This window comes from Jaculus jaculus, chromosome 1 (genome assembly GCF_020740685.1).
Source record: "Jaculus jaculus isolate mJacJac1 chromosome 1, mJacJac1.mat.Y.cur, whole genome shotgun sequence".
Lineage (NCBI taxonomy): Eukaryota > Metazoa > Chordata > Mammalia > Rodentia > Dipodidae > Jaculus > Jaculus jaculus.
In genome coordinates, this window is record NC_059102.1 from 263,476,737 (window position 1) to 263,528,057 (window position 51,321).

Below are 51,321 nucleotides of genomic sequence, written 5' to 3' on the forward strand. Positions count from 1 at the left end.
CACTGACACTAATGATGTAGTTACCATCCAAAGATTATAATTCTAACTCAAACCCAGTACCCAAGCTCATCCATGTTCTAGTTCAGATGGTAGGAAGCAAAGATGCCTGTTTGTATGTAACCTAAAGCAATGTACATAAGAAACCTACTCCCCCCCCCACCCAGGTACGGTCTCACTCTAGCCCAGGCTGACCTGGAATTTACTGTGTGGTCTCAGGGTAGCCTTGAACTCCTGACAGCCCTACCTCTGCCTCTTGAGTGCTAGGATTAAACGCATGCACCACTATGCCTGGCTTTATTTCTTTTTTTAAAATATTAATTTTATTGACAACTTCCATAATTATAAATATCCCATGGTAACTCCTTCCCTCCCCTCATTTTTCCCTTTGATACTCCACTCTCCATCATATCCCCTCCCCCTCTCAGTCTGTCTTTTATTTTGATGTTATCTTTTCCTCCAATTTGATGGTCTTGTGTAGGTAGTGTCAGGCATTGTGTAAGAGCAAGTTGTAAGGGGTCTCCTACCCTTCCTTTGGCTCTTACATTCTTTCTGCCACCTCTTCCGCAATGGGCCCTGAGCCATGGAAGGTGTGATTGAGATATTTCCGTGCTGAGCACTCTTCTGTCACTTTTTCTCAGCACCATGGTGCCTCCTGAGTCATCCCAAGGTCATTGCCATCTGAAAGGTTCTCTACCAAAAGTGAGAGTAGCATTAATATATGGGCATGAACAGTCAGAGAAGTGCTTACTGGGCAGGTTTGGTGATCATAGTATATGCTTTTAGCCAGATAGCAGCAGACATTACACCCTTAGGGCTCATGATTATCCCTGTTGTAGGTTTTCAGTATCAGGGATATATTCCCTCCCATGGAGTGGGCCTCCATTCAAATTAGAGGGCAGTTGGTTTCCCCTGTACTTTCTTATTTCATCTAAAAAAGTTATCAGGATCTGGTAAAAGTTGTCTGGAACAATAATAGCTCTGATTTGGACATGGGAAACTCTCCAGTTTATTTCACTTGCTTTCTGTAGATTTCCCACCCTGGAATCTATCTGGGTTTGTGACTCTGTATGGTTCCTCTGAAGTATAACAAACAATATTAACCCATGTTGGATTTTATCTTAAACTTGCTATAATAAAATATGCATTGGGTAACTTCTAAGAAACTTTAATTTTTTCCTAGTTCTAGAGGCTGGGAAGTCCCAGATTATTGGGTGGGTAGATTTGTTCAAGCTGAAGCTTGATTTTAAACCCTGATTCTACTGCTTCCATCTGCAACTTCTGTCCAGCTTGTAGGGTCTCTGAAAAGTGCACGAATCCATTTCATGAAGGCTTTGCTCTCAAGAGCTGACTAGCTTCCAAAGCCTCCACCACCTAATGCCATTACACTGGGAGTAAAGATTTCAATGATTAAAATCGGGAGGATACTAACACAGCAATAGCTGAGCTTCATGAATAAGGCAGAGCTGGCTGCGCCATCTGCTGCTTGTAGCACCAGTGAGCTAGCTGGTTTAGTCTGCTGTGCCATTTCCTTACCCAATTCCTGCATTTCTCTGCAAACTGGTTTCTCAGCCCAGCAGTTACTGATACCTATGGTCAAAAGGACAGTCATGGAACTGGGTAAGTTGAGCAGCAGTAATACAGCATGAAAATACCATCTGAAAGGTCATCCACTGGTCAAAATACAAGTGGTAAAAAAATTTATTTTTTATTAGAGAGAGAGAATTGGGTACACCAGGGCCTCCAGCTACTGCAAATGAACTCAGATACATGTGTCCCTGTGTGCATCTGGCAAACGTGGGTCCTGGAGAGTCAAACTGGGATTCTTTGGCTTTGCAGGCAAACGCCTTAACTACTAAGCCATCAGCCCTTCAAGCGGTAAAATTTAAAAAGGGAAGTTGTTGAAACCTTGCATAGGAGGAATATGATACATATATATTTGGAAGAACCAGGGTTCTAAAAACAGATCAAGAACACTATGTTTCAACCAAATCTTATTCAAAGAAGATGGGCAAACTAGATGGAATGCACTTCTGTTGTTGGGTAAAGTTTGGGTTGCCCATGGGATCATTTCCCAGGATTTCTTGAGCCATGATACATAAAGGTCTGTTGTTGAACTGAAGACAGATGCTGGGAATGGGCTCTGATCCTGTTCCCTTGGCAGGCTGGTCTCACCACCAAGGGCTCTACCACTCCTTTCCTGTGGGGATGCTGCTGGGTTTCAATGTGCTTTTTATTCTCCTGGCTGCACAAGCAAATAGCCATCACTGTTTCCATTGTGAGCTCTTCCCTGTCAGGAACCAAGCCCAATTTCAGGGCTCATGTGCTTAAGACCAACATTTGGCAGCCTGCATTCCCTCTTGTAGTGACTTTCTGCCTCTGCCTTTTCTCCTACAGAGATGCTTTGCAGCTTTTGGGCATTGAAAAGCAGCGGCTTAGCACTAAATGCTGATTCCTAACCTTGTTGGCTTGTCTGGACATCCAAATTCAGAACCCTACATTAGTAGACTAGATTAAGACTTTTTTTCCCCAAACTTCCTCATAACCAATATGACTGAGGACGTATGTACAATCACAGTATCAACAGACAGTTTCTTGGGGAACATTTTTCTTTATCCTATATATTCCAATGAGGAAATGTATGGGGTTGGAGGAACAAGCTCATGGGTAGAGTGTTAGCCTCACATGGGCAAGGTGCTGGGTTTGATTCTTAGCTCCCTACTCCAACTTTAAAAAAAAATACTTGAGAGAAAGGCAGAGAATGAGATTGGCAGGCTGGAGAAATGGCCTAGCAGTTAAGGCTTTTGCCTGCAAAGCCTAAGGACCCAGGTTTGATTACCCAGTACCCACATAGGCCAAATGCACAAGGTGGCATATGAGTCTGAAGTTCATTTGCAGTGGGCTACAGGTCCTGGTGTGCTTAGTCTCTCTGTCCACCTCTGTCTCTCTTTCAAATAAATAAAATAAAATTAGAAAATGAGGGTTGGTGAGCTGGTTTAGCTGTTAAGCTGCTTGTTTGTGGAGCCTAAGGATCTATGTTTGACTGTCCAGATTCCACATAAGCCCGACTCATGAAGTGACACAAGCACCTAAGGTCACACATGAGCACAAGGTGGTGCATGCATCTGGAGTTTGAAATCAGTGGCTGGAGACCCTGGTGTGCCTATTCTCTCATAAAAGAGAGAATGAGAATGGGCATGTCAGGGCCTCTAGCCACTGCAAATGAACTCTAGATGCATGTGCCACCTTGTACATCTTACGTGGGTACTGGGGTATTGGACCCGGGTCCTTAGGCTTCATAGACAAGTGCCTTAACTGCTAAGCCATCTCTCTAGCCCTAATAAAACTTTGAGAGTAGAGAAACAGGGAGGTGGAATGGAGAGAGGCAAAGAGAGGATGGGCCTGCCAGGGCATCTTGCCACTGCAAATGAATCCCAGATGCATGGGCCACTTTGTGCATCTGGCTTTATGTGGGTGCTGGATAATCAAACCCAGGTTGTCTGGCTTTTTTTTTTTTTTTTTTTTTTTTTTTTTTTTGTGGTTGTTGGTTTTGAGATAAGGTCTCACTCTCGCTCAGGCTGACCTGGAATTCACTATGTAGTCTCAGGGTGGTCTTGGACTCCCAGCGATCCTCCTACCTGTGCCTCCAGGGTGCTGGGATTACAGGCGTGCGCTACCATGCCAGGCTTCCCACAATTATCTTAAATGAGAAGTCCTATTTTATAGTTGAAAAACCCAAGCATGCTAAGTTTTAGGACTTCACTTTGTGGAACAAGGAGAGGTCAGAAGTTAGAGATTAAGTACCTTTGCCACATCCCTTCAGGAAGTGGGTGGCAGAATAGGTACTAAAATTTATTTCAATAGCCAGACCTTATCCTGCTGTATGGAATAATAAGGCCTTTCTTTTTACATTCTAAACAAATATTATTTCATACAAAAAACTGCACAGAAGCTGGGTGTGGTGGTGCATGACTTTAATCCCATAATTTGGGAGGCAGAGGTAGGATTGCCATGAGTTCAAGGTCACCCTGAGACTACATAGTGAATTCCAGGTCAGCCTGGGCTAAAGTGAGACCCTACCTCATAAAACAAAACAAAGAAACAAGAAGACAAAACTAAAAAGCTACCAACCAAATAAACCAAGGCAGGATATTTCCGCCCTCTTGAGAGTTCTGTTGGCTTCTTTCCACTCAGCCCTTGCTCCTCCCTCCACCACAGTGGGCAACAACTGCTGCTGTGATTTATGTCACCTTCCACTTCTTTTGAGGCTCTCATTTTTTCCGATGGAATTAAACCCGAGACTCTCATAAACTCAGCAAGCACTTTACCTGTGAACTACATTTTTACCCTTTGGGGCCCCTGTTTTAAGCAATATGTATTCAACTTAAATGTTTGCCTGCAACCCTGAAGAATTTTTCTCTCATTTGGACCATTGTACTTAAATTTGCTAAGACCCATATAGACAGCATTTTAGCACAGGACTGGCACATTTAAGCTTAGAGAGACTCAGATATACAGGATGTGAAGGCAGCTGATCCCTCAAAATGAGGTATAAAAAGAACTCCTGTTTGGAAAATAAATAAATAATAAATACTGTTCCCAGTTACCAGTTAAGGTGCTTGCTTGCAAAGCCTAACAACCTATGTTTATTTCCCCAGTACCCACATAAAGCCAGATGTGCAAGGTGGTACATGTATCTGGAGTTTGTTTGCAGTGGCTGGAGGCCCTGGTGTGCCCATTTTCTCTGCTTGCAAATAAATAAAATTTAATTCAAAATATATTGCTCCTAAATTATCTGCCACTGCAGCTTTGTGTATTCAGACATTACCTCAGGTGCGCTGCCTTGATTTTTATGGAAAGAGTGCTTGAGTCCTTTTGAGAGGGAAGCTGCTTCCTCGTTTTCATGACCATCTTACCCCAGTAGGACTCATTCCAACAGCTCTTTCTCACTTGCTTCCATAGCAAGCAGATGTACTTGAAAGGTTAGTAACACGGTCCTAAGACACTTAGTTCAGGATGGAAACTAGAAAACTGGCTTTCAAACATTGTCTTAAAGCCAAAAATGTTGTCAAGGTCCAGATGGGGGCAGCTTTCCCACAGCCACAGACACAACCAAATCAGACAGGGCCTGCATTTCTCTAACAAGGGGCTGGCGGCCAGGGCAGGCTGCTTTCTCCACTGCAGCCTCCTTCTCCAGACAGTGAGCTCATGCTTGGCACTGGTGGGTTCCATAAAGCAAGGTATTTAACTCCATGCTTTGAGGCAGAAATGACTGCATGAACTTAAACACACACATTTAAATCCAGCTGAGTTCTAAAAATTCTGAGGAAAAGAAAAATTATCCAACTTATAACATTAGAACCTATTTAGGAATTCAAAACATTCAAGATGCACAGTAGTGGAGCTGGGCATGGTGGCACATGCCTTTAATCCCAGCACTTGGGAGATAGAGGTAGAAGGATCACTATGAGTTCAAGGCCACCCTGAGACGACTGAGTGAATTCTAGGTCAACCTGGGCTGCAGTAAGATCCTACCTCAAAAAAACCAAAGGCCTTTTGGAGCGCCCACATTTGCATATGACACACATACACACGTCCAAATATCAGGTGTCCGTTTCAATGTTCTTATGTGAGCTTGCATCTCCCACTGTTTTTTTGTTTTGTTTTGTTTTGTTTTTTTGTTTTTGTTTTTTCAAGGTAGGGCCGGTCACACTCTAGCCCAGGCTGACCTGAAATTCACTTTGTAATCTCAGGGTGGCCTTGAACTCACAGTGATCCTTCTACCTCTGCCTCCCGAGTGTTGGGATTAAAGGGGTGCGCCACCACGCCTAGCTGCATCTTCCACTTTTTATGTAGTCTGAGACTGGCCTTGAACTCACAGTAATCCTCCCACCTTTGCCTCCCAAGTGCTGGGATTAAAGGTGCTACCATGCCCAGCCCACTTTTTAATTAATTAATTTTCTAGTTCAGGCTGACTTAGAACTTACTTTGTAGCTCCAGACTGGCCTTGAATTCAAGGCGACCCGCCTTCCTCTGCCGCCTGAGTGCTTTGTAAGCAGAGACAGAGAGAGGGAGAGAATGAGAATGAAAGAATATGAGTACACTAGGGCTTCTTAACCTCTACAGACTAACTCCGGACACATGTGCCAGACCTCGATACCAAAAGAACTAGAAAAGATAGAGGAACTCAATTCTGAGAGGATGCCATTCCGTGGGGAGGCCTCCCATTCCCTTTCAGCAGTCCTTGAGGCCAAACAACCCTTGAAAGCAAGCTTCCATTTCTGCATCTGGTGAATCCCTAAATCTTCCCTACCTTTACCCTAGAAATGGCATCATTTTTATATTTAAGCCAATCATGTGAGTGGTGTCCAGGACCCTCCTATGTCAGGGAATATGACAATGGCAGGAGGCTGACAGTGAGTGTGCTCGCTTGCCTGAACACCCTTCTGCAGAAGCAAACACCGCCTTGCCAATATTAAAACAAAAAGGCGGGAGTGACTGAGAAAGATACCAATGTTGACCTCTGGCCTTCACATGCATGCACACACATGCACATATATACCAGCGTATGTGTGCCTGTACACACACAAGAGAGTTTGAGGCTAGCCTGGTCTACACAGTGAGAGTCTGCCTGAAAGGGGGAAAAAAACTAAAAAAAACTGTGTATCATGGGGCTCAGGAGATGGCTAAGCAGGTAAAGGTACTGGCTGGCAAAGCCTGCCAGCTTGGGTTCAACTCACCAGTAATCACGTAAAGCCAGATGCACAAAGTGGCACAAGTGTCTGGAGTTGTTTTGTAGTGGCAAGAGACCCTAGTGTGCCCTCTGCTTAAAATAAATATTTTCAAGATGTGTATCTTAGTACTACAGGTCCCACATAAGACACATGAGTCTGGAGTTTGTTTGCAGGGCTTAGAGGCCCTGGCATGTCCGTTTTATCTCTGTCTCTCTGTCTCTAATAAATAAATAAAGATAAAAACTTAAAAAAAAAAGATGTGTATCTTAGGTCACAAATTTACTCTCTAGGAATTGGCTTATGGCCCTGGGAGGGACAGTCCCTCCAGAGGTAGTAAGCCATGTCTTGCTTCCCACTGCTGCAAAACATCAGAAACCCATGCTTAGGATCGGGTGGGACAAAGACATCACCTGTGTCTTCTGATTTTGCTATACTGTGTATCATTTCTCTGAAGAAACAGGAATCTTACTGTAACAGCTTTTCTGAGTTGTGGACATCCATGAGAGGTTCACAGAAACTGAGGGGTCTTGGAGATCCCTGTCACAACGAATGGGGAAAAGGTTGGTGGATAGATCAGGCTGCCACCACTGCCCGCATTGCTTAGTCACTGGAGAGTGGGCCCACTGCTACCAAACTGCTCTTCATGAGATGCATGAAACTGTGCAAAAGCACCCGAGACGAGCTCATGCCAAGCCAAGAAAGCCTGCATCTGACTGAGCTTCCACCGGGAACTGGGGTGTAGAAAGAATATCGGTGTCAGCAGGACATAGGAAAACAGCACTAGAGGAAGAAATAACCAAATCCAGAACGAGGTAGTTGAACAGGACAAACAACTCATTTTTCACACTTGTAAAGGAGAATGAACTGTTAGAGATTTAGAGAGAGAAAAGGCATTTCTCAGTACACTGTGTGCTCTTGTTCAGATCCCCATTTGAAGAAATCACTAGTCACGGCATCAAGGTGTAAATATATGTAGTCCTCTGGGCTTTTTCTCATGTACACATTCTGCCTGCCCTCGCTGAACACCCTCGCTGGGCCCCAGAGTCCTGTGGCTAGTCCAGCCCACCATCACCATAAAGCTGAATGTTTGTTAGGTATGAGTGAGGGAGGCATGGGGATGTGCTATTCTATACTGTGCCTATTAAAAAATTTCTGTATTGCTGAAGACTCCACATACTTGCTGCAAGGCCACTCAGAAATCCTGCTGGAACTGAGCTGATAATCTCCTCCATGTAGACCAGCTGACAGAAAGCTGGAAGAAGCCACTCTACATGTAGTTCAATGGGAGGAAGACATACCACCAGTGAAGATACTCAACAGTGGACATTGCAAGCCTTATAATTGGCCAGCCAGGCCAAATGAGCCAAAGGGTGCAATAGTGGCATGTCTGTCATGGTGGAAACCAACTGCCCTCCAATTGGACTGGAGGCCTGCTCCATGGGGGGAAACACATCCCTGATACTGAAAGCTTAAAACAGGGGTAGTCATGAGCCCAAGGGGTGTAACATCTGCTGATGTCTGGAAAAATGCATATACTATGCTTATCAAACTGCCCAGTAAGCACTTCTCTTAATATTTATACCCTTATATTAATGCTACTTTCACTTTGGGTAGAGAATCTTCTCTTTTCAGATGGCAGTGACTTTGGGATGACTCAGAAGGTATCATAGAGCAGGAAAGAAGTGACTGGAGTACTGAGTAACATCTCAATCACACCTTCCAAGGCTCAGGGTCTAATGCAGAAGAGTTGGTGGTAAGAATGTAAAAGCCAAAGGAAGGGTAGGACTCCTTACAACGTGCTCCCTCCAGACATAAAATGGCCTGGATATCTATGACCTCATAGTGCCTGATACTACCTACACAAGACCATCATAAGAGGAGGAAAAGACCATGACATCAAAATAAAAGAGAGACTGATTGAGATGTGGAGGGGATATGATGGAGAATGGAATTTCAAAGGGGAAAGTGGGGAGGGGGAGGGAGGGTATTACCATGGGATACTTTTTATAATCATGGAAAATGCTAATAAAAATTGAGAAAAAATAAAAGGAAAAAAAATAAAAAAATAGAAAAAAAATTTCTGAAAAGGAAATATATTTTAAAATTACAAGCATTATGGTAGAGCATGCCTATGATCCCAGCACCATAGAGGTTAAGGGAAGATGAACAGAAAATCAAAGTCAGCCTTGGATACACAGCAAGTTCGAGGCTAGCCTGAACTACATGAGACCCTATCTCAAGAGACAATTCCCCTCCCCAAATTAGAAGCAGTTATCAGATCAAATATGGGTTAAGAAACATTAGCAAGGGCTGGCTTATAAATTGACACTTGCCTGCAAAGCTTAAGGACCCATGTTCATGGAAGCCAGATGCATAAAGGTGATGCAAGTGCAAGGTTGCACATGTGCATTAGGTGGCGCAAGTGTCTGGCATTAGATTGCAGTGGGTGAGGTCCTGGCATACCAATTCCCCTCCACCACCCATCATCACCCCCCCCCTTTTTTTTCTAGAGACAGTGAGAGAAGGAAAAATTAGCACAAGCATGTGATAATTAAATGTATTAAATCTGAAAGTCTCAGCCTGACATGGTAACACCTGTAATAGAGGTTGGGTGGGGGCCGCCTCTGCTACACAAGTTCAAAGCCAGTTTAGGTTACATGAGACCCTATCTAAACATTGCAGAGATGTGATTTTATTTTCTTGAAGAGCATGCGTGGTCAAGCATAGGCATTTCAGAGCTTCCAGCCCCTGCAAACAAACCCTAAACGCATATGCCACTTTGTGCATCTAGCTTTATGTGGATAGAGTGCTGTGGTTTGATTTAGGTGTCCCCCATAAACTTAGGTATTCTGAATGCTACTCTCTCCTGGAGATGGTATGTTGTAGGGGGCAGGCTTATGGGTGTTATAGCCAGTTTTCCCATGCCAGTGTTCAGCATACTCCTGTTGCTATTGTCCACTTTATGTTGGCCAGGGGGTGATGTCCACCCTCTGCTCATGCTATCATTTTCCCTGCCATCATGGAACTTCCCCTCAAGTCTGTAAGGCAAAATAAACCTTCTTTACCCAAAACCTGCTCTTGGTCTGGTGATTTCTGCCAGCAATGCGAACCTGACTGCAACACCGGGGATTAAACCCAGGCCGTTAGGCTTTGTAAACAAATGTCTTTAACTGCTGAGCCATCTCTCCAGGGCCAGACATGTGATTTAATTTAATTTGGTTGGTTGAGTTAGGGTCTCACTCTGGCCCAGGCTGATCTGGAATTCACTATGTAGTTTCAGGGTGGCCTCAAATTTATGGCGGTCTTCCTCCTACTGCCTCTCAGACTGCTGGGATTAAAGGCATGCACCACTATGCACAGTTCAAGGTTGGATTAAAAAATTTTGATTTAATATAAATTAAAATACATCTTAAGGGCTGGAGAGATGGCTTAGCAGTTAAGGTGCTTGCCTACAAAGCCAAATCCCCCAGGTACCATGTAAGCCAGATGCACAAGATGGTGCATGCGTCTGGAGTTCATTTGCAGTGGTAGGAGGCCCTAGTGCACCCATTCTCCCTCTGTGTCTATCAAATAAATAAATAAATAAATAAATAAATAAATAAAATATATCTTAAGTATTTATTTGAGAGAGAAAGAGACACACAACAAGAAAATCGGTGTGCCAGGGCCTCTAGCTACTACAAGCAAGCTCTAGGCACATGCAGAAAAATAAGAATCTTGGAAGCCAGAAGTGGCTGTAATAGCTGTAATCCAATCATTGAGGACACAAAGACAGGAAGATGAGGCATTTAAGGCCATCTTCAGCTGTAAAGTAGGTTCAAGACCAGTCGTTATACAGAGGGATCCTGTCTTCCCCTCCCCTCACCCCCGAGGTCGGGTCTCACTCTAGCCCAGGTTGAGCTGGAATAATTTACTATGTACTCTCAGGGTGGCCTAGAACTCACAGGGATCATGATCCTTCTACCTCTGGAATTAAAGGCATGCACCACCATGCTCGGCTGAATCCTGTTTTAATAATAAAGCTAAAGGGCTGGAGAGATGGCTTAGAAGTTAAGACATTTGCCTGTGAAGCCAAAGGACCCAGGTTTGATTCCCCAGGACCCATGTAAGCCAGATGCACAAGGGGCACATGCATCTGGAGTTCGTTTGCAGTGGCTAGAGGCCCTGGCCCTGGCATACCCACTATCTGTGTCTCTTCTCTCTTCTTGCAAATAAATATATAACATTAAAAAAAAAAAAACTTAAAATAAAAGAAGCTAGAGGCACTGGCTTATAAAGCCTACCAGCATGAGTTCCATTCTCCAGCACCCATGTAAAGCTGGATACAATCCAAAAGCTGTAGTTGCAGTGACAAGAGACCTTGTCTCAGTAGGTGGGAAAGAACAGATAGTTTGAGGCTGTCTTCTCACCTCTATATGCATGCTATTGAGCACCCCATATATGCAAAATAAAATAAAATAAAATCTTAAACAAAAAACCCGAAAAGGATAAAAAGAACTTTGGGCTGACCATGATAGTGGTGCATGTCTGTAATCCCAGTACTTGGGAGACTGAGATAGGATTGTGAGTGCAAAGACATCCTGGCCTATGTAGTAAGACACTGTCTCAAAAAAAAGAAAAAAGAAAAAAAAGAAGAAAATATAGCCAAGCATGGTGGCACACACCTTTAATCCCAGCACTTGGGAGGCAGAGGTAGGAGGATTGCTGTGAGTTTGGGGCCACCTTGAGACTATAGAGTGAATTCCAGGTCAGCCTGGGCTAGAGTGAGGCCCCACCTAAAAAAAAAAAAAAAAAAGAAAAACAAAAAAAAAAAAAAACAAAGCAAAGCACAACAACAACATAACATTTTCTTTCTTTCTTAATTTTTATTATTTTTTGTTTTTCGAGGTATGGTCTCACTCTGGTCCAGGCTGACCTGGAATTCACTGTGTAGTATCAGGGTGCCCCGAACTCACGGCAATCCTCCTTTTTCTGTCTCCCAAGTGCTGGGATTAAAGGCGTGCACCACCATGCCCGGCTAACAACACTTTCTTGACAAAAAACAGAGCAGTCCAAGGCTGGCTGACAGGCTCATTCTTGAGTTGGGGAATAAAGTTAACTTCAACCAAGTCTGATTGCTAAATACTGGGAAGTGGATAGTTCCCCAAAGAAAGAAAGGCTGGGAATATAAAATATATTTTCACAATGCCAGGTGAAATTGTAAAATTTGCAGACATTCCGAAATCTTTTCAGCCCATTAAACATTTGTTGTTCCAATGTAAGAACACATAAATCAGTGCCTCTGCAGATTACTTTAAAAGCATCGTGTCCCAAACTAATTTTGTGTTTCACACAACCAATAAAACACAGAAGGCAGATACCATAGTCATTAGTGAGATGCCATTTCAGCAGAGTATTGATTGCTCTGGGTTCCGGATTCCATCTATAATACATAGAACAGATACAGTTGTGTGGGGCAAGGCTTTTCGCTTTCCTTTTCCTCAATTTAGCCACCAGAAAAGCTCAGGCTTGCTCATGAAGGAAGCAGTTCACTGTGAAGGTCCTGCTATATGTCAGTGTTCTGAAGACTTTCTCGTCAACTAAACTGTTGGTAGTCTGGTGAGTTTCTGATCCAGCATGCAAACGGTTGCTTCCGGAGTGCACTCCAGGCTTCCTGGTAGGCCGACGCAGCCTCCTTGTACTCCTGATAGGTGACCAGCTTGCGTACCCTAATGCACACACCACCAAACACAGGCTCTCACGGATTGCTCACTCTGGCGCTCCAAAACCTGAGCAAGTAAGCAATTGGATAGATTCTCATGGGGGAGATAGAGCAGGAGGATTTCTCTGTGCTTTCCTAGAACATCTGTTTCCTCTGTAGGGAATTCAGGTTAAAACAGGTATGAATTGGGGGGGGGGGTGCTGAAGAAATAGCAGTTAAGGTGCTTGCCAATGACTCCTAAAAACCCAGGTTCAATTCCCCAGTATCCTTGTAAGCCAGCTGCACAAGGTGATGCATGTGTCTGGAGTTCATTTGCAGTGGCTAAAAGCCCTAGCATGCCCATATTCTCTATTTTCCTCTTTCTCAAATAAAATAAAATATTTTATAAAAACAGGTAAGAATGAACAGAATTTTAGTTTTGAATGATCCTTTTTTTTTTGAAGTTTTCCCAGGTAGGGTTTCACTCTGGTCCAGGTTGACCTGGAATTGATTATGTAGTCTCAGGGTGGCCTCAAACTCATGGTGATCCTCCTACCCCTGCCTCCCGAGTGCAGGGATTAAAGGCGTACAGCACCACGCCTGGCTTGATACTTGCATTTTTTTTTGGAATTTTAAAAAAACGTACTTGCAAGCAGAGAGAGAATAGAGAGAAACAGAAAATGGCACTCCAGGACCTCTAGCCACTGCAAAGGAACTCCAGATGCATGTGCCACTGTATGCATCTAACTTTATGTGGGCACTAGACAATCAAACCCTGGACATTAGACTTCGCAGGCAAGTGCCTTAACTGCTGAGCCATCTCTCCAGCCTGTATGATCCTTGTAGAATTAGAAAAACACAAAATTATCTTTTAGATCTGGGAAATTTGCCCAGTGGTTAAAGACACTTGCTTGCAAAGCCTGGTGGCCTGGGTTTGATTCCCTAGTGCTCACATGAAGCCAGATACAGAGTGGCACATGCATCTAGAGTTTGTTTGCAGAGGCTGGAGGCCCTGGTGTGCCCATTCTTTTCCTCCTTCTCCTTCTTTGTCTCTCCAATAAATAAAAATATTTAATTTTTTTTTATTAACAACTTCCATGATTATAAAAAATACCCCATGGTGATACCCTCCCTCCCCCCACTTACCCCTTTGGAACTCCACTCTCCATCATACCCCCCCCCCACCATCTCAATCAGTCTCTCTTTTACTTTTGATGTCATGATCTTTTCCTCCTCTTATGATGGTCTTGTGTAGGTAGTGTCAGGCACTATGAGGTCATGGATATCCAGGCCACTTTTATGTCTGGAGGGAGCATATTGTAAGGAGTCCTACCCTTCCTTTGGCTCTTACATTCTTTCTGCCACCTCTTCCGCATTAGACCCTGAGCCTTGGAAGGTGTGAATAAAAATATTAAATATAGATATATATATATCTTGCCAGGCATGGTGGTGCATGCCTTTAATCCAGCCACTGGGAGGCAGAGGTAGGAGGATCACTGTGAATTTGAGGCTACCCTGAGATGGCACAGTGAATTCCAGGTCAGCCAGAGTGAGACCCTACCTAGAAAAACAAAAACAAACAAACAAACAAAAAAACCAAAAAACAACTCTTTTTAATTTTTATCTGTTTTGGTGTATATATGTGTGTGTATCATGCATGCATGTTTACATATGTTTGCTGATGCATGTGCATGACTGCTCTCCTTCTTATGTTTTAAAAAATATTTTTGGCTGGGCATGATGGCATACACCTTTAATTCCAGCTCTGGAGAGGCATAGGTAGGAGGACTGCTGTGAGTTCAAGGCCACCCTGACACTACGTAGTAAATAGCAGGTCAGCCTGGGCTAGAGTGAGATTTTACCTCAAAAACAAATTTATTATTATTATTTATTTGAAAACAGAAAGAAGGAGTAAGAGTAAGAGAATGGGTATATAATCCAGGGCCACTTGCCATTGCAAAGAACTCCAGATATATATTCCACTATATACATCTGGCTTTACATGGGTATTGGGGAATTGAACTCAGGCTGTCAGGTTTTGCAAGCAAGTGCCTTTAACTATTGAGTCATCTCTGTAGCCTTCCACATTATTTTTTAAGAAACTATCTCACTGAACCCATCACTCACTGATTCCATTAGACTAGGCAGCTAGCAAGCCCCAAGGGACTACAGGCATGCACAGCTATACTTGGGTTTTATGTCAGTGATAGGGATCTGAACTCGGGCCCTCATGCTTGCATGGCAACCACTTTCCTGATTTAGCCATCCCCCTAGCCAAGACTCATGTATAGACTGACTTAAAGTTTTCTTTGTTGTTCTAAGGATTGTTGATCCCAGGGCCTCATACATGGTAAAAAAAAAAAAACAAAAAAACAAAAAAAACAAAAAACAACAGTCTACCACTGCTACTATGGAGCTGTATAGCCTCAGCCAGATTTAAGGTTTTTCAAGAGTTGGGCATAGTGGCACATGCCTTTAATCCCAGTATTTGGGGATGTGGGGTGGGAGGATCACTGGAGTTCAAGGCCAGCCTGAGACTACATAGTGAATTCCAGGTCAGTCTGGGCCAGAGTGAGACCCTACCTTGAAAAACAAAAATAAAAAATAATAGAAATCACTCTCTAGCCCATTTGCATTCACTACAAGGAATAGCTGTGGGGACAGAAGAGCAAGTGGACAATATTATGTACCTACTGGCTTGCTGAGCCACCAGTCCTGCCAAAGTGTTTCGAATTTATAATACAAAACAAAAACAGAAGTCTTCATAAATAATAAAAAAAACATGGGTCAATAGTATCACCTGAGGGAATCTGGCCACTTGTCTTCTGCAATGCTGCTTAGCAGCTTCTGGAATGATCTGAAGAGTTCCACTTTGCTGATTCGAGACCTGTTGAGTAAAAGAAGGTAAAAATGACTGCTTACAGTGTAACAGGTCAGGTTTGCAATGGTGGCAGGAAACACCCGGCCAAGAGCAGCTTGTGGGGAAGAAAGGTTTATTTTGGCTTACAGACTTGAAAAGAAGCTCCATGAGAGGAAAATGATGGCATGAACAGAGGGTGGACATCACGCCCTGGCCAACAAAAGGTGGACCATAGCAACAGGAGAGTGTGCCAAATACTGGCATGGGAAAACTGGCTATAATACCTATAAGCCCACCCCCAACAATACACTGCCTCCTGGAGGCATTAATTCCCAAATCTCCATCAGCTGGGAACCTAGCATTTAGAACACTTAAGTTTATGGGGGACCCTAAAGGGAACTAAAGAGTTAATAACTATCCCTAAAGCTTGCAGGCAATAAAGAAGTTTGGCACCTTCCCTGACTGATGGACTACCCTTAGCCTAGATGGCCTTGAAGGACCAGAGACCATCTGAGCATTCTCCCTTAGATATTCCTGCTGAAGAAGCCTATTCTGAACAAGGACACAAACAACTACAATTTTCTTATCAACTGCACTTGATACAGTCTGTTTTGCTTAGGATTTTCCTTATAAACTTACACCCTAGCCTGGCTCAGTGCTTCAGCCTTCACCCCACAGGAAAGCTGAGGCCCCTTGCTGTTTTCTCTAAATAAAACAGTCTTGTCTGTACAGATCAAATCCGGTGTTCTCTTTTGCTTTTCTCTTACACTTTCCTTACAATATACATGACTCCTAAAATGCACCTAGAAATGAGTTGATTCCCTGTGTAGTAATAAGGCCTAGCCCCAGTTATACGATAGGCTGTACATCACCCTAGCAGAGCCCCTGCTTGGACACAGTGGTCATAAGTGGTGTACATGAAACAGGAACTCTACAGTCTGCCAACAAGCCCCCATCCCTGGCTGGATGCACACGATGACAGGAATCGCTGCTGACTGGGAACCGTGAGCCCTCCCCTGCTGCTCTGCCTCCAACTTCACTGTGCTTGAGTAGGAATACAAAGCTGCTTTAAATGAAAACAAAAGTAAATAAAGGAAGTCCACTTAACAGATGAACAGAGAAAATTAATAACATGAGGAATGTGTAATCAGAAAAGCATTTCATAGAGTTCAATATCTATGCAGGGCTTTTAGTTAACATTATATAGAAAAAAAAAATTACATAGAAAGTTCTGGAGCCAGACGTGGTGGTGCACATCTTTAATCCCAGCACTTGGGAGGCAGAGGTCGAAGCCACCCTGAGACTTCATAGTGAATTCTAGGTCAGCCTGAGCTATAGTGAGACCCTACCTTGAAAAATTAAAAAAAGCCTCTTAGCTGGGCGTGGTGGTGCCTGCCTTTAATTCCAACACTTGGGAAGCAGTGTTAGGAGGACCACCATGAGTTTGAGGCTACCCTGAAAATACATAGTGGATTCCAGGTCAGTCTGGGCTAGAGCCAGACTCTGTCTCAAAAAAAAAGTTTGTAGTTTTTATGAACTCATAGCATAGAGAGATGCTCCCACTGCTCTTTAGCTAAGAAGAAAGTGAATACCAATCAAAAAGTCTTTGAGGGCTGGGGCTGGAGAGATGGCTTAGCGGTTAAGCGCTTGCTTGTGAAGCCTAAGGACCCCGGTTCGAGGTTCGGTTCCCCAGGACCCACGTTAGCCAGATGCACAAGGGGGCGCACGCGTCTGGAGTTCGTTTGCAGTGGCTGGAAGCCCTGGCGTGCCCATTCTCTCTCTCTCCCTCCATCTGTCTTTCTCTCTATGTCTGTCACTCTCAAATAAATAAATAAAAAATGAACAAAAAAAATTTAAAAAAAAAAAAGTCTTTGAGGGCTGGAGATATTGCCTAGCAGTTAAGGCACTTGCCTGCAAAGCCAAATGACCCAGGTTTGACTCCCCAAGACCCACATAAACCAGATGCACAAGAGGGCGCACCCATCTGGAGTTCATTTGCAGTGGCTGGAGGCCCTGGCACACCTGTTCTCTCTTTCCTTGCCTATTTCTGTATCATTCTCTCAAATAAATTTTAAAAAGTCTTCAAAAGGAGCCGGTGTGGTGGCGTACTCTAACCACAGCACTCGGAAGACAGAGGTAGGAGGATTGCTGTGAATTCAATGCACATATGTCTGGAGTTGGTTTGCAGTAGCTGGAGGCCCTGGAGCACCCATTCTCTCTCTCCTCCTCTTTCTCTGTCAAATAAATAAATAAATTATAAGTTAATTAATTAAAAAGTCTTTGAAAGGACTATGCTTATCCCCCCACCTTTTATTTTCAAGGTAGGGTCTCTCTAATCCAGGCTGAGCTGGAGCTCATTCTGTCCTAGGCTGGCATTGGGCTCAAACCTCCTACCTATGCCCCCCGAGTGCTGGGATTAAAGGTGTGCACCAATGTGCCCAGCAAGAATCTGATTTTAACAGATGGCAGTGAATGCCAGAGAGAACCAAGGGCCATCAATAAGATCAGGAAAGATAGCTGACTTCTTAGCATGACCAGTCATCTCTATCACATCTGCCAGGACCCAGGAGACATGACAGAGGAAGTGGTGATTGAAACACAAGGGCTTGCAAATAAATGATAATAATAAAAGAAAAACCAGGGCTGAAGGGATGGCTTAGCAGCTAAGGCATTTGCCTGCAAAGCCAAAGGACCCAGGTTCGATTCCCCAGGACCCACACTGGCCAGATGCATGAGGGGGCGCATGCGTCTGGAGTTCGTTTGCAGTGGCTGGAGGCCCTGGCGTGTCCATTCTTTCTCACTTTCTCCCCCCCACTTCTCTGTCAAACTAATGTGCTGCAGTATTCCAAGTGGTATGTGTATGGGGGTGGGGAGAATGCTCTGCATGTCCCAGATTCAAATAATCACAACTGAGTTTCAAGCACTCAGGGCAATTTTGTGCAAGGGCAGGCACGTGGGGGCCCCAGCACACGTGTGAAGGGAGAAGGCATCCTGAAGTATTTGTGCTTGCCCTCCATCTACTTTGAGGCACAATCTCTTGTTGTTTTTCTCTGCCAGGCTAGCTGACTCCTGAACTTTTGGGGATTCTCTTGTTTCCATTTCTCATCTAACTACAGATGTGAAGCAGTTTGGGAGTAACAGGGGAGCTGCCTACAGAAATTCACTCCCTAGATTTCTTTTTCCTTACACCTGAGTTCTTCCCAAGATTTTTTTTCTTCATAAAAGAGTTCCCCTTTCCTAGGAGAGATAAGAAAGATATTTCCCTTTCCTGATGAATTAAGATTACCAGAAAGATCACCTCCCACTTCCCAAACCTAGAAAAGACTCTAATCTGAGTCTCTAGGTAGGCTTTTCCATTTTCCAGAACATTTTCTTGAGGCTGAGATAGGAGGGTCACTATTATTTCAAGGCCAGCCTGGAGCCTAGAGTAAGTTCTAGGTCAGCCTAGGCTAGAGTGAGACCCTGCCTCCAATAAACTAATTAACTAGCTAAATAAATACAATCTTACTAAACTTAAAAAAAAAAAAAAACCACTAATGTGCTGGAAATGTAAGCTACACAACTAAGTATTGGTTGCATTGTATGATTTCATTAGTCAATAATTACTATTCAGAAAATTATTACTCAAGAACATAGTCATCTGTTCCAAAAAGAGAAAAATATATCCAAATAGTACCAAAGATAACTGTAATGTGAAGTCTATTATTCACCTAGTTTTACTGTGAATATGAATATAATTTTGTTATTTGGCTCTGTGTTTAGATTAATAAAATAATCTTAGTCAAAATTTTCAGCCTTAACAATGTTTGCCTACCACTGAGGTACAAACCCACTACATTAATTGAAAACCACAAGGACCTGCAGAAAACAACTGAACATGTGCCTTTCCTATGTGGTTTTTAAGCTCTGCTGTTACCTTGCACTAAAAGAATGAGAGCACTGGAGAAGATTCCATGTGTTGAAGCAGGGGAGATAGAGTCTTGGAACAGCTTTTAGAGGACAATGAAATGGGGTTTCCTGGCAAAGCTCACCATAAATAGGCTGCAAGAGAATAGTGTTTAAGCTGTTAAGTTAAATAGCTAATATTTCATATTAAAAATGAAAAAAGGCAGTTCATTATTCTCAAAGAGCAAAAACTAGTTAACTAGTACTATGTGTTTAGGCTGGTTTTATTCAGATGAAACAAGTGCCTTATTGTGCTTATGTCTTCAAGTGGATAAAAGGATGTCTGTCAGCTGATATGTTCATTAGCTAGAACCAAAGATTTCATCTCCAGATTTGGGACTCTGCACCCATTTTTAGTAACAAGACTATACATTGTACTGTTTGGGAATTCTGGAAAACCATACAGACTCAAACTTCCACTGTCCATATAATCCAAAATCAACAAAGGAGAAACATTGGAAAAAATAAACTATTATCCATCAGTTACCTTCTCATTACTACCAAAAAGCACCCAACAAAAAACAGTTCAATGGGGGGGGGGTTATTTTGGCTTGCAGACTTGAGAGGAAGCTGTATGATAACAGGAGAAAATGAGGCATGAGCAGTGGCTGGCCACCACCTCCTGACCAGTGTCAGATGGACAACAGCAACAAGAGAGTTTGTCAAACACTAGATCGGGGAAGCTGGCTAGAACACCAATAAGCCCTCCCCCAACAATACACTGCTTCCAGGAGGCTCCAAGTTCCAAATTGCCACCAGCTGGGGACCTAACATTCAGAACACATAAATTTATGGAGGACACCTGAATTAAACCACTGCACTATCTTACCTAGGATCCATATACTTTTCTTTTTTGGGGGAGGGTGGGGGTTCAAGGTAGGGTCTCACTCTGGCCCAGGTAGAACTGGAATCCACTAAGTATTCTCAGCATGGCTTCAAACTCTCAACAACCTTCTTACCTCTGCCTCCCAAGTGCTGAGATTTAAAGGCATGCACCACCATACCCGGCTCATATTTTTCTTTTAAATGAGGTGAATACATAACCCAGTAGATATCAAGCAATTATCAGATAATAGTTTATTAAATTATCACTGGGAAGCCAGGTGTGGTGGCACACACCTTTAATCCTAGCACCTGGGAGTCAGAGGTAGGAGGATAGCTGTGAGTTCAAGGCCATCCTGGGACTACATAGTGAATTCTAGGTTAGCCTGGAAGCCTGGACTAGAGCTAGACACTACCTTGAAAAACCAAAAATGACAAAAAAAAAAAAGAAAAAAAATTCATTGGGCATTACTAAAATAGGTAAAAGCACTTCCTTCCTAAGAATAGGAAGCTGTGTACCAGGTATGGTGGCACACGTCTTTAATCCCAACACTAATGGAGAGGCAGAGGTAGGAGGATGACCATGAGTTCAAGGCTACCCTGAGACTATATAGTGAATTCCAGGTCCACCTGGACTAGAGTGAGACCCTACCTCAACCCCCCCCCAAAATAAAAATAAAATAAATAAATAAAAATAAAGAAAAGAAGAATAGGAAGCATTAGCAGTCAAGCATCCTAGAGAACAGATCCACAACCAGGCTCAACATGTCTAAATCTCATTGTAAAGAGACCAACTGGGATCTATTTACCACCATCATGGAAGTGCAATGCCAAGACCTCTGCTTCCATTGCAAGAAACTCGCACTAGGTAACTAATAGCTTCATGAGAACAGCTATGTAAAACATTTTATTTTATTTTATTTTTATTAAGAATATGCTTTGTGGGCTGGAGGGATGGCTTAGTGGTTAAGGCACTTGCCTGCAAAGCCAAAGGACCCAGGTTTGATTCCTCAGGACCCACGTAAGCCAGATGCATAAGGGGCACATGCATCTGGAGTTTGTTGCTAGAGGCCCTGACGTGCCCATTATCTTTCTCCCTGTCAAATAACTAAAAATAAAATATTATAAAAACAATATGCTTTGTATGGACATATTATGTGTTGGTACCATCATTTCTCTCCTCCCTACCCCTAATCCACTGGGGGCCCACCTCAGTGGGGCTGCTGGCATTCCCCATGGGGTTATGCATTGTGAGAGAAGTCAGTCATTGGGGGAGGACAAAAAGGTTTTAAAGATCTCCTTATGAACGTTTTTGTCTGAAGTTATATCAAGAGTAATGTTAAATGTGACATCTATTGGGGGTGGAAGATGGCTCAGCAGTTAAAGGTGCTTGTTTGCAAAGCCTGATGACCCAGTTCAATTCCCCAGTTTCTGGAGTTCATTTGCAGTGGCAGGAGGCTGTGATGTCCATTCATTCTCTCTCTTAAAAAAAAAAAAAAAATAAATAAATAAATAAAAAATAAAATAAAAATAAATAAATAATGCAGCCAGGAGTGGTGGTGCATGCCTTTAATCCCAGCACTCGGGAGGCAGAGGTAGGAGGATTGCTGAGAGTTTGAGGCCACCCTGAGAATACAGAGTGAATTCTAGGTGAGCTTGGGCTAGAGTGAGACCCGACCTCCAAAAGCAAAAGAAAACAAAATCTATGAAGCAGATGAGGGGTGGCGGTAGAGGTCAGTGGTCGAGCGCTTGCCTAGCCTGCATGTTGCTCTGGCCAAGGCTCCTCGGTGCCTCTCCAGGGTACACTGCTGTAAGCCTCTTTTCTACTGCAGAACTCTCTCCAGGGAAGCAAGCCTTTCCTCAAGTCCTATTTAAAGCAGAACACAGTAATAATAGGAACAACTCCTTTGTGGGGGGGGGGGCATTATTCAATACAAATTTCCAAATTATCTGAGGAGCATAAGAACCTGCAGGCAAGCTTCGCTCTGTGTCCTCAGCAGAGAGGACCGCATGCTGCGATATTAGCGTTCTTCTGAGTTGGTTTACATTGCTGACTGCTACCAAAGAAACAACATGTAGATTTTCTTTTAAATCCCTTATCCTTTTGTTTTACAATTTAATGAGCCATGTAATGATCTCTCCAGGATTTTCTGGTATCTGGTTTGGCTCAGACAGAGGGATATTTTTCCCCCCTTCAGGACAAAAGATTTTTGCTTATATGAGTAGAGCAAAATCAAGCTTCTTACAAATGAGGCTTATTTATCTGGTTCCTGTTATTATCTTGTTGTTTGTAAATACACAAAGACATTAAAGACTTCCTTCAAGTGTTGTACTAATATTAAGCGTCTTTGACAATAAGATGGTCTTGTGATGCATATACTCAGAGAGAAGCAGAGAAAAATCTGCTTCCTCCCTAGCAGCTGTTGATCTTAGAATTCTAATTCCTTTGGACACAAATATGATAGAAAGCTTCTATTGATTACTGAATAAAAACAAACAACAAAAAGCTTAATCAGTTTTAACAAAATGTATACTTTAAAATGCACTATGCTAGACACAATATCTTATTCATTTCTTATCAGGTAACTTTAATCTGGCTATACAGTAGGGCAAACAAGCCCAGAGAGGGTGAATAATTTGTTTAAATTCATAGAAGTGGAAGAAAGAAAGCCAGGAACTAAATACTGGTCCCTTTAATTCCATAGCTTCTGCTGCCCTACCTGGAATTTGCCTTTTAATTTATTTATTAGACACAGAGACAGACAGACACACACACACACACAGAATGGGCACACCAGGGCCTCTGAAGTTTGTCTTTTAAATGGAGATACCTACAATACCAGAGACCTCAGATCATCTATTGAAAAATCTGCTTTACAGCCAAGGCCCACAGAAGTGGACTTACCCCAAGTAACCCATATGAGACAGAGCTAGGGCTGGAGCATGAGGTATGCACCAAGAACACTGCTATACTTGGACAAGGAGAGAACAGTACTACAGGAATCTAAGGAAGATGGTCATTTTGAGCCAAAAGGGAGTGGAAGTGAGCTGTGTGTTTAGAGCTTAACACATAGCAAAGAACTATAGGAGCCAGGGTGAAGAGCTTGCCTCTCACTGACAACTGACAGCTTAGTAGGAAACTAAGGGCCCAAACTCCGTGACCTGCTTGTTCACACATCCTGCAATCTGGCTGTTGGTCTCTAAAAAAGTACAAAAGGTGGCCAGAAACTAGGAAGGATCTTAGTGAAAACTTATCCAAAAATCTTTACATCCCCCCAGTAATTTTCAACTCAATTATGTGGGCTTCCAGGAGACAGGCAGCATCTGCCATTTAGTCCATTTGGACCCTGGCACTTGGAAGAAAAGCTGAAACAAAACAATTCCTCCAAACACACAACAAACAAACTCTAAAAAGATAGCCAATTGTGTTATGGTTATTGTTTGTTTGTTTAAATATTTATTTAGTTTTGTTTTTTGAGGTAGGGTCTCTCACTATAGCCCAGGCTGACCTGGAATTCATAATGTAATCTCAGGCCTTGAACTGACAGCGATCCTCTTACCTCTGCCTCCCAAGTACTGGGATTAAAAAAGTGTGCACCACCACGCCTGACTATTGTTTTTAGAGTAAAAAAAGACTACTTATAAACTGAGGGATTTCTGCACCAAGCACAATGGTGACAGCTTAATCCAGACCAAGATGGAGGGACTGGAGCGATGGCTCAGCAGTGAAAGGGACATGCTTGCAGGCTGAGCTGCAAATGTGCAGGTGGAGAGACCACTTGCTCAGGCTACTCCAGGCCACCTCTTGATGAATTCAGGGTGGACTGCTTCCCCCTTGGGCCAAACATTACAAATGGATGAACCTTGCAGGCAAATGCAGGAACCTCCATGGATTAAATCTAAGTCTCATGTCCAGCAGTCTGCCAGGTCCTACACTTGCACAAAGGCCAATCTGAAGGCGCAATATCCTGGTATCAGGTGTCATTTGTGCCAGCTCAATCAGCATGGAGCTTCAGAACAGACTCTTCCCTATCTTCGAGTCACATAAGCCAGAATCCCTATGGTAAAGCCAAAAAAAAGTACACTTTTAAAAACCTCAGGGGCTGGAGAGAGGGCTTAGTGGTTAAGCGCTTGTCTGTGAAGCCTAAGGATGCTGGTTCGAGGCTCGATTCCCCAGGACACACATTACCCAGATGCACAAGGGGGCGCACACGTCTGTAGTTTGTTTGCAGTGGCTGGAGGCCCTGGCGCGCCCATTCTCTCTCTCTGTTACTCTCAAATAAATAAATAAAAATGAACAAAAAAATTAAAAAAAAAACAAAAACCTCAGGATATGAAAACAAACACAAAAACTATCTTCCTGGCAGTCTGGAGGCTGATCCAGGAAGATTGCAAGCTTCAGGCCTGAGCTACATAGAGAGTTCAAGGCCACTCTGGGCTACACAAGATTATCTTTATTTATTTATTTTTTTTTTTTTCGAGGTAGGGTCTCTCTCTAGCCCAGGCTAACCTGGAATTCACTATGGAATCTCAGGGTGGCCTCGAACTCATGGCAATCCTCCTACCTCTACCTCCTGAGTGCTGGGATTAAAGGCGTGTGCCACCACACCTGGCCACAAGATTATCTTAAACAGTGGGCTGGATAGATGGCTTAGCGGTTAAGGAACTTGCCTACAAAAGCAAAGAACTTGGGTTTGATTCCCCAGGACCCATGTAAGCCACATGCACAAGGTAGCGCATTCGTCTGGAGTTCATTTGCAACAGCTAAATGTGCACCCAATGTCTCTCTCTCAAATAAATAAATAAAAACAGTGCTGGTATAACTGAGTATCTATCTAAATGCCAAGGAATGAGCTAGACTAACTCATACCACATAGAAAAGTTAACTCGGGATAGGGAGATGGCTCCGTGGTTAAAGGCGCTTGCATGCAAAGCCTGCTGGCCCAGGTTCAATTCCCTGCTCACCTACGTAAAGCCAGATGGGTATTTGTTTCTAGTGGCAGGAGACCCTGGTGCTGACACACATGTATATGTGATACACACACACATCATTTTTTTTTTCAAGGTAGGGCCTTGCTCTAGCCCAGGCTGACCTGGAATTCACTATGTACTCTCAGACTGGTCTCAAATTCACAGCGATCCTCCTACCTCTGCCTCCCAAGTGCTGGGATTTAAGGCATGCACCACCACATCTGACAATAAATATATTTTAAAACAAGAAAAATTGACTCAAAATGGATCAAAGTCTTAAACACAAGAGCTTAAGCTATAAGAAGAAGAAATTATTGAATAAATCTTTGTGAGCTAGGTTTAGGTGATGGTTTCTCAGAGAAGACACCAAATGCATCCAACCAAAGGAAAAAAATACATGAATTTGACTTCATCAAACCAGAATACCTAGTAGAATGGCTATAAGTAAAAAGAAAGTTAATTATAAGTGTGGTAAAGACTCAGGGTAACTGGAGCTCTCCTCCATTCCAAAATCTATAGTTATTCACAGTAGCATTATTCATACTAACCAAAAAGTAAAACATGCCAAATTGATGAATGGATAAGCTAAATGTGGCTATCCATATAGTGGAATTTTACTTTGCTATAAAAAATTAATGAAGTAGCTGGGCATAGTGGCACATGCCTTTAATCTCACCACTTGGGAGACAGAGGTAGGAGGACTGCCCTGAGTTAAAGGCCAACATGAGAGCCTACAAAGTGAATTATAGGTCAGCCTGGGCTAGAATAAGACCTTACCTTGAATCCCTCCCCCACAAAAAGGAATGAAGTACTACATAAATGAACAATGAACATACACTAAATGAATGAAGCAGACACAAAGCCCACGTATTGTACAGTATTTCCAGAAGAGACTAATTCATCGACAAAGTAAATGAAGCAGATTAGTAGTTCGCAGGGGCTACAGAGAAGGAGCAGGTAGTAACTGTGAATGGATAGTTTTCTTTTGGTAACAGTGGAATTAGGCAGTGCAGGAGTGTGCTCACAGCTACCATCATCTACAGCCCCATGTGCTGTACCTGGCCTGAAAGCTTCCGATTCCTTTCTTTGTGGTTCCCTGTGGAAACCCATTGGCAGTAACATCCAATGGCTGCTCAGGAACTGCACTCCAGCTGATAGCTATGAGGAAAGAATGCTATTTAATGCCAGAATATTTTAATATATTTATCTGACTCTATAGGCCCACGATAGTGGGATATGACATCAAACAAAATGAGTTCACTTTGATACTTGACCTCCAGAGTATACTAGTACCAAATGGTTCATGGCTCATTATTATATACTAGATTATAATGTCATCGAGTGTTTATTGGATACTAGACACAAGGTAAATGCATTAATCAAAATTTCTCCTCAATGCTCATATGATCTTAACAATATCTTTAAAGAAACCAAGGCCAAGAGAGGGTAAATAACTATCCCAGGATCACACAGAGTATAAACTGAACCCAATGTGGGTTATCTCCCAAATTGTACATTGGTGATCACTGGAGTGGTAAACTTTGGTTTTTCTTTGGGTTTTCTTTTTGTTTGTTTGTTTTTTGAAGTAGGGTCTCACTCTAGCCCAGGCTGACCTGGAATTCACTATGTAATCTCAGGATGGCCTCGAACTTGAACTCACAGCAATCCTACTATCTCTGCTTCCCAAGTGCTGGGATTAAAGGTGCGTGCCACCATGCCTAGCTTTTTACTTATTTATTTATTTTCAATCAGAGAGACAGGGAAAGACACATTGGGTGCACCAGAGTCCCAACCACTGCAGATTAACTTCAGATACATGAGCCACTTTATGTATCTGGCTTTACATGGGTACTAGGGAATTGAACCTAGGTCCTTTGGCTTTGCTGGCAAGGGCCTTTAACTGCTAAACCACTTCTCCAGCTGCCCTCCCCCTTGTTTCTTTGAGGTACAGTCTTGCTCTGGCTCAGGCTGACCTGAAATTCCCTATGTAGTCTCAGGCTGGCCTTGAACTCAGCAATTTTCCTACCTCTGCCTCCAGGGTGCTAGGATTATAGGCATGCTTTGGCACCATGCCCAATGTAAACTGCCTTCTTAAAATGAGATAGGATACTATGTCAGGGGAGAAGTTATTCCAGGGTTCCCTTACCTGCCCCACAAGGCACGAGTCGCCCTGAATAGTCAGCCCTTTTTGCTTGCACTGCACAGCGGCTTTGTTCAAACACCAAGTTTGACTGCTGTATTTTCAGTTTTTGAACTGCAAAGCCTCTGGGTAAAGCCGAGACATTCTGACACCTAAAAGTGAGGGAAATGCATATATTTTAGGTATACTCCTAGAGAAAAAGTCTGAGATTGTGGACCACATAATCATCCCTAGGCCTCAGAGACCTTACCAGTGGAGAGAATCCATTTGTTTATTTATTGGAGTGGAGACTAGTGAACTGGAGAAAGATCCCTCCCTCCCTATTGCTCTGAAGGCATAAGTAAAAACTGAGTTAAACCGGGTGTGGTGGCACACGCCTTTAACCTCAGCACTTGGGAGGCAAAGGTAAGAGGATTATAATGAGTTCAAGGCCACCCTGAGACCACATAGGGAATTCCAGGTCAGCCTGGGCTAGAGTAACACACTAACTCAAAACTCCCACCCCCTCCAAAAAAAAAATAAAAGAATTGGGTTAAAACCCATCACTGGTATCAGTAATACCAAACTTTATTCCTCATTTGAAAAACTTATTTTTTTTTTAAGGTAGGGCTTCACTTCAGCCCAGGTCTCAGGCTGTCCTCAAACTGTCCTTAGGCTGATCCTCCTATCTTCGCTTCCCAAATGTTGGGATTAAAAGCATGTGCCACCATGCCAGGTAAGAAACTTAAATATTAGGGCTGGAGACATGGCTTTGCAGTTAAGGCGCTTGCCTGTGAAGCCTAAGGACCCATATTTGATTCTCCAGATCTCACATTAGCCAGACACACAAAGGTGAGGCATACACACTCCCACTAGGTGGCACAAGCATCTGGAGTTTGACTTCAGTGACTGAGGCCCTGGCATGCCAATTCTCTCTCTCTCTTTTTTTTTTCTTCCAAGGTAGGGTCTCACTCTAGCTCAGGCTGACCTGGAATTCACTATGGAGTCTCAGGGTGACCTCAAACCATCCTTCTACCTCTGTCTCCTGAGTGCTGGGATTAAAGGCATGTGCCACCATGCCCAGCCCAATTCTCTCTCTTTAAAAAATAAAAATAGTTACAGGTCAGCCTGGACCAGAGTGAGACCCTACCTCGTAAAACCAAAAAAATAAAAATAAGTAAGTCAAAATAAGAACGAAAGGAAGTTAAATATTAACTTGGCACTTGCTTCCTAGGAAAGTCTTCAAACATACCTGCTCCTTCATCTTTCACCATAGCTCCTGGAAACCCCTATAGTAAATGATCTTAAGCTTTTTTTTTTTTTAATTTTTTTTATTTATTTGAGAGCGACAGACACAGAAAGAAAGGCAGATAGAGGGAGAGAGAGAGAATGGGCGTGCCAGGGCTTCCAGCCTCTGCAAACGAACTCCAGACGCGTGCACCCCCTTGTGCATCTGGCTAACGTGGGACCTGGGGAACCGAGCCTCGAACCGGGGTCCTTAGGCTTCACAGGCAAGCGCTTAACCGCTAAGCCATCTCTCCAGCCCCTTATGCTTTTTTTAAAAAAAACTTTATTAGCATTTTCCATGATTATAAAAAAATATCCCATGTTAATTCCGTCCCTCGATCTTATGCTTTTTATCTCCACAGTGCAGCCACAGACATCTGCTCACTCATTAACCATTTTCCCTCTGCTTCTGTAAAACTTGCCTATTACATACTCAAGGACTCTGGCATTAGGCTGGGGTCCTGAGCTCTGAGAACTAACAATAATAAACAGTACAAGGTAAGGTATATAAACTCTGAGCTATCAGAGCTTGGAGTGAAGGCTTTGGAAAAGATTTCCTTGGAGTCAGGCTTTCATGAAAATAAACCGATTCTCCACTCAGTCTCTGGTGCTGGTTCTGTGTGCCTTAGTTTCCTGTGTCAATTTTGCTAAGCCTATCCCATTCATGCTACAGCACATATCAATCCTCTAGCCTCTCTCTTTCCACACAGGGCCTCATGTAGCAAGCTAGCTATATTATGTAGTTGAGGCCAGCCTTGAGCTCCTGATCCCCCTGCTTCCACCTCCTAAGTGCTGAAATCACAGGTATGTGTGTAACCATGCACAGGACTCTGATCTTTTTTCTAGACCACAGTTGATTTATCCACTGATGAACATTTGGTGGGTGGTTTCACATTCCCCTACCTCCCCACTCCATGAGGCAGGATCTTACTCTAGCCCAGGCTGACCTGGAATTCATTCTGTAGTTTCAGGGTGGCCTCAAACTCATAGTGCTCCTCCTTGCCTCTCTGCCTCTCATGTGCTAAGATTAAAGGCGTGTGTCATCATGCCTAGCTTTTACTTTACTTTTTAAAAAAATATTTTATTTTTATTTATTTGAGAGATAAAGAAAGATGGAGAGAGAGAATGGGCACATCAGGGCCTCCAGCCACTGAAAAAAAACTCCAGAGGCATGTACCACCTTGTGTATCTGGCTTATGTGGGTCCTGGGACCTGGGTTCTTTGGCTTTTCAGGCAAGTACCTTAACTGCTAAGCCATTCCTCCAGCCTTAAAAAAAATATTTAGGGTCTTACTATGTAGTCCATACTAGCCTTGAATTTATGGATGGTTCTCCTGTCTAACCCTCCACGGACTAGAATTAAAGATAATATTTAGCTGGGCGTGGTGGCACACCTTTAATCCCAGCACTCTGGAAGCAGAGGTAGGAGGATCTCCATGAGGTTGAGGCCGCCCTGAGACTACATAGTGAATTCCAGCTCAGCCTAAGCTAGAGTGAGACCCTACCTCAAAAAATCAAAACCAAGGCTGGAAGGATGGCTTATTCATTAAGGCACTTGCCTGGAAAGCCAAAGGACCTAGGTTTGATTCCCCAGGGCCCACATAAGCCAGATGCATAAAGTGGAATGCATAAAATGGAATTTGTTTGCAGGCTGAAGGCCCTGGCATACCCATTATGTCTGTCTCTGTGGCTCTCTTTCTCTCAAATAAAAAAAATAATTAGCCGGTGTGGTGGCACACGTCTTTAATCCCAGCACTTGGGAGGCAGAGGTAGGAGGATCACCATGAGTAGGAGGATCACCATGAGTTCAAGGCCACCCTGAGACTACACAGTGAATTGTGAATTTCAGGTCAGCCTAAGCTAGAGTGAGACCCTACCTCAAAAAAAAAAAAAAAATTAAAGTAAAGTAAAATAAAATAATTTAAAAAACCCAAAACCAATCAAACAAAACTAATATTTATAGCTTGATATACATTCTCCTATAGTTTTCTTTGTACATATATATTTTGTTTTTTGAGGTAGGGTCTCCTTCTAGCCTAGGCTGACCTGGAATTCACTACATCATCTCAGGAGGGCCTTGAACTCACAGTGACTCTCCTACCTCTGCCCCTCAAGTACTGGTATTAAAAGCATGCACCACCATGTTTGGCTATTTTAAGACCAAAATGGAGCGCATTTTATATTTGAAATTGCTCTTTAAATACATATGAACATGCCGGACGTCATGGCTCATGCCTTTAATCCCAGCACTCAGAAGGCAGAGGTAGGAGGCTCACTGTGAGTCTGAGGCCATCCTGAGACTCCATAGTGAATTCCAGGTCAGCCTGGACCAGTGTGAGACACTACCTCGAAAAACAAAAAACAAAACAAAACAAACCCATTATGAACATCTTTCTACATTAAGTATTCACCAATATTATTATTTTTAAATTAATTAATGTATTTGCAATCAGAGAGAGACAACAGAGAGAATGGGTGCACCAGGGCCTCCAGCCACTGCAAACAAACTCCAGATGCATGCAGCACTTTGTGCATCTGGCTTTACACGGGTACTGGGGAATTGAACCTGAGTTGTTAGGCTTTGCAGGCAAGCGCCTTAACTGCTAAGCCTTCTCTCCATCCTGCACCAATATTATTATTATTATTAGGTGTTTTTGAGGTAGGATCTCACTCTATCCCAGTGTCAGGGTGGCCTAGAACTCACGGCGATCCTCCTACCTCTGCCTACCAAGTGCTAGGATTAAAGGTGTGGGCCACCAAGCTGGCTCAGTTTCTTATTTCTTTAGGACAAATTTTAAAAGTATGACTGTGCCGGGCGTGGCGGTGCACGCCTTTAAACCCAGCATTTGACAGGCAGAGGTAGGAGGATCGCCGTGAGTTCTAGGCCACCCTGAAACTACATAGTGAATTCCAGGTCAGCCTGAGCCAGAGTAAGACCCTACCTTGAAAAACAAAAAACAAAACAAAACAAAAAAATAATTAATTTAAAAAAATAAAAATAAATCAAAGTATGACTGATGAGTCACAAGGTGTGGAGACTTTGCACACCCTCTGGACCCCTCCAACCACCCTCCCTGACTCTCACCTGTCAATCAGGGCTCTCTGCATGGCTTCCTGGCTGTATGGGCACTTCCCAATGATCACAGCTGACAGGTAGATGGGCTCTTCCAGGAAGTGCATTAACAGTGCACCTTGGCATCCAAGGACATTCCATCTGGCTATCTTGTCACTACAGGACATGGAACAAGTCCTGTCTCCCCGGCCTGGCTTTACTCGAAGCAGCCCCAGCTGGTGATAGGCAGCACCTGGCTTCTTCAAGTCTTCCGTTTCCCCAGGAACACACTTGGCACCAGTTCTATAAACATCCACCACTCTGACACCACAGGGGGCTGCTGCAGTGAGAGCGTCCAGTCCGTCTACAGTGAGATTAGAGCTGCTGGCATCTGGTGTGGCCAGGCCACCTTCCTGCTTGCCGTGGTGAGCGGCAGTACTGGGGACCAAGCTGGCAGGAGTTCCAAGCCTCATCTTTTTGGCTACAGGACTGTCAGGCTCACCACAGTTCCTTCTATTTTCAGGAGCCTCTAGGTTAGCACTCCCTTCCGCAGATGAGCTGTTGACCCAGTGTCTGCTGACAGGACAGCAAGGCTGTTCTTCCAACTCAAGCATTGGAATGATGGAGGCATCACCACCTACATACACAAGGAATGCAGTAGCTATGAAAATGAGTCCCCTGGACCAGTGACATCAACATCTCTTAGGAACTTAGAAATGGAAATTAGTGGGCCTGGAGAAAAAGCTCAGTGGTAGAGTGCTTGCCTAGCATGCAGGAGGCCCTGGGTCCAATCCCTAGCACCACCAAAGAACAAAAAAGTAATAATAATGCAAATTATTGGGACCCACTAGATATGATGAGGCAGAAGCTCTGAAGGTGGAGTCAGAAGTCTGTCTTAATTAGCTGTCCCAGGGCTAGAGAGATGGCTCAGTAAATAAGGCACTTGGTGCAGAGTCTAATGACCTGGGATCAATTCCCCAGTACCCATGTAAAGTCAGATGCACAAAGTGACACATGCATCTGGAGTTTGTTTAACATGGCTGGAGGCTGTGGTGTACCCATTCTCTCTGTTTCTCTTATATCTCTCTCTGCCTATAAATAAATAAATAAATAAATAAATAAGGCTGTCCCAGTGATTCCGAGGCCAGTTCAAGTTTGGGAATCACAGTCTTAACATTATCTCAATCTATTCTCCCTGAGATGCATTGAGAATGCAAGTCAGGAGCCGAGGAGTGTAACACATGTTACATGCCTAGCATGTATAAGTCCCTAGGTTTGATCATCACCATAAGGAAGGAACAAATGAAAAAAAAAATCAAAAAACCCCTTCTTTCTTCAATAATAAAATCAATCTTACTAAAAGAAAGCTGGGTGTAGTGGTGCACGCCTTTAATCCCAGCATTTGGGAGGCAAAGGTAGGAGGAAAACGTTGAATCCAAGACTAGGCTGGGATTACAAAATGAGATCCAGGTCAACCGGGGCTAGAGTGAGACCCCATCTCAAAAAAATAAAAATAAGGGGCTGGAGAAATGGTTTAGCAGTTACGCGCTTGCCTGTGAAGCTTAAGGACCCTGGTTTGAGGCTTGATTCCCCAGGATCCATATTAGCCAGATGCACAAGGGGTGCATGTGTCTGGAGTTCATTTTAAAGTGGCTGGAGGCCCTGGCACGCCTGTTCTCTCTATGTGCCTCTTTTTCTTTCTGTCTATCTCTCTCAAATAAATAAATTAAAAATAAAACAAATTTTTTTAAGTTTTTTTTTTTTTTTTTTTTTGGTTTTTCGAGGTAGGGTCTCACTCTGGTCCAGGCTGACCTGGAATTAACTCTGTAGTCTCAGGGTGGCCTTGAACTCACGGCGATCCTCCTACCTCTGCCTCCCGAGTGCTGGGATTAAAGGCGTGCGCCTAAAGTTTTTTTTTTTTAATTTTTTATTTATTTATTTGAGAGCGACAGACACAGAGAGAAAGATAGAGGGAGAGAGAGAGAATGGGCGCACCAGGGCTTCCAGCCTCTGCAAATGAACTCCAGACGCGTGCGCCCCCTTGTGCATCTGGCTAACGTGGGACCTGGGGAACTGAGCCTCGAACTGGGGTCCTTAGGCTTCACAGGCAAGCGCTTAACCGCTAAGCCATCTCTGCAGCCCAAACAAATTTTTTTTTAAAAAGTAAAAATAATCTGGGTGTGGTGGCTTATACCTTTAATCCCAGTACTTGGGAGGCAGAGGTAGGAGGAGTGCCACGAGTTCAATACCATCCTGAGACTACATAGTGAATTCCAGGTCAGCCTGAGCTAGACTGAGACCCTACCTTGTAAAAGCAAAATATAAAAAATAAAAAACAAGCTTGGGCTAGAGCGAGACCCTACCACAAGCCACCACCCTCAAAAAAGAGAGAGACTGAAGCCAGGCATGGTGGTGCATGCCTTTAATCCCAGCACTTGGGAGGCAGAGGTAGGAGGATTGCCTTAAGTTTGAGGCCACCCAGAGACTATAGTGAATTCCAGGTCAGCCTGAGCTACAGCGAGACCCTACCTCAAAAATCCCCCCCGCCCAAAAAAACCAGGAATGACCCTAAGTATTTTTTTTGGTGTGTGTATGTATGAGGGTTCATGTATACGTGGGTGCACATGCTGTGTACAGGTGCTCACACAAGTGCGCATGTGCACCTGAGTGTCTCAAACCGTGGCCCTTAGGTTTCACTGGCATGTCACCATGCCTAGGTCTAATGACATTCTGAGCCAGATGCACTGCTGTGGAAGTAATCCAGTGCACTAGAGGAGAGATAGCAGGATCCCACTAGATGCCAACAACCCCCTAGCCCGACAAAGGAGAGTGTCTCCAGAGCCAGCACACTAGACACACCGATAAGCCTCGCACCCAAGAGTTGGAGGGAGAAGGAGCAGTGTAGAGCAAATCTGTCCTGAACCGGGAGCTCCTGGTTTAAGACTAGTTTTTGTGATGCTGGAGATAAAACCACGGCCTTGTACTTCCTCTGCAAGCATCCTTCTGCTGAGCTGCACCTCCACCCTGAGACCTTCTGCTTTCTTTACAAGGAGAAAAGTTCCCCAAATGCACTGGAAAACACAAGTCGTGGCTTATTCCATGATTAAGTATATTTGACACTGTTCAAAATGCCCCATTTTGGAAATTTCATGATGCCCATTCCCAAAGTGAACCCTCAAGAGTTGCACAGCCTGCTCTAAACGAAGGCTTCCAAAACTTCCAGTGTGTCTCTGTGTGGTGTTTATAAAGATTTCTAATCTACAAGGTGCTCAGAGGAAACCAAAGAAAACCAGAGGCTAGGAGAGAGCACAGCTCTCCCTTGAGAAGGGAGACATTTCTTCAAACACTAACCTAATGAGTGTTGCTTTTACAAAGTGTGTAAATAATACATCTGTAGTCTTTACAACCAAGCACTAGGAAAGGCAAGAGAAATGTAAAAGTAGGAATGCTGCCACAGAGGCTGCCTGGCTCACTTCCTCAGACCTCACAAGGTGACAGTGACTTTGGAGAATTCACTGGGGTCCACCTCCCACTCAGTAGGGCTCAGAGATTTGAACTTGACAGAATGCCTGAACACAGAGGCTGAGTCATGCTAATAAAACACAAAAGTGAGAGCATGAAGCAGCTAACTGAGGCACCAGATTATTAATTAGTAATTAGAAATAAATGTCAAGGGAGCTGGAAAGTCACATTTTCTAGGTACTGTGCTTTCTTCCTACAGATAAACCATGGGCGACATCACATTTTCAAAGATTACTCATGAGCTGAGGGAGTTAGAGCAATGGTTTCAGATTTTGATTTCAGAGATCAGCAAATTTCCAGAGTCTTTTTATTTATTTATTTATTTATTTATTAGTTTATCCGAGGTAGGATTTCACTCTAGCCCAGGCTGACATGCAAGTCCCTATGTAGTGTCAGGGTGGCCTTGAACTCATGGTGATCCTCCTACCTCTGCCTCCCAAATGCTGGGATTAAAGGCGTGCGGCACCATACCCAGCAGAATCTTTTGAAGATCAACAGAGGGGTCTGGAGAGATGACTTAGTGGTTAATAAGCACTTGCCTGTGAAGCCTAAGAACCCCGGTTCAAGGCTTGATTTCCCCCAGGACCCACGTTAGCCAGATGCACAAGGGGGCGCATGCGTCTGGAGTTCGTTTGCAGAGGCTGGAAGCCCTGGCGCGCCCACTCTCCTCTCTCTCTCTGCCTCTTTCTCTCTCTGTCTGTCACTCTCAAATAAATAAAAATAAACAACAACAACAACAAAAAAGTAAAGATCAACAGAGGGCCGCAAACTTCTTATTCCATCAAGTAAGATCTTAAAGAACTCCAATTACCACTATTTTAAAAAGGAAGAAAGAGACTCAGCCTACACTGCAGGCATTCTTTCCCACACATATTAGCAAATAGTGTCATCATCTCTCCATGGCCCTTACTAGAAAGCCAACCTCTCCATTATCCCTCACTTATGACCCATCCTACATCTCTCCAGTTGTCTACTAGTCAGTAATTAACTCGACCCTTCCTCAAACACTATCCTCTCACTAAAAAAAACAACAAACAGAACGAAAGAAAGAAAAGAAAGAGAAAAAGAAAAGAATAAATGAATGAGAAATGAGTTTTAGGACTGAATTACCATAGGACTTTGATGGTTTTATAACTTGTAGGGTTTAAACTTGAAGCTTATCTTGACTGTGTAGCTGGCTTTTGGTGGGTACTGGGGAATCAAACTCGGGCTGTCAGGCTTTGCAAGCAAGTGCCTTTAACTGCCGAACCATCTCTCCAGTCCCAACCCTGACTTTGAGAACTGACTAACATGAGTGAGACTCCACACTTTTTACCTCTGCCTTTTGCTTACCCCCCAGTAGACAAGTGATTAGATACATAAATAGTGATGATGTCATGAGTTGTAGCTAGTTTCAGCTAGAATTTTTTTCTTTTTTCTTTTTGGTGTTTTGAGGGAGGGTCTCACTCTAGCTCAGGCTGACCTGGAATTCACTATGTAGTCTCAGGGTGGCCTCGAACTCATGGTGATCCTCCCACCTCTGACTCCCAAGTGCTAGGATTAAAGGCATGCACCATCACACCCAGCTCGAATTATGTGGTTTTTTTTTTTTTTTTTTTGAGAAATATCTCTTGGATAAGAAGAGCATAAGGAAGCAGACAATAAACACAACATATTCCAAAGGCTTGACTCTACTTACAGGGGGTATGGCTAGAGAAAAACACAAAAGAGAGGTCTGGTCTGAGTCTCCATAGTCCGCTCTGAATTCCTGGGACAAAGATGCTGTCATCTTTCAGGGAGACTGCCGCATGGAGCTGAGAGAGAAGGTACCTACGGGAGGCGGGACATCGGAACGAACAACTGAGCTGGGGGTGTAGCCCAGTGGAGTAGCACTTGCCTAACACATGTAAAGCCCTTGGTTTGACTCTAGCTCCACAAAAAGTACTTCTTGAAAGAAAAAAGAAAGAGCAAACAACAGGTTTCTGTGGTTAAAAAAAAGAGCTCTCTGGTTGGGTGATCACGAAATTACCGTAGGCCCGTTGGATGGGTAGTGGTCTGGAACTATCAAGTAGTGGTTCTCAGTACCGGCAGTAACAGCACCAGGTGGGAAGTGGTAGACGCTGTCTCAGGATCTGCTGATCACGGAATTGCTGGGGAGTGGGCCCAGCAACCTTCCCTGACCTGCTGCTGCTGGGGCTTGAGCGCAAAGCGTTGATGACAGACATGAACTTGGCCAGCAAGCTCACCCGCACCTCCTCCCACCCTCCACCGAGCGCTCGGGGTGGTTCTGAGGCTCACTCAAGTTTGAGAACCACTGATCTAGCAGAGGCCCACCGAATGACAGGTTGAGTGCCTGGGAGCTCGTCAGGCACAGAAATTCTGCCCTCACACCCACCCCACCTGCTGAGTACTCTGAAGTGGCTCCACCTTTGGAAGCTCCTTCTGGCGATGGTCTCAGCGTGGCTGTCATTGAGGACATCTCCTGTAGCAAAGACAGGACACTAGTGAAGACATGTGGATCGTGTAAAACCCCAGTTCTTAGAAGAAGCATGCAAGACCCTACCTTGAAAAACCAAAAATAGGTGTGTGTGGCGGGGGGGGGGGGGGCTGGAGAGATAGCTTGGTGGTTAAGGCACTTGCTTTCTAAGCCTAAGGACCAAGGTTCAGTTCCCCAGAACCCACGTAAGCCAGATGCACATGGTGGCACATGCATCTGGAATTCATTTGCAATATCTACCCAACCCCTTCCTCTGACAAATGAATGAATAAAAAAGAGGAAAAAAAAAGCAGCAGCAGTAGAATACAGCAGTGCCCACCAGCACTCAGGATGACCATGCAGCTCCTGAAAGGGATCCATGACAAAGTGTCAAAATCACCTACGGGGGCTGGAGGAATGGCTTAGTGGTTAAGGCATTTGCCTGCAAAGCTAAAGGACCCAGGTTCAGTTCCCCAGAACCCATATTAGCCAGATGCACAAGGGGGTGCATGTGTCTGAAGTTTGTTTGCAGTGGCTGGAGGCCCTGGTACACCCATTTTCTCTCTCTGTCAAATAAATAAATAAAAACTAAAATTAAAAAATTAAAAAAAAAATCACGGCGATGCATTGGCAACTGAGTTTCTCAAGCCTTGTAAACATTTGGGATCAGAAAATTCTTTGTTGTAGGGGAAAAGCCTATAAAATATAGGGTGATCACACAAACTCCTGCCTTCTACCCACAAGAGGCTATGTGCACCTCTCTCCCAGCGGTAGCAACTGAAAGTACCTTTAGACATTGCCAAAGGCACCTTGAGTTACAAATCTGTCCTTGGGTGCTGGGCTTGTTTGTATAATTTGTTATCCCAGGCTGAGGCAGGACTAGCATGAGTTAGATGCCAGGCGTGGTGGTGCACGCCTTTAATTCCAGCACTTGGGAGGCTGAGGTAGGAGGATTGCCGTGAGTTCAAGGCCACTCTGAGACTACATAGTAAGTTCCAGGTCAGCCTGGACTAGAGTGGAACCCTACCTCATAAAACCAAAATAAATAAATAAATAAATAAGTAAAATAAATAAATCAAAGCAAGCAAAACAAAAAATATCACTGACTTATATATTAAAAAACAAACAAACAAACAAAAAAAACCAGCCAGTTCTGTGTGAGAAGGAAACTCAGTAGCAGAGGCCAGTAAGCTAGAAAAGAGATATAAAGGAGAGAGAAAGGAAGGGAGGGGGTACTTAACAGGATGATATTGTATATATGTAAATAGAAGAATAGCTTAATGGGAGTGAAAAGGCCCAAAATGAGGTCTGGGGAAGAGATTGAGTAAAGGAAAGGTAGGGGGACAGCTAATCAAAATCTAAGAGGATATAAATAAATCCAACTTCCTGAGCTATTGGAACTATAGGCCTGTGCCACTGTTGCAGTCAGGTTCTCATTGCTGGTAGAAATCGCCCAACTAAGAGCAGCTTGTGGGAAAAAGAGATTTATTTTTGCTTACAGGCTCGAGGGGAAGCTCCACGATGGCAGGGGAAAACGATGGCATGAGCATTGGGTGGACATCACTCCCTTGCCCACATAAAGTGGACCATAGCAACAGGAGAGTGTGCCAAACACTAGCATGGTGAAATTGGCCATAATACCCATAAGCCTGCCCCCAACAATACACCACCTCCTGGAGGCGCTAATTCCCAAATCTCCATCAACTGGGAACCTAGCATTCAGAACACCTAAGTTCTTGGGGAACACCTGAATCAAAACACCACAGCCACCAAGCTGGCTAGAAAAATCTTTTACTTGGAGACCCAGAATACAGCTCTTTTGAACTATGGTATTTTTGTGCTCCTGGTAATACTTTAATCCACTGTGGCCCTGGGAGAGCTTCCTTATAGACAAAGGAGCCAAGGCTAGGAGAATAGAAGAAACAAACTCAAACAGAAATTAAACAGTAAAGATCTCAAAACTGAAAGGGACTTCCATATTCTTTTTTTTCTCCCCTGAGGTAGGGTCTTACTCTACCCCAGGCTAGCCTCAAACTCACTGTGATCTTCCCACCTCTGCCTCCTGACTGCTTAGATTAAAGGCGTGTGCCACCATGCCAGGTGACTTCCATATTGGTAAGCTTCATTTAATTCAAGATTGCTTGCTAAGACTTCAGAAATCATGACCCATACCCTCTACCTACTCCAGAGCTCTAAAGGCTTTTAGACATAATGTGACTAGCTAACCCCAGGAAACCTGTGGTTTAAGCACAATATCCTGGTTGGATTTTAGTTCACTCACTCATGTAAGTATGTTCCTTGTGGCTTTCCTTCTTATTTCTTTCTCTTTCTTTCAGGCAGGAGTCTCTCTATGTAGCCCAGGGTGGGCTTGAACTCATCATCTTCCTGCCATAGCCTCTGCAGTGCTGGGATTATAGGCATACGTCATCATTCCTGGCTCTGAATTTCCATTAAAAAAAATATTTTTAAGGGGCTGGAGAGATGGCTTAGTGGTTAAGGTTAAGGTTAGCAGTGGCTGGAGGCCCTGACATACCCATTCTCTCCCTGCCACACCTATTTCTCTCTCTCAAATAAATAAAGAAAAATATTAAATTTAATATTTTATTTTTTATTAACTTATTTGAGAGAGAAAAAGGCAGATAGAGAATGGTGCACCAGGGCCTATAGCTGTTGCAAACAAACTCCAAATGCATGTGTCACCTTGTGCATCTGGTTTACATAGGTCCTGGGGAACTGAACCTGGGTCCTTTGGCTTTGCAGGAAAGTGCCCGAACCATTAAGCTATCTCTCCAGTCTCGAATGTAAATGAACACTTCAACGGGAAATGTTGAACCCCTGACAAAGAGAGGAACGGTTAACCTGGACACTGGTTTTCAAAGCTCCCAGAGACAACTATTTAGACACCAGTCTTGCTTACCGCTCTTCCTCATTTTGGACTGGCCTATGCATTTCGTTCCTGTTCCCATTGAGACAACTTCCTTTGTCACTGAGAGGAAAAAAAAAAATCATTAAGTGAGACCTCTTAGGCTGAATGTGGACAATCCTCCAGAGGCTTCCATAGGCAACTCAACTGGGACTGAAGTTGGCAGGACGATCTGCCGCCACTAGAAAGAAGCACTGCGCCACCTGGTGGAGATCGTGGAAACACACCTACTACTTTACATCCGAATACCAATGCATAATTTTAGTCTCTTACACGGAGAGAAGTCTCACCTCGCACTGGCTTATCAAGGGTGTCACAAGCCTGGTCGGCTGGAGACTGAATCTTCACCACAGCTGCCAACAACGTCCACTCACGGTTCCGCTCAGGCTTGCCCCGCTTGGGTAGCTTGATGCTATAGTGCTCATAGCACAGCTGAGCAATCTCATCAGCAGTCCACATGGCTGGAGATGGAGCTGAGGCCCTGGGGGTTGAAAGCCAGGACCATTAGAAGCACAAAAAGCAGGGTCAGTGTGAGATGTTGCACCTCACCCCAGGGCTTCAATAGTCTTCCCAGTGTGGTTCAACCGAGTTCCGACTGAGGTTCATTTTTCCTCTACTAACCTCCTTGCCTTTCTTTAATCTTTCATGAGTGAACACTCATTAAACCCAGAAGACACCTTATTTCATTATTTTTGGGGGGCTGGATTCCAGGAAGGGTCTCACTCTAGCCCCAGGCTGACCTGGAATTCACTATCTAGTCTCAGGGTGCCCTCAAACTCACAGTGATCCACTTACCTCAGCTGGGTTTAAAAGTGTGCGTCACCATGTCCGGCTTCAAGATTTTTTTTTGGCTTTTCGAGGTAGGGTCCCACTGTAGCCCAGGCTCACCTGGAATTCACTAGGTAATCTCAGGGTGGCTTTGAATTCACTGGGATCCTCCTACCTCTGCCTTCCTAGTGCTGGGATTAAAGGCGTGCACCACCACACCTGGCTCAAGATTTATTTTAACAAAGTTATGACATGGGGCTGGAGAAATGGCTTAGCAGCTAAGGCAGTTGCCTGTGAAATCTAGGGACCCAGGCAGGTTTGGCTCCCCAGAACCCATGTAAGCCAGATGCACAAAGTGGAGCATGTGTCTGGAGTTCATTTGTGGTGGCAGTGGGCCCACCCATTCTCAATCTATCTGCCTCTTCCTCTCTCTTTCTCTATCCATCCCTCTCTCAGTCAAATACGTAAATTTTCAAAAAGTTATGACATGGGCTGAGAAGATGGCTCAGTGGTTAAAGGCACTTGCTGTCTGACAAAAAATGTCTGACAGGCTAGATTTGACTTCTCAGTACCCATGTAAAGCTATATGCACAAAGTGGCAGGTGCATCTAGAACTCGTTAGCAGTAGCACGAGACCCTGGTGTGTCCATTCTCTCTCAATCCTTCTGTCTCTCAAATAAAATTTAAAAATGTTATGGCACATATTTAATGAATTTGAATTTACTATGCAACACAGAAATATATAGCAGGAAGTGTGTTGCTCACTGTTTTTTTACTTGGAAATAGCAAGTAAAAGATTGAAGGCCAGCCTCAGACTGACTTGGGCAAATCCTTACCATACAAGGTTTATTTTTCTGGACAAAAGTTATTATTTTCCATGGTCTTTTATTTTTTTTTCTTTTCTTTTCTTTTTTAAATATTTGTATTTATTTATTAGAGATAGGGACAGAGAGGGAATGGGCATGCCAGAGCCTCTAGCCACTGCAAATGAACTCCAGACATATACCACCATATGCATCTGGCTTACGTGGGACCTAGAGAATTAAACCCAGGCCCTTAGGCTTCACAGGCATGTGCCTTAACTACTAAGTCATCTCCCCAGCCCTTATTTGTTTTAATTATTAATTAATTAATTTATTTGAGAGTGACAGTCAGAGAAAGAGGCAGACAGAGAGACAGAATGGGTGCACCAGCGCCTCCAGCCACTGCAAACGAACATGTGCCACCGTGTGCATCTAGTTTACATGGGTCCTGGGGAATCGAGCCTTGAACCAGGGTCCATAGGCTTCAGAGGCAAGTGCTTAACCACTAAGCCATCTCTCCAGCCCAGCCCTTATTTTTTCATTTGAGAGAGCAAGCGTGTGCATGAGAATTGGCACACCAGAGCCTCATCCACTGAAATTGAACTCCAGAAGCTTTTGCCACCTAGTGGACATGTGTGACATTGTGCTTGCCTCACCTTTGTGCATGTGGCTTATGTGGGAACTGGAGAAGTGAACATGGGTCCTTAGGCTTTGCAGGCAAGCGCCTTAACTGCTAAGCCATCTCTCCAGCTTCTCTCTCTCTCTCTCTTTCTTAATGAGAGAGAGAGAGAGAAAATAATGGTGCACCAGGGCCTCCAGCCACTGTTATCAATCTCCAGACATATCTGCCATCTTGTGTATCTGGTTTACTTGGGATCTAGAGAGATGGACATAGGTCCTTAGGCTTCACAAGCAAGTGCTTTAACCACTAAGACATCTCTCCAGCCCTTCTATGGTCTTTTTATAGAGTGAATTTCTACCTTAGTCTAGTAAAACCCTGTGTAAATGTCTCATTAGCTAAGCGTTTTTTACAGATGTGCTAAGGATGCAGGCATGGAGTTGCCCTTTCTGGGTCCCAACTCTGGCTTGACCACAAATTGTGTGATTATTGGGCAGTTACTCAACTTCTGGTCTAGTTTCCTCATCTGTTAAAATAGGGGTAATAGTACCTAGCATATTTTATAAATAATACCTAAGTACTTTTTTTTTGGAAGACAGTGTTTCATGTAGCCCAGTCCAGTCTAACTTGTGATCCTCCTGCCTTGGCCTACTGAATGCTGGATCCTGGTCATGCACCACCACACCCAACTGTCATACTTATCAAAGCAACTGCTACAGTCTTGAGCAAACAGTGTCAGCTATAATTACTATTACGAAAAATAACCATAATTACTCTGAGTAATTTGCCTTGAACTACTTGGTAGTACAGAAGGAATGGAGAGGTCTGCAGTGGAAACATAAAAGCATGAATTTCAGCTGGAGAGATGGCTTAGTGGTTAAGCACTTGCCTGTGAAGCCTAAGGACCCTGGTTCAAAGCTCGATTCCCCATATCCTGCGTTAGCCACATGCACAAGGGGGCACACACATCTGGAGTTTGTTTGCAGCGGCTGAAGGCCCTGGTGTGCCCATTCTCTCTCTATATATATATCTGCCTTTCTCTCTCTGTCACTCTCAAATAAATAAATAAACAAACAAAAATTAAAAAAAAACATGAATTTAAAAAGCAAAACGAAATTGGGTGTGGTGGCGCATGCCTTTAATCCTAGCACTTGGGAGGCAGAGGTAGGAGGATGGTCATGAGTTCAAGGCCACCCTGAGACTACATAGTGAATTCCAGGTCAGCCTGGGCTAGAGTGAGACCCTACTCCAAAAAAAAACAAAAAACAAATTAAAAAGCAAAACAAAAACATTAATCAGGTTAACTCTGTGATTGCTCACACCTATACTACCAGAATTCTGGAGGCTGAGGTAGGAGGATCATTGTGAGTTCCAGGCCGACCTGAAAGAGGCCTGGGATACTTTGCAGGAAACTCTCTCACTCTTGGCTCTATCAATGCTCATTGGGTGGTGACAGAAACAGCTAAGCATTTGTAAAACAGAATAGTTACTGAGCCCTGATGCATGTGATACTTCTGAAAGCTATGCCTACAATGAGCCCCTCTGCAAAGTGCACATCCATTATTCCATCCAGTAAATGGCAATAATTACTGAGACCAAACGACTTAAAACAAAAATCTAGCTGGGCATTTTGGCACACACCTTTAATCCCAGCACTCAGGAAGCAGAGGTAGGAGGATCAATGAGAATTCGAGGCCACCCTAGAACTTGAATTGCATGAGACTACATAGTGAATTCCAGTGAATTGGGCTAGAGGAAGACCCAACCTTGAAGAAGAAAAAACAAATACACAACAACAACAACAACAAAAAAAAAAAAAAACTGGCAAAATGAAATGATGCCTTAGCAGTTAAAGGCACTTGTTTGCAAAGCTTGCAAACTGGGTTCCATTCCCCAGGACTCATGTAAAGCCAAATGCACAAATAGCACATGCATCTGGAGTATGCAGCAGCAAGAAGCCCTGGTGCATCATACTGACAAACTCTTTCTTGGCTAAACAATAAACATAATTAAAAAGCTGATTCAGTAGGGGATGGTGGTGCATGCCTAAAATCCCAGTACGTGGGAGGCAGAGGTAGGAGGATTGCCTTAAGTTTGAGGACACCCTTAGACGACATAGTGAAGTCCAGGTCAGCTTGGGCTAGAGTGAGACCCTACCTCAAAAAAAAAAAAAAAGGATTTCTCAGTGGTTAAAGACGCATGCCTGCAAAGCTTGGTGGTCTGGAAGTCACTATGTGGTCTCAGGGTGGTCTTGAACTCATGGCCATCCTCCTACTTTTGCCTCCCAAGTGCTGGAATTAAAGGTGTGTGCCACCATGCCCAGCTTATTTATTTATTTATTTTGGTTTTTCGAGGTAGGGTCTCACTCTAGCTCAGGCTGACCTGGAACTCACCATGTAGTCTCAGGGTGGCCTCAAACTCATGGTGATCCTCTACCTCTTCCTCCCAGTGCTGGGATTAAAGGCATGCGCCACCACGCCTGGCATGTTATTTTGGTTTTTTGAAGTAGGATCTTACTGTAGACCAGGCTGACCTGGAATTCACTCTGTAATCTCTGAGTGGCCTCAAATTTATAGTGATTCTCCTACCTCTGCCTCCCAATTGCTGGAATTAAAGGCGTGTGCTACCGCGTCTGGCTTTTTTTTCTTTTCTTTTTTTTTCAGTATCCACATTTTAAAACCAGTTGCACAAAGTGTTACATGCATCTGGAATTCATTTGCAGCAGCAAGAGGCCCTGGCTCACTCATTCCCCTTCCACCACTGTAAATAAATATTAGAAAAAAAGTTAAGAGAACTAGAAAGTCTTGAATCTTTAGCAACAAAAGTAAACATGCAGGGCTAGAGAGAGAGATGGTTTAGCGGTTAAGGTGCTTGCCTGCAAAGCCAAAGGACACGGGTTCAATTCCCCAGTATCCACGTAAAGCCAGATGCACAAGGTGTGGCAACCGTCTGGAGTTGTTTACTTTGCAAAGGCAGATAATCCTGTCATGGCCCTGAAATTAAAGCAGGTGTGTGCACATTACAAATTTGCCAAGGACCACTCATTCCCTAACTAAGCTACATCCTCAACCTACGTCCTCCCAGCTGTAGAAACTACAGTGCTAATTGGGGCTCTTTAACTATCCAGGCAACTAGTCTTTTAAAATACTTGATTTGCAAAGGAGAGAATGAATGTGAATGGGTGCACCGAGGCCTTTTGCCACTTTGTACATCTGGTTTTACGTGGCTGACTGGGGAATTGAACATGGGCTGTCAGGTTTTGCAAACAAGCATCTTTAACTATTGAGCCATCTCTCCAATCCTCCAGGTAACTATTTTACCTATATCTGGCAATCTGAAGATTTTATTTTATTTTTTTTTTTGGTGTTTTGAGGTAGGGCCTTGCTCTAGCCTCGGCTGATCTGGAATTCATTATGTAGTCTCAGGGTCTCAGTCTCAAGAGCTCAAGGTGATCCTCCTACCTCTGCCTCCCAAGTGCTGGGATTAAAGGCGTGCGCCATCACGCCCAGGCCTGAAGATTTTATATATACGCTATCATTCAGATAGCTAACTCTGAATAATCACACAATTGTTGAAATAAATGTTTTAATATTCTAGCTCCACTGCAATTCAAGCCTACACTCTGCCCAGATCTTTTTTTTTTTTTTGGTTTTTCGAGGTAGGGTCTCACTCTAGCCCAGGCTGACCTGGAATTCACTATGGTGTCTCAGGGTGGCCTCGAACTCATGGTGATCCTCCTACCTCTGCCTCCCAAGTGCTGGGATTAAAGGCGTGCACCACCACGCCCGGCTTCTGCCCAGATCTTGAAGATCTTTCTTTTAAGCTCAGCTAAACAGGCATTTATTTGCCCACAAATAAAGATCTTTGCTTTTCTAAGAAAACTCCTTTACTGGGTCGGCAATGCTCCAGGGGTGTTTGGAGCGGAACGGACACCGGCGTCCCGTGGCGCCTTCGCTGAGGACCCCAGGAAGGGCTCCGCGACGGGCGGCCGGCGTGAGCCCCGGCTCTCTCGCTCACGCAGGTCGAGCACCCGCGCTCTGCCCGCCCGCGGCCAGATCTCGTCACCGGCCCGCTTTCCCCAACAGGAACCCACGGCCACTTGTCATGCAAAACCAGCTCTTTAAAGACAGAGCGCAGGCCCCGCACTCAGAAACCTGGGCTTACCCCCACCCTCCCCAGGTACCCTACGCATGCAGACGCACCGCCTCCGCCGCACACGCGCTCACGCAGCAGAGCGACCGCGGACGCGCCGTCATACGTCATCGAGCGACGGCTGCGTCCGGGCCCGCCCACGGTGCGCGCGGAGCACGCCGGGTGTTGTAGTCCTTCATGGGTGCTCCCCGAGGCCGCCGCCTGCACGTAGAGGAGAGGGCGCTGACCTAGAGGAATCGGATTAGAGCCCAGTAATAATTGAGCTCAAGCCCAGCTTGCTGAGTCACTGGGGCCACCTACAGGAGCAGGGAGTGACGACCCAGGAAAGCTGGAGCCCCTTGCACGATTTGCAGGAGTCTAGTCCTCATCACCAGTTATTCACTAATATAACTTTGGGGAGCAGGGGGATCTCCTGATCCTTGTAACTTTCTTGTTTCCCGAGCTTGCCTTCTCCCTCCCTCCATGAGAGAGTGTTTCAACGGACAGAAAGTCTCTACCACTTATTTTTTTCTTCTTCCCATGCTGGAGGTGGAACCCAGGGCCACACTCATGCTAGGCGTATGCTGTACCAGAGTGACAGCCTTCGCCCTTTGAAAAACTTGAGATAGAGTCTTGTTATGTTAATCTATTCTTCCTTCCTTTCTTATTTCTTCTCTTTCTTTCTTCTTCCTCCCTTCCTTTTTCTTATTTATTTGAAAGTGACAGAGAAAGAGGCAGAGAGAGAGAGAGGGAGGGAGGGAGGGAGGGAGGGAGGGAGGGAGAATGGGCGTGCCAGGGCCTCCAGCCACTATAAACGAACTCCAGACGGTGCGCCCCCTTGTGCATCTGGTTAACGTGGGTCCTGGGGAATCGAGCCTCGAACAAGGGTCCTTAGGCTTCACAGGCAAGCGCTTAACCGCTATGCCATCTCTCCAGCCCCCTTCCTTTTTAGTTTTTGAGGTAGGGTTAGCCTAGGTTGACTTGGAATTCACTTTGTAGTCTCAAGGTGGCCTCAAATTCACAGCAATCCTCCTACCTCCTAAGTGGTGGCATTAAAGGCGTGCACCACAACGTCTGGCCTCAGTCTATTCTTGAACTCACTCTGTAGCCCAGGTAGACCTTGAACTCATGATCCTCTCGCCTCAACCTCTTTAGCAGATGGGATCAAGCTCAGTATTCAGCACTCTTAACAAAACCAAGGATAAGCTCACAGGCCAGCATTACCAGTTTCTTTCTGTCTCCCCAAAGAGAATGGAAGAAGGAGAGAGGGAGAGTAAGGTACAGAGACAGGGAGAGAAAGGAGAAATTCTAGGGAGGATAGTATGCCACTTAAGAATGATGAGGTCTTATTTCCCAGAGACAAAGCCTGTAAGGAAAGTGTAAGAGAAAAGCAAAGATGAACACTGGACTTGATCTCTACAGACAGACAGTTTTATTTAGAGAAAACAGCAAGGGGAAACAACCTTCCTGCAGGATGGAGGCTGAAGCACTGAGCCAGGCTGGGGTTCAAGCTTATAAGGAGGATCCTAAGAAAAACAGACTCCACCAAGTGGCACGTATGTCTGCAGTTCTGCAGCAGTTGGAGGCCCTGGTCTGTCTGTCTCTCTCAATAAATAAATTTTTTTTTAATTAAAAAAAAAAAAAAACAGATGGTACCAGCTGCAGGTCCAAAGGAATTAGATAAAGATAAGGAATGGTAGTTCTTTTTGTCCTTGCTCAGAATAAGCTTTTTAGCCAAATTATCTAGGGGGGATAACCCACCAGATGGTTTCTGTTCCCTCAAGGCTTTCTGAGCTGATAGAAGTTTATCATTCAGGGGTGGACAGGCCTGTTAAGGCCACATGCTTCTGAAGTTCCTTTATTGCCTGTGGTCTTGGGAACAGTTGTTGACTCTTCAGTTCCCTCTAGTTTTCAGAGTTTCACTGAACCTAAAGCTTTTTTTTTTTTTTTTTTTTTTTTTTTATTTATAAAAAAACATTTTACTGGTCCAGGGCTGGAGAGATGGCTTAGCCAGTAAGGAATTTGCCTGCAAAGCCAAAGGACCCAGGTTCAACTCCCTAGGACCCACGTAAGCCAGATGCACAAGAAGCGCATGCATATGGAGTTCATTTGCAATGGCTGGAGGCCCTGAGTGCCATTTTCAATCTGCTTCTTTCTCTCTCCTCTTCTCTCTGTCTCTTAAATAAATAAATAAATAAATATTTTACTGGACTGGAGATATGGCTTAGTAGTTAAGGCACTTGCCTTCAAAGCCAAAGGACGCAGATTCAAATTCCAAGGACTCATGTAAGCCAGATGCACAAGGTGGCACGTGTGTCTAGACTTGTTTGCAGCAGCTGGAGGCCCTTGCATGCCCATTCCCTCTCTCTCTCTCTCTTAAATAAAATATTTTAAGTGACAGAGGACTGCTTAGCATTTCTACCACACCTTCCAAGGCTCAGGGTCCATTGCAGAAGAGGTGGTAGAAAGAATGTAAGAGCCAAAGGAAGGGTAGGACTCCTTACAATACTCTTCAAAACACAAAATGGCCTGGATATCCATGGCCTTGCAGTACCTGACACTACCTACACAAGACCGTCATAATAGAAGGAAAAGATCATTATATCAAAATAAAAGAGAGACTAATTGAGAGGGGGAAACATATGATGCAGTGGAGTTGCAAAAGGGAAAGTGGGGGACAGGGAATTACCATTGTCTATAATTAGGGAAGTTGTCAATAAAAAAGTTTAAAATAAAAATATTAGCTGGGCGTGGTGGTGCACACCTTTAACCCCAGCACTCGGGAGGCAGAGGTAGGAGGACCATCGTGAGTTTGAGGCCACCCTGAGACTACATAGTAAATTCCAGGTCAGCCTGGGCTACAGCGAGACCCTACCTTGGAAAATTAAAAAAAAAAAAATTACTTTGTGCATCTGCCTTTACATGGATACTAGGGAATTGAACCCTGGTTGTTGGGCTTTGCAGGCCAGTGTCTTAACTGCTGAGTCATCTCTCCAGCCCATTTTTTTTTTTTTCCCCTTTTAAATGTATTTACTTGCAAGGACAGAGAGAGGAAAAAGAGAGACAGACACAGGGAGAATGGGCACGCCAGGGCCTCCAGCCATTGCAAACGAACTCCAGATGCATGTGTTCCTTGTGCATCTGGCTTATGTGGGTCCTTTGGCTTTGCAGGCAAACACTTTAACTGCTAAGCCATTTCTCCAGGCCCCCCTCCTTTTTTTCTTTTTAAAATAATTTATTTGTTTAAGTATTTGAGAGAGGAGAGAGAGAGGCAGAGAAAGAATGGGCATTCCAGAGCCTCTGGCCACTGCAAACGAACTCCAGATGCATGTGCCACCTTGTGCATCTGGCTCTACGTGGGTACTGGGGAATAGGATCTGGGTCTGTAATCTTTTTTTTTTTTTTTTTTTAAATTTTTTTAATTTTTTTTTTTTTTAGTTTTTCGAGGTAGGGTCTTGCTCTAGCCCAGGCTGACCTGGAATTCACTCTGGAGTCTCAGGGTGGCCTCAAACTCACAGTGATCCTACCTCTGCCTCCTGAGTGTTGGGATTAAATGCATTTGCCACCATGCCTGGCTCAGTCTTTTTTTTTTTTTTTTTCGAGGTAGGGTTTCACTCTAGCCCAGGCTGACCTTTAACTTACTCAGTAGCCACAGGCTGGACTTGAAAGGCTCCTGTGTGTTCCATTGTCCAAAAAAGTAGGTTTCCATATGATTTATTTATATCCTCTTAGATTTTGATTAGCCCTCCCTCCACCTTTCCTTTACTTGATCTCTTCCCCTGACCTCACTTTGGGCCTTTTCACCCCCATTAATCTATTCTCTTTACATATATACAATACCATCCTATTAAGTACCCCCTTCCCTCCTTTTCTATTCCCTTTATATCTCTCTTCTAGCTTACTGCCCTTTGCTACTGAGTTTTCTTCCTACTCACACAGAAGTCCAGTCATCTGTAGCTAGGATCCACATATGAGAGAGAACATGCGACAGTTGGCTTTCTGGGCCTGGGTTACCTCACTTAGTATAATCCTTTCCAGATCCATCTATTTTCCTACAAATTTCATAACCTCATTTTTCTTTACCGCTGAGTAGATCTCCATTGTATAAATGTGCCATTTCTCCATTATACACTCATCAGTTGAGGGGCATCTAGGTTGGTTCCATTTCCCAGCTATTGTGAATTGAGTGGCAATAAACATGGTTGAGCAAGTATGTCTAAGGTAATGAGTCCTTAGGATATATGCCTAGAAGTGCTATAGCTGGGTCATATAGTAGATCTATCTTTAGGTGTCTTAGGAACCTCCACATTGACTTCCACAATGGCTGGACCAGATTGCATTCCCACCAACAGTGTAGAAGGGTTCCTCTTTTTCCTCATCCTCACCAGCATTTATGGCCATTTGTTTTCATGATGGTGGCCAATCTGACAGGAGTGAGATGGAATCTCAACATAGTTTTAATCTGCATTTCCCTGATGACTAGGAATGTAGAACATTTTTTTAGATGCTTATATGCCATCAGTATTTCTTCTTTTGAGAATGCTCTATTTAGTTGCATAGCCCGTTTTTAATTGGCTTGTTTGATTCTTATTATTTAATTTTTTGAGTTCTTTGTATATCCTAGATATTAATCC

General features: G+C 44.0%; 1 protein-coding gene across 3 annotated transcripts; it reads right to left on the reverse strand.

The window, feature by feature from the left end:
- Positions 1-11,631: 11,631 nt before the first annotated feature.
- Positions 11,632-45,550, reverse strand: Adat1 (adenosine deaminase tRNA specific 1). Of its 3 annotated transcripts, none has more exons than XM_004659494.2 (10): positions 45,432-45,550; positions 40,657-40,847; positions 40,361-40,429; positions 37,395-37,449; positions 36,667-36,797; positions 31,500-32,103; positions 27,156-27,301; positions 26,068-26,167; positions 15,212-15,298; positions 11,632-12,439 (listed from the first exon to the last, which is right to left on the reverse strand). In XM_004659494.2, the coding sequence occupies exons 2-10, from the start codon at positions 40,823-40,825 to the stop codon at positions 12,307-12,309; spliced, it is 1,494 nt and encodes a 497-aa protein (XP_004659551.2). In that variant the 5' UTR covers positions 40,826-40,847; positions 45,432-45,550; the 3' UTR covers positions 11,632-12,306. The 3 variants fall into 3 exon arrangements, with proteins under 3 accessions (XP_004659551.2, XP_045016442.1, XP_045016458.1); XM_045160507.1 differs by having other exon boundaries at positions 37,368-37,449; XM_045160523.1 differs by lacking the exon at positions 26,068-26,167 and having other exon boundaries at positions 12,305-12,439; positions 37,368-37,449.
- Between the last annotated feature and the right edge of the window lie 5,771 nt (positions 45,551-51,321).

Coding starts and splice junctions, on each gene's coding strand:
- Adat1 (XM_045160507.1), bottom strand. CDS start 40,825: ATGTGGACTGCTGATGAGATTGCTCAGCTGTGCTATGAGCACTATAGC. Junction 37,450..40,360: donor GTCCAAAATGAGGAAGAGCG/GTAAGCAAGACT, acceptor TCTTTGCTACAG/GAGATGTCCTCAATGACAGC. Junction 32,104..36,666: donor TTTCTCTAGCCATACCCCCT/GTAAGTAGAGTC, acceptor TTGTGTATGTAG/GTGGTGATGCCTCCATCATT.